Genomic DNA, 72089 nt, shown 5'->3' with positions numbered 1-72089 from the left:
AACGTTGTAACCGGGTGAGGTAATAGGATCACGGGTGAGACATTTGTTTCATTACAATATTATTTTTATAGTAAATAAAGGCATTGAGGACAAGGAATATAAGCATCAAGTATAAGCACCGATTTTAGATAAACTACCATTTCAGGAATGGAATAGCTTTCTGAGAGATTCAGTGATCACTAGTCAATTCTAGGTGTGGAGTCAGACTTGAGTTGACCTAGGCAGAGGAATTTTACTGGAGGAGTAGAAGCTAGTGGAACTTACAATGGTTGTGCAGCACTGAAATGAGAATTGGACACTTGAGGAGCTTCAAACATATGGCTCATTTATGCCATATGGATTCTCTGAGTTCTGTACTATTTGGGCAACTTGAGGGATGGGATGGAAGCTTTCAAATAAAAGTCTCCTACTGTCATGGTGCATGTGAAAATTGAAAGAAAGAATAAGAAAGGAAGGAGAAGGGAGGGTGGGAGCAGGAGCAGGAGGGAGGGTAGGATGAGAAGTATCACTATGCTCCTAAATCTGTATATTCGAAATACATGAAATTTGTTCACCTTAAAAAATAAAAAAAAATTTAAAAACTGTTAAAAAAATAAATAGCTAACCTGTTTGGAAGCTGTTTACTACAAACTCAGGGCCAATCTTCTTCAAGATATTTGATAGATTTTAAAGCATCGTAGCAGAGAAGATTAAACAGCAAAACTCAAAACCTTCAATGGAAAAAACAGAATCTCTGTCAGTCTTCTAGGGTTGAGAATACAGAAATTTGCCTGGTTTTTAATCCGAAGGCCAGGTAAAAACTTATTAGGAACAAGGATAAACCAAAGATTGTCTGAAAATTGCCTAAATTGACATATGGGCACAACTCATACAAATCTCTTACTGTATTTATGTGATTAGCCTTTTGCCCTATCTGCCATGGAAAGGAGGATGTTTTCTGATGGATGATGATATTATTTGCTCCTCTATAGTTCTTTTGTACATAAAATCTGACATTCATATGACATTAATAAACTACATTAACTGATATTAATGTAAAGAGGCAGGAAAATTTGACATATAGTCATGAGAACAAATAAATATTAAAAGTAAAACTACAGACCTCAAATATTGGAGATACCAAAGATTGTAAAAAAATATAATAAATAACTATAGGAATGAAAAATATATAAAAAGGAAAATTGGAATTCATAACAATAAAATGCTATTCTAGAACTGAAAAGAGGATATTTGATATTAATTCACTGGGCACGATTGACAAGCAGACATGTGAAAATATGATTAGCACACTCAACAGACAGGCCACTAATGTATTCAAGATGAAATAGACAAAAGAGCAGATGGAGTTCCTGGTTTTGTCCTGGCCCAGTCCTGGCTTTTGTAGGCACTTGGGGAGTGAAACAGCAGATGGAAGACCAATCAATAGATTGATTGATTGATCGATCTATTATCTATCTCTATCCCTATCTCCATCTCTGTCTCTATGTGTATCTCTCTGTTATACTTTTGAATAAATAAATGTTAAAAATAAATAGTACATTATTTAGAAATATGATATTAGAAACTAGAAAAAATAGCAAAAGTAGTTGAAAATGGAGAGCAGGAATTCAGGTTGTGGAGAATTAGAAAAGCTGCTTTTCTTAGTCTTTATTTATTTATTTATTTTTGACAGGCAGAGTGGACAGTGAGAGAGAGAGAGACAGAGAGAAAGGTCTTCCTTTGCCGTTGGTTCACCCCTCAATGGCCGCTGCGGCCGGCGCACTGCACTGATCCGAAGCCAGAAACCAGGTGCTTCTCCTGGTATCCCATGAGGGTGCAGGGCCCAAGGACCTGGGCCACCCTCCACTGCCCTCCCGGGCCACAGCAGAGAGCTGGACAGGAAGAGGAGCAACCAGGACAGAATCCGGCGCCTCAACCAGGACTAGAACCTGGGGTGCTGGTGCCGCAGGTGGAGGATTAGCCTATTGAGCTGCGGTGCCGGCCTAATCTTTTTTTTTTTTTTTAAATATTCACATTGATAGTCTTTCAATATGAAGAAGCATCATAAATCAACAAAATGGTATATCTCAATTGAAAAATAAAAGTCATGAAGAAATTGAAATAAATTTAAAAGGCACATTCATACATGAAATTATACCCCAGTATTAATCTACTAAATACAGTATAAAAATTTGAATACTAATTTCAGCCTATGTAAAAGAAAAACAACTGGGGGAAGGTACTTGGCACATTATTAAGACACCAATCATGTATCCCATGTCAAAGTGCCTGGGTTCAAGTCCCGGCTGTTTGTGATTCCACATTCCTGCTGGTGCATACCATGAAAGGCAGCAGATGATGGTGGAAGTATTTAAATCCCTGCCACCCACTTGGGAAACCCAGAATGAGTTACAGGCTCCTGGCTTCATGTTGGCCCAGGCTTTGTGTGTGTGTGCATGTGTGTGCATGTGTGTGTGTATACCTTTCAAGCAAAAATAAAGTTGACAACTCAATGTTTAAAAACAAGTAAATATTCAGTATTTGGAGGCAGTAAGACAAACATGTTAATACACTGGAAATAGGAATGTGAACTGTTATAACCTTTCCAGGAAGCAATTTATCAGTAAGTATCACCAACCTAAAATAATATAACCTATGCAATAATATAACCTAAAAGAATATAGTCTGTGAAGATAATTAGGGCTGTAGAAAATATTTCTGTTGAAGGATTTGTTTTCAAAGGTTATCTTTGGGGCCAGCGCTGTGCATAGCTGGTAAAGCCACTGGCATCCCATATGGGCACCGGATTGTGTCCTGGCTGCTCCTCTTCTGATCCAGCTCTCTGCTATGGCATGGGAAAGCAGTGGAAGATGGGCCAAACACTTGGGCCCCTGCACTCACGTGGAAGACCTGGAAGATGCTCCTGGACCTGGCTTCGGATCAGTGCAGCTCCAGCCGCTTCAGCAGTTGTGCCCAATTGGGGAGTGAAGCAGCACATGGAAGACTTCTCTCTCTCAGTCTCACCTCTCTCTGTGTAACTTTCTCTCTTTCAAATAAATAAATATTTTTTAAAAATTATTTTTTAGTTTCATTCTTCTAAATAAATTTATTTTAGGAGTAAGTTCCTTTCCAAACATACAGTCAAAATGATGGCAATTAGCAGTGAGTTTTGATTGTATATGTGTGTGTTTCTGTATACATTCAGAGACATATATTCAACAAGCTTTTAAAATACTGAATATTGAGTGTTCACAGTAATTTCTCCTAAAATGAATTGCATTTGAAAAATTAATTACATGATATATTAGGGTGGGAACACACACACACACAAACACATCCTCAGCTTGTCAAGTCAAATGTAGTGGATTTAAATATCAATTCTACCCTTTAATAGTATTTTTTAAACTTTTATTTAATAAATATAAATTTCCTAAGTACAGCTTTTGGATTACAATGGCTTCCCCCCCCCATAACTTCCCTCCCACCCTCACCCCTCCCATCTCCCGCTCCCTCTCCCATCCCATTCACATCAAGATTCATTTTCAATTATCTCTATATACAGAAGATCAATTTAGTATATATTAAGTAAAGATTTCAACAGTTTACACCCACACAGAAACACAAAGTGTAAAGTGCTGTTTCAGTACTAGTTATAGCATTAATTCACATTGTACAACTCATTAAGGACAGAGATCCTACATGGGGAGTAAGTGCACAGTGACTCCTGGGGTTGATTTAACAATTGACACTCTTGTTTATGGCATCAGTAATCACCCTAGGCTCTTGACATGAGTTGTCAAACTATGGAAGCCTTTTGAGTTTGCCAATTTCAATCTTATTTAGACAAGGTCATAGTCAAAGTGGAAGTTCTCTCCTCCCTTCAGAGAAAGGTACCTCCTTCTTTAATGACCTGTTCTTTCCACTGGGATCTCACTCATGGGGATCTTTCATTTCGGTCTTTTTTTTTGCCAGAGTGTCTTGGCTTTCCATGCCTGAAATACTCTCATGGGCTTTTTAGCCAGATCTGAATGCCTTAAGGGCTGATTCTGAGGCCAGAGTGCTGTTTAGGACATCTGCCATTCTATGAGTCTGCTGTGTATCACGCTTCCCATGTTGCCCTTATGAAAGTCTCCTAGAAAATTTAATAACTGCCTTAAAAGTGATCTTGTGCTTTGATTTCCCCATACTTAGAAATGATGAGAGGGCTATAATTATTATAGGGTATTTTATTTATTATTAGAGTCATATAGCTATGATGTCATTAGAACTGGAAGGGATCATCAAGGTCATGTAGTGCATCATAAGATGAAGGTACTCGGGGCTGGCACTGTGGTGCAGTGGGTTAAAGCCCTGGACTGCAGTGCCAGTATCCCATATGGGCCCCGGTTTGGGTCCCGGGTGCTCTACTTCCAATCCAGCTCCCTGCTAATGTCCCTGGGAAGTTCTTGGGCCCCTGCACCTATGTAGGAGACCCCAAAAAAGCTCCTGGCTTCGGATAGGCTCAGCTCTGGCTGTTGCATCCATTTGAGGAGGGAACCAATGGATGGAAGACCTCTACCTCTCTCTGTAGCTAGGAAGGAAGGAAGGAAGGAAGGAAGGAAGGAAGGAAGGAAGGAAGGAAGGAAGATGAAGGCACTGGGGTTCTGAGTCTTTGAAAATAGTTGAGTGGGCAATTTTTCAGGTTTTCTGACTAGTTTTGAAGGGGTTTAATCTTTATTAATTCATTTTTAAAACAATGACAGATAAAATTCTGTGCATTTATCATGTACAATACAATGTACTCAAGTATATATAATACACACATATTGTGGATTGATTAAATCTAAGTAATTAACATATGGCATTGCCTCACATAGTTAGCATTTATTTGAGAAACAATTTAACATCCACTCCATTAACATTTTTTAAGACTACAATGTATTGTTATGAAAATTGATCTTTGAACTTATTTTTCCTACCTAACTGAAATTTTGTTTCCTTTAATGAACATCTCCAGTAGGTCTAAGTTCCAAAATGGTTCAGTTCTCTCATGCTCTTGTGTAGCTTTGGAGAAAAAGAATCATTCCAGATCATAGCCTTGTGGACTGGAGAGACCCTGCCATGAGTACCAGCAGGTTTTAGAGTGTGCCCATTAGCCTCATGCTATTTTGTGGCAAGGATTTAAAAAGCTCCAATGTTAGCACACCCTGTGAGATCAGAAACAATATCTCTTTTTCTTCACCAGGTCACTTTAGCCAAGAAAAATAAGGTTTCTTCATATCCAACCCTAGAAATGAGAATAATTCTGAAAGGTGAAGTTTTTTGGCCTCTGTGATGAATTACTTGGCAGAACACAAAGAATACCCCAGTGAGAATTTAAATTCACAAATAAATCATCTCTATTTTTAGTATTAAGAAGCCATGTCTCTGAATCCCTAGGACAGCTTATAAGAGATCAGATTCACAAAGGTGTGTTTGGAATTTTACTTTCAATTTTTTTCTAACTGCTATACTGTGCCCTTTCAAAAGATAGGGTACTATTTTAAGTAGTTAGAGAATGGCAGAGACATGTGTTCATTCCCCATGTCACAAAGGCATGAAACTACATCTTATATATGCTTATTTAAATCTATACCAAAATGCAGAAAAGGATTCATTCTTTATGTGACAGATTTGAAAAGACTGTGTGCTTAGGTACAATCATTGTAATTAATATCCAAATGTGGATATCAGTATAAACAGATCACAGATGACAGTCTCATGATTTAAAGACAGTTAAGTAAGATTTTGCTCAACATAATTTGCAATATAAATATATGAGAGTATATATATTTCTAGTGTATTCATTCTTCTTTTGATTTCAAAGTAGAAAGTTAGGGGCCGGTACTGTGGTGTAGAAGTTTAAACCTCAGCCTGCAGTGTCGACATTCCATATGTGCGCTATTCAAGTCCCAGCTGCTCCACTTCCAATTCAGCTCCCTGCTAATGCACCTTGGGAAAGCAGTGGAGGATAGCCCAAGTACATGGGCCCCTGCACTCATGTGGGAGACCTGGAAGAAGCTCCTAGCCTCCTGGCTTCAGATTGGCCCAGCCCTGGACATTGTGGCCATTTAGGAAGTGAACTAGTGGATGGAAGATCTCTCTCTCTCTCTCTCTCTCTCTCTCTCTCTCTCTCTCCTTGTCTCTATAGCTCTGCCTTTCAAAGAAGTAAATGAATCTTTAAAAAAGTAGAAAGTTAAAAAATTATTAACACTAACTGTATATAGTTATGGGCTAGAGTATACCATTTTAATATATGTATACAAGAGAGGGTAATCAAAATTTTCTCTTTGGCATTCCTTTACGATTGGAAGCTTAGCTCTTCTTTCTTCTATTTGTTCATACGATATCTTCTAGGTTATTGTGAACTACAGTCTCCCAACGATGCTGATTAGCACTAAAAACTTATTTCTTCAATATAACTCTGACTTAGTGCCTACTATCCACCTCCTTCTACCCTGGTACTGCTCCCAGCCTCTAGTAATCATTTTTCTGTGTTTAGATTGGGTTATCTTCAGCTATAACATAAGGAGAATATGCAGTATTTGTCTTGCTGCTTCTGATTTTTTTCACTTAATATGATCTCTTGTTTCATCCATTTTGATGCAAATGACAGAATTTCCTTATTTTTATGGTTGAACAGTATTCCATTGTGTGTATATAACAAATTTTCTTTATTCATTCATCTGCTGATGGACAGTTTGGTTCATTCCATATCACAGCTAATGTGAACAGTGCTGCAATAAATATAGTGGAGCAGGTATTTCATAAGATGATTTCATGTTTATGGATGGCAATATGGCACATATGATAAAATTCATGCATTTGCCTATTTTGGAGGCAAAAGTTATTCAGAATGCTTCCCTTTACACCATATATACTTTCTATAAAAATGGATCAATTATGGGCTAACATTATGGCACAACTGCGAAGGCAGTGGAAGATGGTACATTTAAATCCTAACAATTTTAATGAAAATTATGAAATGTTTGAGACCCTATTTTGGAATACAAAGGGTGTTTTACTTCTAATTTCCCTTCTTTGTAGAACAATAGGTCATTCCTTTATTGACATGCATAAAATACATCACATTTTCTCTTCTGCTGATGCTATAAATTCAATACCAATTCTCTAGTCACATTAGCTATGAGCATAAAGTATATCTTATAACCTCAATTCTCTAAAATGCTGGTTTCAGCATGACCCATTCTTGGTGTTGCAGCCATTTAGGAAGTGAACAAGCAGATGAAAGATTTTCCTCTCTCTCTCTTTCTGTCTCCGTGTACATGTGTTTCTAACTCTCTCTCATGCCCCCTGTAACTTTGTCTTTCAAATAAAATAAATATACTTTTTAAAAATGAATCAATTATATATCTAATTTGTCTAATGTGCTTAAAAAACAAGATTTCAATGCAACCTGGATTGGAGAGAGATTATTTTACAGTAATATTAAAAAGACCTTGAACAAATATAGAGGAAACTTTCAGGACATTATTAGGCAAAAAAAGTTGATTATAAAATGACCATATGTCAAGAAACTTAAAAATTTAAAACTTGCATTAACCATGAATTATGTTGGGACTTAAATTTTCCATTTGAATAAATTTATTGTTCCAAATGAGTGGAATTCAATAGCAACCAGCAGATGGAAGATCTCTCTCTGCCTCTGCCTCTCTGTAACTCTGCCTTTCAAATAAATAAATAAATCTTAAGGAAAAAAAACAGCCAAAGAATCTGACGGAGGCAAAAATAAAAAGAGAAATTGTTGAAAGCTCTTAGAAAAAAGGAGCTATTTCATATACTTTATTATAAAAAGAAAACAAGTGATCCATAAATGTAACTGCATTATAATATTTAATTTTCCTGATGTCCTCATTAGGTAAGATTATCAGTTACCCTTATTGCTCTCAGTTTTCTGATAAGGAAAGTGATTATTACTGGATATTTATCCTCCAATATGAATTTTATCACCCATTTACTCCAGTTGCAAATAAAATATTCAACTTATGACTGATATTCAACCAAATTTTAAAATTACCTTTTAAAATTACTATTATAGAGAAATAGTACCACTGCATTAGGATCTGTGCATAAAGATATTACATGCAACTGAATTTTCATAGTATAAAATTTGGAAGTGATGTGAACAATCATCAGTAGAGGAATAATTCAATACAGCATGGTGTATCCAAACTCCATATTTTTGTATGTTAGTAAAAAGAATTGTATCCATATATATCTTATCCTAGAGGTATAGTAAATGTATTTTATAAAGTATGAAATACAATTTGAAGAGGACTGCATGTAGTATGGTCCTATGATTCTAAGAGAAACGATTGAAAATGCACATACCAGACAGGGGAAATCAGTTACTTCAGTGTGGGTAAACATGGAGAGGAAACTGGGGAAGATTATTGTTTCTTTACTTTTTACACATATTACCAGGATCACATCTTACTTTAACAATGAAAAAGAATAAATACATGATGTATTTTTAAACTAGAAAATAAAACCAAAATTTTGCAGTGATTTAAGTGATAGACTGCTTGTGTTTGGTACATATTTTGACTTGAATGGCATAAAATATTATTTTATTGATGTGATAATACCAGGTCTGCAGGAGTTTTGTGAAGATTAAATGAGTAATGAGCATGAAGCCCTTTACACATAGCAAGCTGTTAATTATGATAGTAGCTTTGGCCACAGGGCAATATTTCAAAAGAGATTTTGCATTTCATTTTGGAGATAAGGATAATAGCATTTGATATGAATAGAAAAGTATGGATAGAATTTCCACAAGTGAAAGTGGGGTAATAGGTAAGGAGATGACAAACACAGGATGTATTCACACAAAAAATGCAAAATATGTGCTTTTAAAAATAAACAATAAAGAATTATAAATATATATGTGCCCAACTTCAGAATGCCTATAAATACATAAAGCAATTATTCAATGATCTCAAAGGAGAAATAGAGAGCAATACAACAACAGTAGGGGACTTTGATATGGCATTTATGACAATGGATGGATCATTCAGACAAAAAATCAATAAGGAAAGATTGGAATGAAATGGAGCTAGCAGATATATACAAAACATTACATCCAACAGCAGCAGAATACACATAAATCTCATGTGTGCATTCTCCATCATAGATCATATTTGGCCACCAAATAAGTCTTAACAAATTGAAGAAGTCTGAAAATCACGTCTAGCATCTTTCCCAACCACAATGGTATAAAAGTAGATATTAGTACCAAAAATAAAACTGGAAAATTCACAAATATATAAAATTTAAAAGCATACCCTCATGTAACCAAGGTAAAATAAGGAATAAAATGGGAAAATAAATGATATCTCCAGACAGATGAAAATGGAAACACAATATAACAAAATTTAAGGGGTGCAGCAAAATCTAACAGAGAAATTTATACTGATAACATGAAAGAAAAACAAAAATCTCAAATAAACAATTTAGCTTTACATTTCTAAGAACTAGAAAAGGAGACCAAACTAACGTCAAAGTTAGAAGGAAGGAAATAGCAAAGATGAAACCAGAAATAAATGAAACAGAGACTAGGAAAATAATGAGAAAAAAAAAAACAATGAATCTAAGAGTTGGTTTTTTGAAAATAAATAAAATTGACAAACCTGCAGCTAGTTAACCTAGAAAAAGAAAACTCAAATAAATAAAATCACAAATGAAAGAGTAGATATTACAATTGATCACTTCTACTCAGAAATACAAAGTTGTAAGAAACTACTATGCCAAATTTTATGCTAAAAAATGGATAACCTAGGCAGGCGCCATGGCTCAATAGGCTAATCCTCTGCCTGCAGCGCCAGCACACTGGGTTCTAGTCCTGGTTGGGGCGCCGGATTCTGTCCCGGTTGCCCCTCTTCCAGGCCAGCTCTCTGTTGTGGCCAGGGAGTGCAGTGGAGGATGGCCCAAGTGCTTGGGCCCTGCACCCGTATGGGAGACCAGGAGAAGCACTTGGCTCCTGGATTTGGATCAGTGCAATGGGCCAGCCACAGCGCGCTGGCCACTGCGGCCATTGGAGGGTGAACCAACGGCAAAAGGAAGACCTTTCCCTCTGTCTCTCTCTCTCTCACTGTCTACTCTGCCTGTCAAAAACAAAAAAATGGATAACCTAGAAGAAATGAATGAATTCATAGACACTTACAGTCTACCAGGACAGAATCATAAAGAAATTAAAAAATCTCAACAGATTAACCATGAGGAAGGAGAGTGAATCATGTCATCCAAAACTCCCATTAAAGAAAAGCCCAGCATCTTGTATTTTCACTTGTAAATTAAAACAAACATCTGAAGAACTAATATCCATGCTTCTCAAACTGTTCCAGATAATTGAAGAGGAGGGAACACTTCCAAAAGCATTTAACAAAGCCTGCATTATTCTGATATCAAAGCCAGACAAGCATAACGCAATAAAAGAGATTTCCAGGCCAACACTACTGATAAACAAAGATGTAAAACACTATCAAACTAAATTCAACAGCACATTAATAGACTAATACAAAATAATCAAAGGGAATTTACCACTGGAATGCAAAGATATTTCAACATACACAAATCAATAAATGTGACACACTACATTATCAGGATGAAGGACAAAGTCATTTGACAAAATTCAACACCCTCTGGGGCAAGCATTGTGGTATGGTGGGTAGAGCTACCACCTGCAACAACAGCACCCCATATGAGTGCTGGTTTGAGTCCTGGCTGCTCCACTTCTAATCCAGTTCCCTATTAATGAGAAAGCAGCAAAAGATGGTCCAAGTCCTTGGGCCCCTGCACCCATGTGAGAGACCAGGAAGAAGCTCTTGGCTCCTGGCTTTAGCCTGGTCCAGTCCCAGCTGTTGTGACCACCTGGGGAATGAACCAGCGGGTGGAAAATCTCTCTCTCTTTCTTTCTCTTGCTCACTCTCTGTAACTGTGCCTTTCAAATAAAAATACATTTTTTAAAAAATTCAACACCTTTGATGATGAAAACTCCCAACAAATTAGGTACAGAAGGAATGTATCTCTGTACAGTAAAACCATATATGAAAACCTCATAGCTATCATCACTCTCAGTGATAAAAAATTGAAAGCTTTTCCTTTAAGATAAGCAGAAAGAAAATGATATCCACTCTCACCATTTTTAAAAAAATTAAATGTATTTGAAAGGCAGAGAGAACAATAGATATCCCACTCACAGTTTCAGTACCCAAACGATTGCAACAGTCAAGGATGGGCCAGCACAAACATAGGAAACTGGAACTCAATTGGGATCTCTCAAGTAGGTGGCAGGGAATCATCACCTGTGGCCTCGCAGGGTACACATTAGCAGGAAGCTGGAATCAGAAGCGGAGCCAAGACTCAAATCAATCAGCAGCCACTTAGCTGCTGTGCCAAATCCCTGTCCCTCTCACTCACTACTTTTATGTAGCATAGTTCTAGAAGTTCTAGCCAGACCAATTAGACAAGAAAAGCAAATGAAACACATCCAAATAAGAAAAGATGAAGTAAAACTGTTTCTGCAGATAACATAATCTTATATACTGAAAACCCTAAAAAATCTATCCAAAAAAACCCTGTTAGAACTAATAAATGAATTCAATAACGTTCAAGATACAAAATCAACATACATAAATTAATTGTTTTTATAAACTAATGTGAGGATAATTTTTGCTTCAAACTGAATGGATTAAGGAATGCCTAGAGAACTGGTGAACATTATATCTGAGTGTGTCTGTGAGGATGTTTTCAGATTCAGAGGAGAATGGCAGCTAAATTTATGGAATTAGTGGGGAAGATCCATATTCAATGAAGGTGAGTACCATCCAATCAGCTGGGAGCCTGGATACAATGAATAAACAATACCCTCTCTCCTGGAACTGGGATACATTTTACTCCTCTTTTTAGACATCAGAACTCAGGTTCTTTGGCCTTAAGTACTCTAGCACTCACACTAGTGGTTCTTTAGTTTATCAGGCCATTGGCCTCAAACTGAGGGTTACACTATTGGCCTGATTTTGAGGCCGTTGGACTTGGACCCACCCATGCTACTGGCATCTCAGAGTCTCCAAGCTGTTTGTGGATGGCCTGTTATGGGAATTCTCTGCTTCCATAATTGTTTGAAGTTATTTTTCTGGTGAATTCTCACTAATGTATCTGTTTAAATGTATTTTTCTATGTCTATATTTATATCCTATTGTTTCTGTTTTTGAGAATCCTGACCAATATAACTAATAAGGAATTTGCTTACTACCTGGTGACTTCTTTATTTAGTGGAGGGTTAACCTTGTGATTATAAAATAAACTGAAAATATATTGTTGTAAGAACTAAAAGAAAAATAAGAAATGAAGGAGGAGAGAGGGTGAAAGCATGTCAGAATGGAGGGTAGGGTGAGAAGTATCATTATGTTCTTAAATATGTATATATGAAATACATGAAATTTTCTCACCTTATATAAATAATTTTTTAAAAACCATTTATAATAGTATAGAACAAAATACTTAGAAATAGATTTGAAAAAGCAACTAGAAGGCTTATACATTGAAAAACTGTAAAACTTTGATGAAATAAATTAAAGCACAAATAAATGGAAAGATATACCACATGCATAGATCATAAGAATAAATATTTTCATAATTTCTATACTCTGCAAACTAAACTACAGTATTCATCAAAATTTCAAAGGTATTTTTCACAGAAACAGAAAAAACTACCTAAAATTCATGTGGAGCTGCAGAAAATCCTGAATAGGTAAAGAAGTATTAAACAAGAAAATCAAATTATAATATAAAGCTACAGTAATCAAAACAGCATGTTACTGGCTTGAAAACACATAGGCCAATGGAATGGAATCAAAAGTTCAGAAATAAATTCATGCATATACAGTCAATTAATTGTGGGCAAAGATGCCAAGAATTAAAATGGAGATAGTCTCTGCCAGAAATGATGCTACCGAAACTAGAAATCCACATCAGAACAATATACAATATCAACTAAAATGATTAAATACATAAATATAACACCTGAAATCATAAATATCCTAAAAGAAAATAAATGGAAGAAAAGCTCCATGACATTGGTCTTAATAATGATTTCTCAGATATTATAACAATAGTCCAGGGAATAAAAACAAAAATAAGTAAGTGGGACTACATCAAAGTAAAAGTTTCTGTATAGCAGAGGAAACAATCAATGATATGAAAAGCAATCTATAGAATGGAGGAAATATTTGTAAACCATATACTTGATAATGGGTTTATATCCAAAATATATAAGGAACTCTGACAACAGCCAAAAACAAACAGAATAACCCAATTAAGGATAGGTAAATGATCCGAGTAGACATTGTTCCAAGGAAGACAAACACATGACCAACAGGTAAATAAAGAGGTGTTCCATATTACAAATTACTAGGGAAATGCAACTCAATACTACAATGAGGTATCATCTCACATGTGCTAGAATAGCAACTATCAAAAAGACAAATGATAGCAAGTGTTGTGATGTGGAAAAAACAGAACTCATATTGTTGATGAGAATGTAACTTGGTATAGCCATTATGGAAAGCAATATGGAGGTTCTTCAAAAACTTCAAAAACCATATGATCTCACAATCTCAATTCTGGGTAAACATTGAAAAGAAATAAAATCAATATCTCAGAGTCACAAGCACTCTCATGTTCACTGCAGCATTATTCAAAATATCCACAATAAAGAAACACCCTAAGTGTCTGTCAATAGAACAGATCAAGAAATGGTAGTATACATAAACAATATAAACAACGGAATATTATTTGGCCTTAAATAAGAAATAAAATCCTGCTATTTAGGACTAGATGGATGAATCCACAGGACGTTAAGTTAAATGAAATTAGCCAGACACTGAAAGACAAATGATGCATGAATTCACTTTTTGTAGAATATAAAATATTAAAATTCTCAGAAACAGGATGGAAGAGTTTTTACCAGGGGTTGTGGATGTATTTTGGTCAAAGAGTATAAAATTTAAGTTAGAAGATTAATGAATTCTCTGCATTTATCGAGATAATAATATGAAATATATTCTTCAATTTGTTAATGTAATTTATCACATTTATTGGTTTTCATATGTTGAACCATCCCCTCATACCAGGGATAAATCCCACTTGGTATAGGTGAATGATCTTTCTGATGTGTTGTTGGATTAGATTAGCAAATATTTTGTTGAGGATTTCTGCATTTATGTTTATCGGCGATATTGGGCTATAGTTTTCTTTCTTTCTTGTATATTTTTCTTGACTTGGAATTAAGGTGATACTGGCCTCATAGAAGGAGTTTGAGAGGATTTCCTTCCTTTCAGTTGTTTTCAATAGCTTGAGAAAAATTGGAATTAGTTCTTCTCTAAAAGCCTGATAGACTTTAGCAGTGAAGCCTGGACTTTTCTTTGATGGGAGGGTCTTTATTACCAATTCAATCACTGTCTTCATTATTGGTCTGTTTGGATTTTCTAAATCTTCATAACTCAATTTTGGTAGATTGTATGTGTCCATGAATCTATCCATTTTGTCTAGATTATCAAATTTTTTGGGATATAGCTGTTTGTAGTAATTCCTGATGATTCTTATTTCTGTGATATCTCTTCTTAAATCTTTTTATCTCTGATTTGGGTCTTCTTCTTTTTTTTTTTTTTTTGGTTAGTTGGGCCAATGGTATATCAATTTTGTTTATTTTTTCAAAAAAAAACAGCTCTTAATTTCATTGATCTATTAATACTGTTCTCAATAGATGCAGAGAAGCATTTGATAAATACAATATCATTTCATGATAAAAACCTTAAGCAAACTGGGCATAGAGGGAACATTCCTCAACACAATCAAGGCAATTTATGACAAACTCACAGCCAGAATCTTATTGAATGGGGAAAAGTTGGAAGCATTTCCACTGAGATCTGGAACCAGACAAGGATGCCCACTCTCATCAGTGCTATTCAATATAGCCATGGAAATTTTAGCCAGAGCCATTAGGTAAGAAAAAGAAATCAAAGGGATACAAATTGGAAAGGAGGAAATCAAATTATCTATTTGCAGATAACATGATTCTATATATAGGGGAAGCAAAAGACTCCACCAACTAAGAGACTGTTGGAAGTCATGAAAGAGTTCGGCAAAGTGGCAGAATAAAAAATTAACCCAAAAAATCAATAGCCTTTGTGTACACAAAAGATGAAATTAAAGGGATACAAATCTGGAAGGAAGAACTCAAACTATCCCTCTTTGCAGATGATATGATTCTTTATTTAGGGGACCCAAAGAACTCTACTAAGAGACTATTGGAACTCATCGAAGAATTTGGCAAAGTAGCAGGATATAAAATCAATGCACAAAAATCAACAGCCTTTGTATACACAGGCAATGCCACAGCTGAGGAAGAACTTCTAAGATCAATCCCATTCACAATAGCTACAAAAACAATCAAATACCTTGGAATAAACTTAACCAAAGTCGTTAAAGAACTCTACGATGAAAACTACAAAACCTTACACAAAGAAATAGATGAGGATACCAAAAAATGGAGAAATCTTCCATGCTCATGGATTGGAAGAATCAATAATATCAGAATGTCCATTCTCCCAAAAGCAATTTATACATTCAATGCAATACCAATCAAGATACCAAAGACATTCTTCTCAGATCTGGAAAAAATGATGCTGAAATTCATATGGAGACACAGAAGACCTCGAATAGCCAAAGCAATCTTGTACAACAAAAACAAAGCCGGAGGCATCACAATACCTGATTTCAGGACATACTACAGGGCAGTTGTTATCAAAACAGCATGGTACTGGTACAGAAACAGATGGATAGACCAATGGAACAGAATAGAAACACCAGAAACCAATCCAAACATCTACAGCCAACTTATATTTGACCAAAGATCCAAATCTAATCCCTGGAATAAGGACAGTCTATTCAATAAATGGTGCTGGGAAAATTGGATTTCCACGTGCAGAAGCTTGAAGCAAGACCCATACCTATCACCTTACACAAAAATTCACTCAACATGGATTAAAGACTTAAATCTATGACCTGAAACCATCAAATTATTAGAGAGCATTGGAGAAACCCTGCAAGATATAGGCACAGGCAAAGACTTCTTGGAAAAGACCCCAGGAGCACAGGCAGTCAAAACCAAAATTAACATTTGGGATTGCATCAAATTGAGAAGTTTCTGTACTTCAAAAGAACTTTATTGTTTTTTAAAAAAAGATTCTATTTATTTGAGAGACAGAGTTACAGACAAAGAAAGGGATAGACAGAGAGAGAGGTCTTCCATCCGCTGGTTCACTCCCCAAATGGCCACGAAGTCCAGAGCTGGGCCAATCCAGAGCCAGGATCCAGGAGCTTCCTCTGGATCTCCCACATAGGTGCAGGGACTGAAGCACTTAGGCCATATTCCACTGCATTCCCAGGATGTTAGCAGAGAGCTGGATCAGAAAATGGGCAGCTGTGCCACAAACCAGCTCCCGTATGGGATCCTGGCACCAGGGGCAGAGGTTTAGCCTACTACACCACAGCACAGGCCCCTGAAAAAGAATTTCTAAATTCAATCCCAATCACAACAGCTAAAAAAAAGACAAATACCTTGGAATAAATTTAACCAAGGAGGTGAAAGATCTCTATGTTGAAAATTATAAAACACTAAAGAAAGAAATATAAGAAGGCATTAAAAATGGAAAAGTCTTCCATGTTCAAGGATTGAAAGAATCAATATTATCAAAATGTCCATACTACCAAAAGCATTTATAGATTCAATTTGATCCCAATCAAAATACCAATGACATTCTTCACAGATCTAGAGAAAATGATGCTGAAATTTATAAGGAAACACAAGAGATCCTGAATAGCTAAAGCAATCATATAGTAAAAGCAAAGCCAGAGGCATCACAATACCAGATTTCAAGACACACTATTGGGCAGTTATAATCAAAACAACATGGTACTGGGAAAAAACAGACTTGTAGACAAATACAACAGAATAGAAACTCCAGAAATCAATCCACAAATCCACAGCCAACTCATCTTTGATAAAGAAGCTAAAATAAGGGGCTGGTACTGTAGCATAGTGGGTTAAAAACCCAGCCTGCAGCACCAGAATCCCATATGGGCACCGGTTCCACTGGTTCGAGTCCCAGCTTCTCTTCTTCCAATCCGGCTCTCTGCTATGGCCTGGGAAAGCAATAGAAGATGGCGCAAGTCCTTGGGCCCTTACACCCATGTGGGAAACCTGGAAGAAGCTCCTGGCTCCTGGCTTCGGATCATCTCAGCTCTGACCGTTGCGGTCATTTGTGGAGTGAACCAGTGGAATGGAAGAACTCTCTCTCTCTCTCTCTCTCTCTCTCTCTCTCTGGCTCTACCTCTCTCTGTAACTCTGTCTTTCAAATAAATGAAATAATTCTTTTTTTAGTAAAGGAGCTCAAATAAGTCCATGGAACAGAGACAGTCTCTAACAAATGGTGCTGGAGAAACTGGATCTCAATGTGCAGAAGTAAGAAACTAGACCCCTACCTTAAACCTTGCACAAAAGTCCACTCAAAATAGATCAAAGAACTAAATCTATGACCTGATACCATCAAATCATTAGAGAACATGGGGAAAATTCTACAAGACATTGGCACAGACAAAAATTTCTTGAAAAAGACTCTAGAAGCACAGGCAATCAAAGCAAAAAATGACAAAGAGGATTATATCAAGCTGAAAAGTATCTGCACTGCAAAAGATACACTCAGCAAAGTGAAGAGACAACTGATAGAATGGGAGAAAATATTTGCAAACTACACAACTGTTAAGGGGTTAACATCCAGAATATATAAAGAGCTCAGGAAACTCAACAATAAAAGAAAAAACAGTCCGGTTAAGAAATGGGCCAAGGACTTGAACAGGCATTTTTTCAAAAGAGGAAATTCAAATGGCCAACGGACACTTGAAAAAATGCTCAGGATTACTATCCATCAGGTAAATGCAAATCAAAACTACAATGAGACTTCATCACACTCCAGTTAGAATGGCCCACACGCAGACAGCAACAAATGACAAATGCTGGCTTCAATGTGGAGAAAAAGGTATCCTGATCCACTGCTGGTAGAAATGTAAACTGGTGCAACCACTATGGAAGGTAGTATGAAGATACCTCAGAAATCTGCACATAGAACTACCATATGATCTAGTCATTCCACTTCTGGGAATTTACCCAAACCAAAGGAAATCAGTACATGAAAGAGTTATCGGTACCCTCATGTTCATTGCAGCACAATTCACAATAGCTAAGATATAGAATCAACCCAGATGTCCAACAACTGCTGACTGGATAAAGAAATTATGGTATATATACACCATGGAATACTACTCAGCTGTAAAAAAAATGAAATTCTGTCTTTTGCAATAATATGGTCACAACTGGAAATCATTATACTTAGTGAAATAAGACAGTCCCCAAAAGACAGATAGCATATGTTTTCCCTGATATGATGCAACTATAAGTAAATACCTGAAATGTAATGTGTTGGAGTGAAATAGATTCTGAGAATAGTTGATTGTTTATAGCCCTTGTCTTTTCAATTGAGGAACAATCTTTTGTTTTATTTTGTTTCTCTTCATACAATTTGCTGAACTCCTTTACTTAGAGTAAGGTTAACTATATGATCATTAAGTACATTGATAATAGAACATTGTAAAAATTAAGAACGGGAATCTGAGAGGGAGGGGGAGGAAAGATTGGAATGTGAGCAGGAGGGAGGGAGGGAGGAAGTCCCACTATGTTCCTAAATCTGTATATATATAAAATATACTAAACTTATATAACTTAAAAAAAGATAAGTTTAAAAAAGAAACCATAAAGTTTTATACCTTAAATATATACAATTTTTATTTGTCAATTATACGTCAATAAAATGCAAGAAATGAAATAAAGAGGTTAAATTTGGTGGAAAAGAGCAAAGGAAGGAGGATAATGGCAGTTTGAAGTGTTCCTGGGTCTAGAAATTGTGTTTTGGAACAGGAAGAAAATCTCAAAATTGTCAGCAAGCAGAAGCTAAACCTACATTGAAGATTAAATTAGAACATCAATAATTTCTTTTTTTAAGATTTATTTATTTGAGAGGTAGAGTTACACACAGAGAGAAGAGAGGCAGAGGGAGAGAGAGGTCTTCCATCCGATGGTTCACTCCCCAACTGGCCGCAACAGCCGGAGCTGCGCTGATCCGAAGCCAGGAGCCAGGAGCTTCTTCCAGGTCTCCCACGCAGGTGCAGGGGCCCAAGGACTCAGGCCATCTTCTACTGCTTTCCCAGTCCATAGCAGAGAGCTGGATTGGAAGAGGAGCAGCTGGGACTGGAACCAGCACCCATATGGGATGCTGGTGCCACAGGCAGAAGATTAACCTATTGCGCCATGGCGCCAGCCCCAATAATTTCTTGTTAAAACAAAGTACAGGCTGGCGCCATGGCTCACTAGGCTAATCCTCTCTCTCTTTCCCTCCTGCTCTCTGTCTGTAACTCTGCCTCTCAAATAAATAAATAAATAAATAGGCCGGTGCTGCGGCTCACTAGGCAGCGCCGGTACCCCGGGTTCTAGTCCCGGTCGGGGTGCCTGTTCTGTCCCGGTTGCCCCTCTTCCAGTCCAGCTCTCTGTTGTGGCCCGGGAAAGCAGTGGAGGATGGCCCAAGTGCTTGGGCCTTGCACCCGTATGGGAGACCAGGAGAAGCACCTGGCTCCTGGCTTCTGACCAGCGCAGGACGCCGGCTGCAACGCATCAGCCGTAGCGGCCATTTGGGAGGTGAACCAATGGAAGGAAGACCTTTCTCTCTGTCTCTCTCTCTCTCTCTCTCTCTCTCACTAACTCTGCCTGTTTAAAAAAACAACAACAAAGTAGAGAAGATGTAGTTAGAAGTGGAACCAGGACATAAGAAAGGAGTAACTTTGGAAAATGGGAGTATATTTCATCAAATGCCAAAGAAAAATAATGTAGAGGTGTAGACTGATTATTTAGAATGGAGATATTTCACACTGGAAATCTTTTTCTTCCCCCATAAATAAAGAGGCAGAAAAAGAGTAATTCTAGGAAGGGATTGGTACTTTGAAGGATATGGAGAAGGTTTAGGGCAATTTCAATGGAAAAGACTATAAAATTCTTATAGTTGCTTAAGACCACTTGTTACAAGAAAGAAAGGCCTATCTGGGATCAGAGCACATAATAAGCATGTTTTTGAGCTTTTCCAGTCAACCTCTGTGCCTAAAAACTAACAGTGAATATCAAGCACCACTCTAATATCCCTTTCTCCCCCTTTTATGGAGTACTAGAATCTATGATTTCCTGAACGCATGACTACCCAGAATAAATCTCATTTGCTAACTTTCTTGGCAACTAAGTACACCCATGTGAAGAAATGTGAGAAAAGTAGTATGCACATAATTCAGTGTGTCCTTTAAAGACAAAGTTATGTTTGCCTCTTCTTTTTCCTCTTCAAGCCTATACTACATGCAATGCAGAAATAGGGCTGGCCATTTCAGACTATGTGGATGAGGAGAATATCTTAAAGATGATGCACCATGGAAATAGAAACAAGTTGGACCCCTAATGCTTTAGGAATCCATACTGAACATTCTACATAAAGGTGAAACACACTTCTAACTTGTTTAAGTTGCTATTTTAGATCTCTATAACACAAAAAACATATTTGTAGCCTAGAAAGTTAGCAAACCAGAATTTAAAAGAGATTCTAATGTGGAAGTGATAATAATAATGGGAATAAGGTAGTATAGCTAAGTTTAGTCTTTCTGAATCTAAACTCTAATTTTTGAAATGAGAGTAGTATTAGTACATATCTCATAATTTTGACATGATTAAATGAACAATGAATATAAAGCGTTTAATGCAGTGTTTGACATATGTTTTTTTTTGCCAGGCAGAGTTAGTGAGAGAGAGACAGAGAGAGAGTTATAGACAGTGAGAAAGAGAGACAGAGAGAAAGGTCTTCCATCCATTGGTTCACTCCCCCAATGGCCGCTATGGCTGGCGCTGCACCGATCCGAAGCCAGGAGCCGGCTACTTCCTCCCAGTCTCCCATGCAGGTACAGGGACCCAAGCACTTGGGCCATCCTCCACTGCCCTCCCAGGCCACAGCAGAGATCTGGACTGGAAGAGGAGCTACCGGGACAGAATCCGGCACCCAGACCAGGACTAGAACCCTGTGTGCCAGTGCTGCATGCGGTAGGCTAGCCATATTACCAGTGCTCAGTAAGTGGTTTCTATTATTATTGCTGACATATTGAAGATTAAATGAGATGATATAGAAAATATACTGTCACATTTTAAGAAATATGTGGAACATTTGTTTCTGATGTTCTTTCTTTTAATCTCAGAATAATTTTAAATTTACAAAACAAAAGTTACAAAGTTACAAAGAGCTCCCATATAATCCATGCCCATTTCTTCCTATTATTAATGGTGTTGTTTTCATTACTGTTATGATTTTCAGTATTTTTTTTTATTGATGGCTTCCATATTGTATAGGAAAGCCATTAAAACCAGAATTATTCATTGAGACCAATTAAAAGTCATTGCAGGACAAGAAATGATAGGGACACAAAAACAAGTTCAGTAGGAGTGAAAAAAACAGAAGAATTAGGAAGAGAAGGAATTAAAGTCAGAGAAAAGGAGAGAAATTTCCAGCGGATCTGAGTTTACACAAGCTCCATTGGCCTGTGCATATAAATAACTCATATTAATAGTATTTGAACACTGGCTTTTTAAAAAAGATTTATCTACTTACTTGGAAGCCAGAGTTACACAGAGAGAGAGAGAGAGAAAGAGAGAGAGAGGTCTTCCATCTGCTGGTTCACTCCCCAGTTGGCCACAACAGCTGGAGCTGCGCCGATCCGAAGCCAGGAGCCAGGAGCTTCTTCCAGGTCTCCCACACAGGTGCAGGGGCCCAAAGACTTGGGCCATCTTCTACTGCTTTCCCAGGCTACAGCAGAGAACTGGATTGGAAGTGGTCCAGCCGGAACTCAAACTGGTGCCCACATGGGATGCTGGCACTGCAGGCCAGGGTGTTAACCCACTGCGCCACAGTGCCGGCCACAGAACACTGGTTTTTCCCATTCATGGCTCAGTCCCCTCTAATTTTCCACTATTACCTCTTCTTCCCAACTATTTCTACAAGCTTCTGGGTAGCATCTCACATGGCATTCCTAAACTCCTATTCCCTCTTACCACCACTGCTAATTAGCCATTCCACTGTCTGGGTACTACAGTCTCTTCCGTGCCCCATGATATCTGCTACATGTTGGTGCTACTCTACTAGACACCACAGCTTTCCCCAGACATTGTTACTGAGAAAATACCTCTAAGCTCTACAGAAATCTTAATGAGCTAAGAAAGTATTCTTCTCTCCTCTATGTTACACTTTCAAAAGGAACAGGCAGTGCTGCTTTTTCGCCCTAGTGTTTGCAGGGCTTTTCATGAAATAACCTTTTCAGTTCTATTTATATTCTTTCCTGCCCCCTGGAGGCCCCAGGTAGGAGTATTTTAGCGTTTGAATTAGAGCTACCATATGAACTCAGAATTGTTCATCCCTTTCAAGGATTAATAATTAATTTTAGATTCAGGGATCATGCCTAGTTTTATCTTCTGCTAGACAGAGCTACCCAAGCGATTCCTCAGTGCCTTTGCAAAGGCATTCAAGTTATTACACCAAGGCAGAAAGTATGATCAGAAAAACCTGAATTGCAGCTCGGCTTTAAAATCGCATCTACGTCTCCATTCTCCCTGTCAGGTAGCTGAGGGTTAGCCTTCAGACATCTGGCGAGGACAGAAACAGCAGCTGTTATGGAAAGAGCCTTTCAGACTGAAGGGTACAACCACAACAGTAAGAGATGAATCATGCACAAAATCTTCCAATCAAATTGCAAGCAAAATAACGAAGTAGTATACCACATTAAGAAGGGGCCAAAGACAATTTTTTTTTTAAAATCCAGGTTAAAGACAGCTAAGAGTCCTGCAACAGAGAAGCAAGAGCAAGTATAGGCAGATCCAACTCCAATAGGGAGGCTTGTGAGCAATTGTCTAGTGTTAGATTATGCTGAATGCTTCCCCTTGAGGTTCAATGAGGATAAGATGATGAGCAGGTATATTAGCCTGGTTTGAAGGACCAGAAGAGAGATTGTTACTTCTACTCTCCCTCCTATCTTTCCTGCATGAATTGAGGTAGGGTGTTTCCTGTGTTCAGTTGGTGGAAATTTCTGACATATTCTGTGGCATTAAAATAATCACATAGTTTATTAGGATTTTTAAATATATTTCATATATCTTTAATATAAAGACAAAAGAAGATTTAAAAAATCAGTAGGTGGTAATTTCCCTGCCATGCTAACTTCATTGATCATTTTTAAAGGGATACATGAATAAATCTATGAATTTTAAACAGTACAGAATTATATAAATTAAAAGTTAATACCCTCTCTACCACTCCCTGAAAATCTTTTGACTAAAGATAACACTTGTTATGAATTTCCTGTAATGCCTCTTAGACTATATACTAGAGAGAGAGAGAGAGAGAGAGAGAGAGTTCAGAATTGCCTTCCATATTCTGGATTATAAATAAATTCACTAATGAGTTCTCTTGTGATTTTTAATATTTTTTAATGTTTAAGCATTTGATTCATCTGGAGATTATTTCATTATTAAGAATGAGGTAGAGATAGAGTTATATGTATATTTTCCTCAACTAGTTACCACAATACTTATCTTTTGTTTGTTTCCCTACAGACTGAACATGCAACTCCATGATAAACTAAATTTCTATGTACATTTGATTTTTTCTAAATTTCTTCATTCTGTTCTGTTCTATTGATCAATGTCTTTTCCAGAATCATTCAATTTCAATTATTATAACTTCGTATTTTTTAACATTTTGAAGGATTAATCCTATCTTATTATTCTTGTTTTTCACACTTTTTAAAAGTATCCCCCATGTTTATTTTTCCAGATGAAATTTTGTATTACTTTGTCATGCTCTAAAAAGTTCTTACTGATATTTTAGTTTGGATTATATTGATTTTTAGAGATTTATTTAGAGAGAATTGACTTAGACTTGACTTAGTAACATCATGTTTTCTTAACTAAGAGGACTGTGCAACTTTTCATCTGTTTAAATTTTCTTTCATATGTTAATAGCTATATGATTTTTTTCCTATTTTTTACATTATTTATTAGTACCTAGTTATTTTATCTTTTTGGTTGCTTCATAAATCCAATTTTTTCCTTCCATCTTATGTTCTAATTGAGTTGATGAGTAGTCAGAGGATAGTTTTTGATTATATATCTGGAAATAATGACCTATGGAATGATTCCTAATGAAGCTTATTTTTCATTTCATAAAGGAAGTTCAAAGGTAGGTACATTTCTTATCCTTGAGAGATTTTTGCTCCACACTCATCAAACGCTTAGGATTTTTCTTCTTTGGAGCCATTAAAATTTTTTATTTTCCCCTATCTATAGCTGTTAACAACAAAATAATACTCCAATAGCTATCTAATAGAATTTATCATATGTGATTATCAAACTGAAGTGAATACTCAAAACTATAATGATATCAAGCTTTTTAGAGCAATGCTTTAATGAAGGTATGCCATCCAGTTATCTATTTTTTTACTTAACTATTCAAGTGAATAGTTAATATTGTTAAGTAAATTCATATTTTTGTAAAACAGATTTCCAGAACATTTTGGTCTTGCAAATCTGTTTTTTTTTAAATTCTTAATATAAGAGAACACATTTCATGTGTGTCATAAAGTTCTAGGAAAATAACCATACTTCCCTTTACCCCTCCTTCCCTCAATCCCCCCTCCTTCCTTCTTTCTCTTTTTCCTTTAATTTTTGCAATAACATACTTTCAATTTACTTTATAGTCACAGGTTTAATGCACCACTAAATATCATGTTCAATAAGTAAAAAATAGAAAGGCCACTGTTCCACAGGAATATGCACAAGGGCTATAAACAATAAACAAGAGAATCCAAGATGGCTGAATGGGGTATAGCCACATTAACTTACACTGCTCTGGGATATGAAAAGAACAAAGGAATATGTTTCTAGGGTTCTGACTAATGGAAATTTTCAGTGAAGAAACTAAAAAAAAAATGAAGACTCTGGGACATGAGGAGAGAAGACAGACACACCACTGCAGCCAGCCACATGGCACAGCCAGCTGCCATCTGTGAGATGCCACCTTACCACATCAAGGTAGGAAAAAAAATCACTGTGCATCCTGTCATTCACGGTTTCAGCAGAGGGAATTCCGCATTCACCCACTGACTTTTACTTCAGCCTGGAGAGCTGACTGGGGTCTCAGCAACTGCTGGGCTTTGAGCAGGGAAGCCATGTTGATTTCCTCCCCTTCCCTACTCCCACAGAATGCAATACTCAGCAGCAAATAGCTGCACAGCATGCCTCTATTCTGTTCTTACCAGCATCATAGGCAGACTCAGTGCAACATATACAGCAAAGAACAGATTTTCCATATCCTGCAACTGGAGTTTTGGGGCATTAGCCCTGGAGCTACATTCATGCACTCTACCTGAGCCAGGCAGTTTAGCTTAGCTTCTGGGAGCTAACAACAGAAGCAGCCCATAAAAAAATCCACTCCCACCATAGGAGATCTGGGTAATGACCCCACTATACCTTGCAATACCAGACTATTAGAATGCATTCTAAATTTCTTGGTGCCGCTGGAATCTACCTGTAGACACACACCTAACAGCATTCCATCTCTCTGGACTCATACCTTCCACAGTAAAATCTCCTGTATACCTTTTAGTCACCCTGCAGGACTGGAACAATGTCCAGGTCACATCCTCTAGTCCTAGGACTAAGGCTGTTGGTATAACAAGCCACAGCACCAGTTGGATTCTCACAGCAGGACCTGAGGAAGGATCCATACATATCATACAGTCCTAGAACCACAGAAATTGGTGACACAAGCCCCAGCACCACTCAGGCTTGCCAGGACAAGGAGGCAGCCACCTTTGCCTCAGCACCAAAAATGAGGCCCTGGCTATCACAATCGCCATGGAGACTGACACCAAACTCTCTGTGGGCCAAGATACATGCTCAAGGAAACATTTATTCATGTCTAAGCTACACTTCTTTCCATATGAACTGCAGCAGACTAGTCCACTGTGTCACTTATAGACACAGCTGACACTGATTAAGACAAAAGACATCACTCAGAGACTACATTCCTGGGCTTACCTAGAACCAAAGCAAAAGCAACAAGTCAAGTGATACCCTGCATTCCAGCTAAACCATGAACTCTTTTACAATAAAACCTTCTCCATAAAGAAGATGGGACAAATATTCCAGATGGACAGACGTCAACACAGGGACACAGGAGACATAAAGAAGCAAGGAAGTGTGATATCTCCAAAAGAACATAATACTACTCCAGAATTAGATCCAGAACTGAAGGAAGTCTATGAAATGACAGATATAGAATTCCAAATAATGATTGCAAGGAAACTCAAGGAGATGCAAGAGAATATAGACAAATTACGGAAATGAGGAAATCAATGAGTGGCATGAATGAAAATACTACTAAGGAGATAAAACTCATTAAGAAGAATCAAATGGAAATTTTGGAGATGAAACATTTTTTTTTTTTACAGGCAGAGTGGATAGTGAGAGAGAGACAGAGAGAAAGGTCTTCCTTTTTGCCGTTGGTTCACCCTCCAATGGCCGCTGCGGCCGGCGCATCGCGCTGATCCGAAGCTTGGAACCAGGTGCTTCTCCTGGTCTCCCATGCGGGTGCAGGGCCCAAGGACTTGGGCCATCCTCCACTGCCTTCCCAGGCCATAGCTGAGAGCTGGCCTGGAAGAGGGGCAACCGGGATAGAATCCGGCGCCCCGACCGGGACTAGAACCCGGTGTGCCGGCGCCGCACGGCGGAGGATTAGCCTGTTAAGCCACAGCGTTGGCCGGAGATGAAACTTTTAATCAGTGCAATCAACAATACGACTGAGAGTTTTAACACCAGAATAGACCAAATGGAAGAAATAATTTCTGACCTCAAGCACAAGAATTTTGAAATTTAAAAAATCAGAAAAAAATAAAAATTAAAAAGAATGAAGAAAGTCTATACAACATAAGGGATAACTTTAAACAAGCATTTATTCATTATATGGGACATTCCTGAAGGAGAAGAAAAGGAAAAGGGCATTGAGAATCTGCTAAAAGAAAAATGTTTGAAAATTTCCCAAATCTTGAAAAACACATGGTCATCCAAAAACAAGAAGCTCAAAGAACCCCAAGCAGACTCAACGAAAAGGTGTTCTCCAAGACGTATTGTCGTCAAATTGTTAAAAGTTAAAGGCAAGGAGAGAATCCTAAAGACAATAAGAAAAAAGTATCAAGTTACACATACAGTAAAACCAATTAGATTAATATCAGAGTCCTCACTGGAAACCTTACAGGCCAGGAGAGAGTGGGATGATATATTCAAGGTCTTAAAAGAAAAAAAAAACTACCACCAAGAATATTATATTCAGGGAAGCAAGGATCAATCCTTTAAAACTGAAAGAAAAATAATGTATTTTCCAGATATGAACAAACATAGAATTCACCACCTGACTGACCAGCCTTATAAGAAATTCTGAAGGGTGCCCTGCATTAGAAGTAAACATGAAATATATGTCACCAACAAAATTCACTAAATTCCCTAATAGAGCAGACAGAATGATTATCTAATCAACAAAATGACAGGTCTTAGTTCTTATCTATCAATATTAATCTTGAATGTAAATGGATTAAATTCACCAATCAAAAGATTTCAGGTGGTTGAATGGACAAAAAATCATGACCATATTATGTGCTTCCTACAAGAAACTCACTTCACAAAGATACATACAGACTGAAAGTGAAGGGTTAGAAAGAGATCTACCAGGAAATAGAAACCAAAAGTGAGCAAACATAGCTATCTTGATATCAGATTATAAACAGTCTTTAAATCAAAGTAAAATGTGAAAGAAAGTAAATCAAACTATAAAAAGAAAAAGAAGCACATAATGTTTTGATAAAAGGTACAATTCAGTATATAATTAGTAAAGATCTCATCAGTTTGCACCCACACAGAAACACAAAGTGTAAAAATACTGTTTCAGTACTAGTTATAGCACCACTTCACATTAGACAACACATTAAGGACAGATCCCACATGGGATGTAAGTACACAGTGACTCCTGTTGCTGACTTAACAATTTGACACTCCTGTTCATGGCGTCAGTAATCTCCCTAGGCTCTAGTCATGAGTTGCCAGGGCTATGGAAGCCTTTAGAGTTCGCTGACTTTGATCTTATTCCGATAGGGTCATAGTCAAAGTGGAAGTTCTCTCCTCCCTTCAGAGAAAGGTACCTCCTTCTTTGATGGCCCCATTCTTTCCACTGGGATCTCACTCACAGAGATCTTTCATTTAGGTCTTCTTCTTTTTTTTTTCTTTTCCATGGTATCTTGGCTTTCCATGCCTACAATACTCTCATGGGCTCTTCAGCCAGATCAGAATGCCTTGAGGGCTGATTCTGAGGCCAGAGTGTTGTTTAGGACATCTGCCATTCTATGAGTCTGCTGTGTATCCCGCTTCCCATGTTGGATCCTTCTCTCCCTTTTTGATTCTATCAGTTAGTATTAGCAGACACTTGTCTTGTTTGTGTGATCCCTATGATTCTTTGACCTATCAGAGCCATCAATTGTGAGCTGAAATTGATCACTTGGACTAGTGAGATGGCATTGGTACATGCCACCTTGATGGGATTGTATTGTAATCCCCTGGCACATTTCTAACTCCACCATTTGCAGCAAGTCCGATTGTGCATGTCCCAAATTGTACATCTCCTCCCTCTCTTTTTCCACTCTTAAATTTAACAGGGATCACTTTTCAGTTAAAATTTAAACACCTAAGAATAATTGTGTGTTAATTACAGAGTTCAACCACTAGTACTAGAACAACAACAACAACAAATACTAAAAAGGATAAAGTATTACATTGTACATCTAGAGTCAGGACAAGAGCAGATCAGGTCATTGTTTCTTATAGTGTCCATTTCACTTCAACAGGTTTCCCCTTTGGTGCTCAGTTGTCACCGATCAGGGAAAACAAATGATATTTGTCTCTTTGGGACTGTATTTTTACACTTTGTGTTTCTGCGTGGGTACAAACTGATGAGATCTTTACTGATTATATACTGAATCGATCTTCTGTATATAAAGAGAATTGAAAATGAATCATGTGATTGGAAGGGGAGAGGGAGCGGGAAAGGGGAGGGTTGTGGGTGGGAGGGAAGTTTTGGGAGGGGGAAGCCATTGTAACCCATAAGCTGTACTTTGGAAATTTATATTCATTAAATAAAAGTTTAATAAAAAAAAAAGGTACAATTCAGCAAGAAGACATGACAACCATAAATAAATATATATATATATGCACTCAATACAAGACTACTCGGGGGGGCGGAGCCAAGATGGCGGATAGTGAGGACGTGCACCAATAGTCTGGAAAATAAAGTTTCATAAAAGTGGAATTACTGTAGCCTCAGGAAAAGATTCAAGAAAAAAACTGCAGAGGAAACGCTTCCGGATCTAGTGGATGTGACACAGAGGACCTACAAGGAGCCCACCGCGTGGAAACCCAACCGCGGGAGACAAGCCACAGAATCTCCCCAGAGTGGGAACCAACAGGAGGTAAGACAAAAGCCTCAGAAACGCGAGACATTAGTGGGGAAAGGCAGAGGCCCCTCCCTCCACTTGAGCAAAACAAAGAGCAGGCACCATTTTACATATGTAAAGCGGCAATGAGTACACAAACTAAGTAACTTTGGGTCTAAGGTGAAACTTGAGAACACATTGAGGGCTGCATAAACTCTGTGTGTGGTCCCAGGGGTAGATCAAAAGAATACTCACAGAGGCGAGATTTCAACTACCCTCAATTCCACTCAGCCATTCGGAATTACTTCCCAACTGAGTCAAAAAAAAAAAAAAAGAGAGAGAGAGAGAGAGAGAGATCCAGCAAGGAGCAAGGAGAGTCACTTTTTGCACAGCCTTAAACCTGAAGAATCAAGCAGAGCTCTCTGGCCACACCCATAACAGCCTCTAAGGATCCAGCAAAGCAGAGAGCCCACTTAGAGGCATAGTATAACGAGAAAAAAACACCACAGCAAAAAACAAAAAAAACAAAAAATACAAAAAAAACCATAAATTATCTCCAACATGCCAAACAACAAACGTAGAAGCTGAGGTAACAAGAGCAAGGAAGACACTATGATGCCCCCAAATGAACAAGACACCCCAATGCAAGATTATGAAGATGAAGAGACAGAGGAAATGCAAGAAGCGGATCTCAAAAAATTGATAAGAACATTAAGAAGTTCTCAAAAACTAATTCTTGAACTACAGAAATGCTTAATGGACAAGATAGAAAATCTCTCTCGTGAAAATGAAATATTAAGGAGGAATCAAAATGAAATGAAACAACTAGTAGAACATGAAACTGAGATAGTGACAAGAGACCATAAAGAAATGAAGAACTCAATAGATCAAATGACAAACATATTAGAAAGCCTCAAAAACAGAATGGGTGAGGCAGAAGAGAGAATATCAGACTTAGAAGACAGAGAACAGGAAAGGAAACAATCAAATCAAAGAAAAGAAGACAAAATCAGAAATCTAAAAAATACTGTCAGAGATCTACAGGATACTATTAAAAAACCCAACATCCGGGTTCTAGGAGTTCCTGAAGGCATGGAGAGGGGGAAAGGATTAGAAGGCCTTTTTAGTGAGATGCTAGCAGAAAATTTCCCAGGTTTGGAGAAGGACAGAGACATCCTAGTACAGGAAGCTCATAGAACCCCTAATAAACATGACCAAAAGAGATCCTCACCACGACACGTCATAATCAAACTCACCACAGTGAAACATAAAGAAAAGATCCTAAAATGTGCAAGAGAGAAACGCCAGATTACTCTCAGAGGATCTCCAATTAGACTCACAGCTGACTTCTCTTCAGAAACCCTACAAGCTAGGAGAGAATGGCGTGATATAGCCCAGGTACTAAGAGAGAAAAACTGCCAGCCCAGAATACTATATACTGCAAAGCTCTCATTTATGAATGAAGGTGAAATAAAGACCTTTCACAGCAAACAGAAATTGAAAGAATTTTTCCCCACTCGTCCAGCCCTGCAAAAGATCTTAAAGATGTGTTACATACAGAAACACAGAAACACGGTCACCAATATGAAAGAAGGTAAAGGAAGGAAACCTCACAGCAAAAGATCACAGGAATCTCAAACCAGATATTAGAAAATATCTTTGGCAAATGACAGGGCAAGGTTACTCCTTCTCAATAGTCACATTGAATGTTAATGGCTTGAACTGTCCAGTTAAAAGACACCGATTGGCTGATTGGATTAAGGAACAAAACCCATCTTTTTGCTGCTTACAAGAAACTCATCTTTCCAACAATGATCCATACAGGCTGAAAGTGAAAGGCTGGAAAAAGATATACCATGCCAACAGAAATGAAAAAAGAGCGGGCGTAGCCATCTTAATATCGGACAACATAAACTTTACCACAAAAACTGTCAGGAGAGACAAAGAGGGGCACTATTTAATGATTAAGGGATCAATTCAACAGGAAGATATAACGATTATCAATGTATATGCACCTAATTACATGGTACCAGTTTATTTAAAGATTTGTTAAGGGACTTAAAGGGAGACTTAGACCCCAATACAATAGTACTAGGGGACTTCAATACTCCACTCTCAGAGATAGATAGATCAACAGGACAGAAGATCAACAAGGAGACAGTAGATTTAAATGACACTATAGCCCAAATGGATCTAACAGATATCTACAGAACATTTCATCCTACATCTAAGGACTTTACATTCTTCTCAGCAGTACATGGAACCTTCTCTAGGATTGACCACATACTAGGCCATAAAGCAAGTCTCAGCAAATTCAAAAGAATTAGAATCATACGATGCAGCTTCTCAGACCACAAAGGAATGAAATTGGAAATTAGCAACTCAGGAATCCCTAGAGCACGTGCAAACACATGGAGATTGAACAACATGCTCCTGAATGAAAAATGGGTCATAGAAGAAATTAAAAGAGAAATCAAAAATTTTCTGGAAGTAAATAAGGATAAAAGCACAACATACCAAAACCTATGGGATACAACAAAAGCAGTGTTAAGAGGAAAGCTTATATCAATAGGTGTCTACATCAAGAAATTGGAAAGGCACCAAATAGATGAGCTTTCAAGTCATCTCAAGGATCTAGAAAATCTGTAGCAAACCAAACCCAAACCCAAACCCAGTAGGAGAAGAGAAATAATTAAAATCAAAGAAGAAATCAACAGGATTGAATCCAAAAAAACATTACAGAAAATCAGCCAAATGAGGAGCTGGTTTTTTGAAAAAATAAACAAAATTGACACCCCATTGGCCCAACTAACTAAAAAAAAGAAGAGAAAAGACCCAAATCAATAGGATCAGAGATGAAAAGGGAAACGTAACAACAGACGCCACAGAAATAAAAAGAATCATCAGAAATTACTACAAGGACTTGTATGCCAGCAAACAGGGAAATCTAGCAGAAATAGACAGATTCTTGGACACATACAACCTACCTAAATTGAGCCAGGAAGACATAGAAAACCTAAACAGACCCATAACTGACACAGAAATTGAAACAGTAATAAAGGCCCTCCCAACAAAGAAAATCCCAGGACCAGATGGATTCACTGCTGAGTTCTACCAGACATTTAGAGAAGAACTAACTCCAATTCTTCTCAAACTATTCAGAGCAATCGAAAAAGAGGGAATCTCCCAAATTCTTTCAATGAAGCCACCATCACCTTAATTCCTAAGCCAGAAAAAGATGCAGCATTGAAAGAGAATTACAGACCAATATCCCTGATGAACATAGATGCAAAAATACTCAATAAAATTCTGGCCAATAGAATGCAACAACACATCAGAAAGATCATCCACCCAGACCAAGTGGGATTCATCCCCGGTATGCAGGGATGGTTCAACGTTTGCAAAACAATCAACGTGATACACCACATTAACAGACTGCAGAAGAAAAACCATATGATTCTCTCAACAGATGCAGAGAAAGCATTTGATAAAATACAACACCCTTTCATGATGAAAACTCTAAGCAAACTGGGTATGGAAGGAACATTCCTCAATACAATCAAAGCAATATATGAAAAACCCACGGCCAACATCCTATTAAATGGGGAAAAGCTGGAAGCATTTCCGCTGAGATATGGTACCAGACAGGGATGCCCACTCTCACCACTGCTATTCAATATAGTTCTGGAAGTTTTAGCCAGAGCCATTAGGCAAGAAAAAGAAATTAAAGGGATACAAATTGGGAAGGAAGAACTCAAACTATCCCTCTTTGCAGATGATATGATTCTTTATTTAGGGGACCCAAAGAACTCTACTAAGAGACTGCTGGAACTCATAGAAGAGTTTGGCAAAGTAGCAGGATATAAAATCAATGCACAAAAATCAACAGCCTTTGTATACACAGGCAATGCCACAGCTGAGGAAGAACTTCTAAAATCAATCCCATTCACAATAGCTACAAAAACAATCAAATACCTTGGAATAAACTTAACCAAGGACGTGAAAGATCTCTACGATGAAAACTACAAAACCTTACAGAAAGAAATAGAAGAGGATACCAAAAAATGGAGAAATCTTCCATGCTCATGGATTGGAAGAATCAATAATATCAGAATGTCCATTCTCCCAAAAGCAATTTATACATTCAATGCAATACCAATCAAGATACCAAAGACATTCTTCTCAGATCTGGAAAAAATGATGCTGAAATTCATATGGAGACACAGGAGACCTCGAATAGCCAAAGCAATCCTGTACAACAAAAACAAAGCCGGAGGCATCACAATACCTGATTTCAGGACATACTACGGGGCAGTTGTCATCAAAACAGCATGGTACTGGTACAGAAACAGATGGATAGACCAATGGAACAGAATAGAAACACCAGAAATCAATCCAAACATCTACAGCCAACTTATATTTGACCAAAGATCCAAATCTAATCCCTGGAATAAGGACAGTCTATTCAATAAATGGTGCTGGGAAAATTGGATTTCCACGTGCAGAAGCTTGAAGCAAGACCCATACCTATCACCTTACACAAAAATTCACTCAACATGGATTAAAGACTTAAATCTATGACCTGAAACCATCAAATTATTAGAGAGCATTGGAGAAACCCTGCAAGATATAGGCACAGGCAAAGACTTCTTGGAAAAGACCCCAGGAGCACAGGCAGTCAAAACCAAAATTAACATTTGGGATTGCATCAAATTGAGAAGTTTCTGTACTTCAAAAGAAACAGTCAGGAAAGTGAAGAGGCAACCAACAGAATGGGAAAAAATATTTTCAAACTATACTACAGATAAAGGATTGATAACCAGAATCTACAAAGAAATCAAGAAACTCCACAACATCAAAACAAACAACCCATTTAAGAGATGGGCCAAAGACCTCAACAGACATCTTTCCAAAGAGGAAATCCAAATGGCCAACAGACACATGAAAAAATGTTCAAGATCACTAGCAATCAGAGAAATGCAAATCAAAACCACAATGAGGTTCCATCTCATCCCGGATGCTGTAGAGGATGTGGGGGAAAAGGGACACTAACCCACTGTTGGTGGGAATGCAAACTGGTTAAGCCACTATGGAAGTCAGTCTGGAGATTCCTCAGAAACCAGAACATAACCCTACCATACAACTCAGCCATCCCACTCCTTGGAATTTACCCAAAGGAAATTAATTTGGCTAATAAAAAAGCCATCTGCACATTAATGTTTATTGCAGCTCAATTCACAATAGCTAAGACCTGGAACCAACCCAAATGCCCATCAACAGTAGACTGGATAAAGAAATTATGGGACATGTACTCCATAGAATACTATACAGCAGTAAGAAACAACGAAACCCGGTCATTTGCAACAAGATGGGGCAATCTGGAAAACATCATGCTGAGTGAATTAAGCCAGTCCCAAAGAGACAAATATCATTTGTTTTCCCTGATCGGTGACAACTGAGCACCAAAGCGGAAACCTGTTAAGTGAAATGGACACTATAAGAACCAATGAACTGATCAGCTCTTGTCCTGACTTTAGATGTACAATGTAATACTTTATCCTTTTCAGTATTTGTTATTGTTGTTGTTGTTCTAGTACTAGTGGTTGAACTCTGTAATTAACACACAATTATTCTTAGGTGTTTAAATTTTAACTGAAAAGTGATCCCTGTTAAATTTAAGAGTGGAAAAAGAGAGGGAGGAGATGTACAATTTGGGACATGCTCAATCAGACTTGCTGCAAATGGTGGAGTTAGAAATGTGCCAGGGGATTCCAACACAATCCCATCAAGGTGGCATGTACCAATGCCATCTCACTAGTCCAAGTGATCAATTTCAGCTCACAATTGATGGCTCTGATAGGTCTAAGAATCAAAGGGATCACACAAACAAGACAAGTGTCTGCTAATACTAACTGATAGAATCAAAAAGGGAGAGAAGGATCCAACATGGGAAGTGGGATACACAGCGGACTCATAGAATGGCAGATGTCCTAAACAACACTCTGGCCTCAGAATCAGCCCTCAAGGCATTCTGATCTGGCTGAAGAGCCCATGAGAGTATAGTAGGCATGGAAAGCCAAGATACCATGGAAAAAAAAAAAAGACCTAAATGAAAGATCTTTGTGAGTGAGATCCCAGTGGAAAGAACGGGGCCATCAAAGAAGTAGGTACCTTTCTCTGAAGGGAGGAGAGAACTTCCACTTTGACTATGACCCTATCGGAATAAGATCAAAGTCAGCGAACTCTAAAGGCTTCCATAGCCCTGGCAACTCATGACTAGAGCCTAGGGAGATTACTGACGCCATGAACAGGAGTGTCAAATTGTTAAATCAGCAACAGGAGTCACTGTGTACTTACACCCCATGTGGGATCTGTCCTTAATGTGTTGTCTAAGGTGAAGTGATGCTATAACTAGTACTGAAACAGTATTTTTATACTTTGTGTTTCTGTGTGGGTACAAACTGATGAGATCTTTACTAATTATATACTGAATTGATCTTCTGTTATAAAGAGAATTGGAAATGAAAAAAAAAAAACAACCTGGTGTTAAGTTGGAAATGGCATAGAAAATTAATTAATTTTAAAAAAATATTATGTAGGATCTCTGTCTTTAATGTGCTGTACATTGTTATTTAATGCTATAATTAGTACTTCAATGGTAGTTTTTTCACTTTATGTTGCTATATGGGGGCAAACTGTTGAAATCTTTACCTAATATATACTAAACTGATCTTCTGTATATAAAGAGAATTGAAAATGAATCTTTATGTGAATGGAAGGGGAGAGGGAGCGGGAAAGGGGAGGGTTGCGGGCGGGAGGGAAGTTATGGGAGGGGGGAATCCATTGTAACCCATAAGCTGTACTTTGGAAATTTATATTCATTAAATAAAAGTTTAATAAATGAAAAAAAGAAAAAAAAAGACTACTCAGATATATATAGTAAATACTATGAGATTTAAAGGGAGAGATAGGCTTCAATAAAACTTGGGTGACTTCAACACCACACCATCATCATTGGGCAAGTCATCCAGACACAAAATCTATAAAGATACATCGGAGTTTAAATATACTGTCCAGCAAATGGACCTAACAGACATTTACAAGACATTTCACACAACAGTTACAGAATACACATTCATCTCATCAGCACATGTAAACTTTTCTAGGATAGACTACATGTTGGGCCACAAATCAAGTCTCAGCAAATTTAAAAAGATTGCAATCAGACAATGTATCTTCTCAGACCATAAAGAAAAAAAAAACTAGAAATAAACAACAAGAATAATAATAGCACACTCATAAATACTTGGAAATAAAACAACATGTTACTGAACCAACATGATACAATGATCAATAGGTCATTGAAGAAATTTAAAAGGAAATCAAACACTTTCTTGGAATAAATGAGAACACAATGTATCAAAGCCTGTAGGATACAGCAAAAGCAGTATTTAGGGGTGGTGCTATGCTGTAGTAGGCAAAGCCTCTGCCTGCAGCGCTGGCATCCTATATGAGCACTGGTTCATGTCCTGGCTGCTCCACTTATGATCCAGATCTCTGTTTATGGCCAGGGAAGGCAGTGGAAGATCACCCAAGTGCTTGGGCCCCGATCCCATTGGGAGAGCAGAAACTCCTGGCTCCTGGCTTCAGTTCTGCCCAGCTCCGGCTGTTGCAGCCATTTGGAGAGTAACTAGCAGATGGAAGACCTTTCTTTCTGTCTCTCCATGTCCCTATCTGTAACTCTGCCTCACAAATAAATAAATGAAATCTTTTTTTAAAAAAATCTGTATTTAAAGGGAAGTTTTTAGCATTAAGTGCTTGCATTAAAAAAGTTAAATGTCTCAAATTAAAGATCTAATGGTACATCTTGAAGACTTAGAAAACAAGAAAAAAAAAAACCCAAATCAGCAGGAGGCAAGAAATAACAAGGATCAGAGCAGAAGTAAATGAATTTGAAACTAAGAAAACAATACAAAAGATCAACAGAACACAAAGTTGGTTTTCTGAGAAGATAAACAAAATAGATAAACCTCCTGCCAGACTAACAAAGAAAAAAGGAGAAAAAACTGAAATCAATAAAATTAGAGATGGAAAAAGAGGGGCTGGCGCCATGGGTCACTTGGCTAATCCTCCACCTATGGTGCCAGCATCCCATATGGGCGCCGGATTCTAGTCCTGGTTACTCCTCTTCCATCCAGCTCTCTGTTGTGGCTCGGGAGGGTAGAGGAGGATGGCCCAAGTGCTTGGGCCCCTGCACCCACGTGGGAGACCAGGAAGAAGCACCTGGCTCCTGGCTTTGGATCAGCACAGCACCAGCCATGGAGGCCATTTGGGGAGTGAACCAATGGAAAGGAGACCTTTCTCTCTGTCTCTCTCTCACTGTCTATCTGTCAAATAAATAAAAAAAATCTGAAAGATGGAAAAAGAGATATTAAAACCAATACCACTGAAATACAAATGATAAAAAGAAATTACTATGAAGAACTGTATGCTAATAAACTGAAAACTTGAAAAAAATGGATAAATTACTGGATTCAAATAACCTACCAAGATTAAATCAAGAAGATACATAAAATCTAAACGGACCCATAACAATTGAAGAGATTGAAGCAGTAATGAAAACTCTTCCATCAAGGAAAACCCTGGGATCTGATGGTCTTTCTACTGAATTCTACAAAACATTCAAAGAGGTGGTAACTCCAATACTCTTCAAACTATTCCAAAATATTAAAATGCCACACATTTTTATGAAGCCACCATTACTGTGATACCAAAACCAAAGACATGACATGAAAATAAAACTAAGACCTTTATCCTTAATGAATATAGATGCAAAGATTCTCAACAAAATACTAGCAAATCAAATCCAAAACCACATCAAAAAGATCAAACATCATGATCAAGTGGTATTTATCCCAGAAATTCAAGGGTGCTTCAACATCTGCAAATCAGTAAACATCATAAATCACATCAACAGAATGAAGAACAAAAACCATATGGTCATCTCAATAGATGCAGAGAAAGCATTTGATAAGATTTAACACCCCTTCATGACAAAAAATAAAAAACTCTCCAGAAATTAAGTATACAGGGAATATTCCTCAAAATTATAAAGGCCATATATCACAATCCAACAACCAATATCATACTGAATGGGGAAAATCTGAAGGCATTTCCCCTCAGATCTGCAACAAGACAATGATGTCCACTTTCAACGCTCTTATTAAATATTGTACTGGAAGATTTAGTGAGAGCAATTAGGGAGGAGAAAAAAAGAAAGGGCATCAAAATTGGAAAAGAGGAAGTCAAAATATCCATGTGTGCAGATGTTGTACATGGGTAAACCTAAACAGTCCACCAGAAAGCTATTAGAATTGATAAACCAATTCGGTAAAGTTTGTACCTTACAAAATAAACATACAAGTAGATTTTTTGTATAGTAATGATGAACTCACAGATAAAGAGATTACAATAGCCACAAAAATTTAAATATTTAGGAATGAATTTAACCAAAGAAGTGAAATATCTTTATAATGAAAATTATCAAACATTGATTAAAGAACTCATCAAGGACATAAAAAATGGAAAGATCTTACTTGCTCATGTAGGATCTCTGTCCTTAATGTGTTGTACTATGTGAATTAACGGTATAACTAGTACTCAAACAGTACTTTATACTTTGTGTTTCTGTGTTTGTACAAATTGTTGAAATCTTTACTTAGTATATACTAAATTTATCTTCTGTATATGAAGATAATTGAAAATGAATCTTGATATGAATGGGATGGGAGAGGGAGCGGGAGATGGGATGGTTGTGGGTGGAAGGGAAGTTATGGGGGGAAAAGTCGCTATAATCCAAAAGTTGTACTTTGGAAATTTATATTTATTAAATAAAATTTTTAAAAAATCAATAAAATGTCTATACAACCTAAAGCAATCTACAGCTTCAATTTAATCCCTATCAAATTACCAATGACATTCTTTACAGGATTAGAATAAGCAACCCTAAAATTCATATGGAATCACAAAAGACACAGAATAGCTAAAGCAATCCTGAGCAAGAAAAATCAAGCTGGAGGCATCACAATACCTGACTTCAAAGTATACTATAAAAATATTAATCAAAATTCCATAATAGTGGCATAAAACTAATACACAGTTCAATGGAACAGAATAGAGAGCCCAGAAATTAATTCACATACATACAGTCAACTGAGTTTTGACAAAAGTGCTCAGACCATGCAGTGGAGTAATTATAATCTCTTCAATAAATGATGCTGGCAAAATTGGATGTTTATATACAGAAGAATGAAATTAGATCTGTACCTCTCACCATATATAAAAATCAACTCAAGATGCATCAACAACTTAAACTTAAGACCTAAGACTATGAAGTTGCTAGGGAAAAAAAAACATAGAGGAAACACTCCAAGATGACTTCTTGGATAGTACTCCCAAAGCACAGGCAACAAAAGCAAAAAATAAACAAATGGTACTATATCAAACTCAGACACTCTTACACAGCAAAGTAAATGATCAACAAAGTGAAGATACATCCAAGAGAACTGGAAAATATATGTGAAAACAATCTACCTGACAAAGGATCAATATCCTGAATATATCAGCAACTTATACTTAACAACATAAAAAACAATTTATCCAGTTGAGAAATGGGCAAAGTACTTCAATAAACAGTTCTTAAAAGAAGAAATACAAATGGCCAACAAATATATGAAAAAATGTTTAATATCACTGGCCATCAGGGAAATGCAAATCAAAACCATAATAAGATATCACCTCACTGCTGTCAAAATGGCTAAAATTCAACAGCAGATAGTAACAAATGCTGATGAGGAGGTGGAGAAAGTGAATTTTTTTTACATGATAGAAGATTCCTTTTATTTATTTTTTCCCAAGGAAACATTTTATTGAAGGAATACACACTTCATGCATTTTGTAAGTACAACTTTAGGAATATAGTGATTCTTCCCACCATACCCACCCTCCCACCCACACTCCTACACCTCCTCCTCCTCCCTCTCCAATTCCCAGTCGCATTCTCTGCTAAGATCCATTTTCAATTAACTTTATACACAGAAGACCAACTCTACACTAAGAGTTCAACAATTTGCACACAAAAACCTGCTCCTCAACAGTCAAGACAAGTGCTGTTCAAAGTCATTGCATCTTGAATTTAATTTCACTTTTTTTAGAAACTTAATTAACTTTAAAGAAGTACTCATGAATGATACATCTTTTGCACTTAAATAAAACTTATGAGACATAAGAATATCCTCCACTTAATACATTAAAATGAAATAAATCTTTGAGAATAACTTTTACTGTTAACTCTCATAATACAACTCTCTGAGGACAGAGGTCCTGCACGAGAAGTTAGTGTCCAGTGACTCCTGTTGTTAATTTAACAATTAACACTCTTACATATGCTGTCAGTGATCACCCAAGGCTCTTCACATGAGCAGTCTAAGTTATTGGAAGCCTTTTAAATCCACAAACTCTGTCAGTATTTAGACAAGGCCATAAGCAAAGTGGAGGTTCTCTCCTCCCTTCAGATAAAAGTACATCCTTCTTTGATGTCCCCTTCTTTTCACTGGCATCTCACCCACAGATGTCCTTCATGTAGGACATTTATTGCCACTGTGTCTTGGTTTTCCATGTCTGAAATACTCTCATGGACTTTTCAGCCAGACCAGAATACCTTAAGGGCTGTTTCTGAGGTCAGAGTGCTACTTAAAGTGATTACCATTCAATTGTCTGCTGTATGGACTGCTTCCCCTAATGGAGCATTCACTACTTTTTAATTATATTATTATTGCCACTTAATCCTATCTATATGATCACTTTAATACTTAATCATATATATATATATATATAATCACTTTAAAGCTTAACCCTATCCATATGATCATTTTAACACTTAAAATGCTATTTTTACCACCCAGCTTAAGGGCATTTGGGATCCCATAGCAAGTTTTTAAACTGTACCCTTAGAAGTAAGTCCATACGAATGTATGCAGAACTATACATATTACAGTTACAAACTTCATATACTTCATAATTACAACTTCTTCTCTTTTATGGATTCCTGGGAATTCCACTCATTCATCCTTAAGTTTCCTTGGCAAGAATTTAGTCACGTAACTGCTTAGAACTGAAAAGACACTGCAAGATAGCTTCAATTTGGAAAAGCGTTATGCCTGTCTGAGAAATTAGGACTTTTGGGCCGGTGCTGTGGCTCACTAGGCTAATCCTCCGCCTGCAGCACTGGCACGCCGGGTTCTAGTCCTAGTCAGGGCGCCAGATTCTGTCCCGATTGCTCCTCTTCCAGTCCAGCTCTTTGCTGTGGCCCGGGAGGGCAGTGGGGGATGGCCCAGGTCCTTGGGCCCTGCACCCGCATGGGAGACCAGAAGAAGCATCTGGCTTTTGGCTTTGGATCGGCACAGCGTGCCAGCTGCAACACACAGGCCATAGCGGCCACTTGGGGGGTGAACCAATAGAAGGAAGACCTTCTCTCTCTCTCTCTCTCTCTCTCTCTCTCTCTCTCTCTCTCTCTCTCTCTCACTGTCTAACCCTGCCTGTCAAAAAAAAAAAAAGAAATTAGGGCTTTTGTCATTCATAAAGAAGGAGAGGAGGAATGAAAGGGTAGGTAACTATGCAATTGTAGTCATGCCTCCGCATCTACTCTTATCCTCTTCAAACTAGAGCCAATGAGTTGTCTAAAACACAGATATTATATTCTCCCATTTGATTATGCCTCACAGTGCATTCTGTAGCATGGTGGCAAAGATTCTGCATTATCTGTTCTGTCCCCTCTCCAAACTTCTCTACCATTCTTTTCATCTTGCCTTTTGCAATCAATCCACTTTGATCATTAAGTTATTCAGCTATATCTTGAATTCTTTTGCTTCACAGATTTTTATCATACTATTCTCTTTGCTGAGTATGATTTCCTTACCTCCTCAAGACAACCCTTATTGTTCCTTTAGCTCTTAGCTCAAAGCTCACTTCCCACAGAAATCCTCACAGTCCTTCCTGGAAGAGATCAAATCTCTCCTATTATGTTTGCATAGTACTTAATTTTTTTATTTCATGGGCACTTATTTCAGTTTGTGATTTTATATTTGTGTGATCATTTGGTTATGTAATCTTTGTTTTTCTCAGCAAATTGTAATTCTGTGAGATCAGAAACATATGTGTGTAGTTTAGTAGTATATTTGCAGTGCCAAGCATGTGGTAGGTTATTAAAAGTATTTATGGAATGAATTAATGAAATCCATTACAAAGTTATACCATGGGTAGTTGGGTATAATGAGCCAATATAGAGGTTCTGTAGCTTTTCAATTTCAGAAAGGAAACGATAAAGTAGAATTATAAGAGATCACTGTAGACAAAGAGTAGGATTCAGGAATTTAAGATTTAAATTCAATACATCTTTGAGCAACAAATTTCATGGTGTGACTGTGGTAATGAGTTGTTAAAATTAAGTGAAGACACATGTTTGGAGTCATGAAGTTCAAAATCTATCAGTTGAAGCACTGAATATGTTCTCTCCCATGTGTCTATGTTGATGACAATAATGGGTGTAAAGACAAAGACCGAGAACCAAGTTCCAAAGCATCCAGCAAATGTGAGAGAATGGTCAGGGAATTGGTAGAAGAACAGAAATAAGATGGAAGAAGGTACAATAGTTGATGGCAGCAATTTTCAAAGTGGAAAGGTTTTCAGCAGAAATGTGGAAGAATAATTACCTAGAAGTGGCACCAACAAAAATGGCTATTCTAACAGCCAGGTGACACATATACTATGAGAGAAAGCAGCTATCAAACAAGAAGGGTGCTTTCTGAAAATAGACAGATTTCAGTCAAGACCAATGGACAGAGGAGGAATTTTGAGAAAATGAAGAGAGGATGGGGCATTTGGTTACAGTGTAATGAAAAGAGGACTCCGGAGCACAAAGCATGGATAGAAAGGACAGCAGTGGGAAGAGGAGTCACAGGAGAAGAGCAGGAAGAACGCAGGTGAGAGAGAAATGACTTCTGAGTACTTGCATCTGGATCAGTAGTTGAGTAGCACTGCTAAAATGTATTTTGGATTAACCAATTTCAAGGCTCCTGACAGGTACAATATGAAACCACCTTAAGCATAAATTGAAACTTGAGGAATGAGTCTAGCTGTCTAAAGTATCAATATCTGCAGCTTTTCTTCAGAAAACAACCTAAAGTTTGAGAGAAAATGTTTTGGTATCCCCCATGATAGTTGAACCAGAGCCTGAGGTGAATCCAGCTCAGGTGGTTGGAAATGAGTATTCATTCACCAGTTCTGCCATAGATTAACACAAAGAAAACCTTAATGTCCAATTAAATCCTCTTGCTATTAACGCTTCCTACTTAAGATGCCGATATGTTAATTCATAATTATCTTCACTAAAATTACTTAATAATGCATACTTTCCTTCTAAATGTTCACCTTTATTTGTTTAAAAGGTAGTGATGGGGGGGGTAGTGTGGAAAGAAATTTTCCACTGACCTACTCCCCAAACAAATGCAACAGCTGGGGCTGGGCCAGTCTGAAGCCAGGAGCCAGGAACTCCATTTTGGTGTCCCGCATGGGTGGCAGGGGCCCAAGCACTTAGTCCATCTTCTGCTGCTTTCCCTTGTATTATATGGAAGCTAGATAGGAAGCTTAGCATCAAAGATGGGAACCAGCACTCTGATATGTGTCACAAGTAGCATCTTAACTCAGTGCCACTACTGGCCTCAGTAGTCTTTACTGGCTATGTAGCAGTTTCCAATTTATGCGTAACCTTTTTTTTCCCTACTCCCCTAATTGGGTGATTTGAGAGCAAATGTAGAGATGTCTCTGCCAACTAAACTATAATACAATACATTCTTATTGTTTAGCAATTTTCTTTCAAACTTTTTGAGAGAGGATGTTTTAGCATCACTTATTTAATATATCATTTCACACATACACATGAATGAAAATGTGAGCAAAACACATAGGTAAGGAATTCCTAAAAGTTATTCATGTTCACAATCTAGCTATTTTCAGTCACATTTTCACTCATTTATTGATATCTGTGGTTTTTTTTCCACATAGAATTATGCTCTATGTCATCAAGAGCAAGAGCACTGAAGATGCATCATTTAAAACAAAAGCAAAGGGCAGGCATTTGGCACAATGGTTAAGGCACCACCCAGGACACCACCCATCTTAGAGTGCCTAGGTTTGAGCTGCAGCTCTGGTCCTGATCCCAGTTCCCTGGTAATGCACATCAGGGGAGGCAACAGATGATGGCCCAAGTACCTGAGTTCCTGATTCCCACGTGGTAGTCTTAGATGGAGTTCTGGCCCAGCCACAGCCATTGTGGGCATTTAGGTAGGGACGCAGTGGGTGGAAGATCTTTCTCTATTGCTCAGCCTTTCAAATAAAATGAAAATAAACCAGAAAAAAAATTTTAAAAACCCAGGAATTTAATGTTAAACTATATAATAAAATGAAAAATAGGGAAGATCCACATTATCTCTAAGATCCCATTCCAGGACACTGACACGCATTCTTCAAGTTTTGATATTGGCCTCAAATGACAAAAATTTGCTTCATTAATGTCAAATTTATATATAACCCACTGCTTGCATATATACTTTCTGCTTGCATAATACTATTTTGTTCTTTTTAGGTATTTCCTCAAGATTATTTTTATTTATTTGAAAGAGTGACAGAGTGAGAGGGAGAGACAAAGAGAGAAAAAGGGATCTTCTAACCACGGATTCAATCCCCAAATGAACATAACAGTCAGGCCTGGGCCTGTCCAAACAAGGAGCCAGCAACTCCATTCTGGTTTTCCACATGGATGGCAGAGGCAGTCTTCTGTTGCCTTCATGGAAGCAGAAAAGCTGACATTCTTAGATATGGGATGCCAGTGTCACAAGTGGTGGCTTAAACCGACTGCTACACAGTGCCAGCTCCAATGTTCTGCTCTTATACTTAATTGTAGTATAAAATGTGTGGGCTATTTATTTATTTAAGGAGGGAGAGAGACAGAGACAGAGAGCTACCATCTGCTAGTTCATTCCCCAACAACACTTGGGACTGGGCCAATCTAAAGCCAAGAACTAGGAACCCAATCCTATTCTCCCACATCAGTGCTAGGGTCCTGAAGACTTGAATCATCACTACTTCTTCCCAGTTTGTGCATTAGCAGGAAACTAGAATTGAGACCCAAACTCAGGCACTCCAATAAGCAACGTGAGCATCCCAATCAGTGTCCATCATTAGATCAAATGCCCACTCATATTTTCAATGGCCATTAAATTCAACACATAAAGTAATAACACTGTACGTAACTCAACTGAAACATTAAAACATCTGTGACCACATTTCTACAAGTACATGCAATAACAACTACATCACAATACCCACATAGCCAACTTTGGCTCTAAGAGATATTCATTAAAGGTAAATTCTAATTTCAGAGAATTAAAATCTGACAAATAGTGTATTTTAGAACTGATACGATATGAGAATCAATTGTAATAGCAATGACAGTTAAATTGTTCATGGCAGTGAAGAAAAGTAAGAGAGGTACAGTGGCTTAGAATACCACAATCCTCTGGGTCCAATAACCTTGTATTCCTTCCTGAATCTCAAGGTAAGCAAATTACTCTCAGTACAGAAGTCAGTGGGGGGCTGGCGCTACAGCACAGCAGGTTAAAGCCCTGGCGTGAGGCACCCCCATCCCATATGGGCGCCAGTTCTAGTCCCAGCTGCTCCTCTTCTGATTCTGCTCTCTGTTGTGGCCTGGGATAGCAGTGGAAGATGGCCCAGGTCCTTGGGACCTGCACCCATGTGGGAGACCTGGAAGAAGCTCCTGGCTCCTGTCTTCAGATTGGTGTAGTTCTGGCCATTGCAGCCATCTGGGGAGTGAACCTGTGGAGAGAAGACCTTTCTCTCTGTCTCTGTCTCTCCCTCTCACTGTCTGTAATTCTACCTCTCAGATAAATAAATAAATAAATCTTTTAAAAAAGAAGTCAGTGGGCATCAATCTATGTGCTGAGTTTCGTTGCACTGTCATTGGTAGTTACAAGAGACATTAGCATATGAGGCATAATAAGGAGAGATGTTATTAATTACCTACACTAATCCATTTCCAAAGTCCTTTTTCCTTTATCACTTCCCATTACTAAAAGAATAGAAAAATCTCAATTTCCCAAACTCACTTGCATCTAGGAGTGACAGTATAAGCAATTCTGGCAATTCTGGAGCTTCAGCAGCCATCCTATGACAATAAGACAACAAGCATGAAAATGCAACTCAACATAGTAAGAATAGTAGGTTAGAAAACAAACTACCTTGGGTCCAGATGGCATCATTGAGCAAGTAAATCAAAACCAGTGACCACTTAACTATAGACCTGTTCTTTGTTGAAAAAGAAAAACTATTGTTTTCTGAAGTTTCCATTGGTTGCTTTCTCTGTAGCTCACACTGGAACATATGAATTAGTACAGAGGCAATATCAGCTTTCACTGAGTAGCTAAAAGGTTTAATTTATGGAGAACATGTAATATACCACCTAATCCCTGCCCATTCTTCATAGGAAACTTAGAGTATCTAGGGGAAAATGATGCTCTGGAGTTCCTGCAGAATGTCCATGAGTGTTCATTATGGATTCGGTAAGGAAATTTGGATAGGAATTAGGCTACTCTGTGTCACATGGAATAGTTTGATATAATGAAATAAGGTAAGTATGGGCTATGTTTGCAAACAATTAAAGTATTTGCAATTTATATGATATTTCTTCCTAAATGAAATACTCAGTAATACTCTGCAAATGCTTTCACAAATAAAAATACCTATGATTTACTTAATGTTTCCTTTTTCAACTCTCAGAGCTAATTTATTGTTTCAGGAATATGTTAATTACATGGTGCACAGATTTGCATTTACAATTCAACAAATGTGCCAGTAATCTTATTACCCAGGCAGCTTTGAAAATATAGCTTGTAACATACCTCAGAAACTGAGGAGTCCTGCTGAGCTGGGATCATTTCTCCCAACTATTGCCTACAGGGGCAGAAGAATGAATTTAATGGCATTCTGTAACATGCCGCTACAAATTAAAAAAAAAAAGATTCTGCTTCTGTGTGTAAAATTCTGGCTTGAATTAGCCTACAATTAACAGAATAATACTGCATTGTAGAGCACAATATAGATTTATTTTCAAAATATTTTTCACATAAACTACATTTGAGGGAGACTAGGGTTCAAAGGTATAAAAGATTAGAGATTCTGTGGATTTAATCAATTCTATAGCATAAATATGTCAAAAAGCTGAAAGATGAGGTAAAACAGAAATACAGGCAAGAAGTTTAAATTTTCAAAGAAACAGACAGCTCTAGAATTCCTTGTGTGAAAACATCTTCACGATCATCATTCTTTATTTACATATGGAACTTAGATGAATGTTGTTTTTAATAGTATAACAGATAGCCAAATACATTACAATAATCTATTGTTTGCATAGAAATCTCTTTAGAGGTTGACATGTGTATAGAAATTTCACTTTCCAAAATGATAGGCAAACAAGATAAATCACTAAAAGATTTTCAGTCTATGAGAAATCAGCTCACTCACTGATAAAATTATTTTAGCTTTATGCTTTTAAATATTTATCTTTTATCCCCTGCCATTGTCTGATCTATATCTTTGTTTGGTATTTCTCATAGTTGTCCTTGACAATTCTACTTTCTATTTGTACTAAGACCATCAGGTAAGTGGCTTTAAGAACATCAATATATAACAGAAACTGGATGATGTTTGTGGACAACAGAAGATGTCTACAAATGATTCAGAAGTTTTTCTCAAAAAGGTACAGTATAAAATAAACATGTGATAGATTAGAGACATGCAATTATATTTTAAAATTAGTTTCAGTTACAAGGTGATTGACAATCTTATTGTTTTCAAGGAAATATTTTGTCAATCAAAGAGAGAACACAATGGGAGTTTAAAAATATTAAGTCATTAAGTCATAAAAGTCAGTTGCACTTAAAAATTATTGATCATCTAATAAGTGATTTATACCCAGAGTTTTTTTCTTAAGGAGCTTGTATTTTAGTAATGAATCCCGAAAATAAAGAGCCTGTCAATGCAGATGATTTTATGTTAATATTAGTGTAAGCCTACAGCACTAGGCTTTTTTAATGTTCATATCAGTGTAAAAGGCTACAATCTGGGACATGGCAGGGGAAGATTCCTGAAGGATGTGACAGATAGACATATGCACTTGTTTTTAAAGGAAGGGTTAGCATCATTCCAGTGATTGGACAGAAAGGGTGGGGAAGGAACAGATGAAGAGTTTCTCAGAAGAAAGGTCAGAAATAGCATAATGTGGGTATATAACTACACTTGGGCCAGCACTACTGGTGCAAATAGTGGGAGGATGGATAGACGAGCAGGGGCCAGATAATGAAGGCCCTGGAGGCCAGACTATGGAGTTTGGACTTCATCCTTTGGTAATACTCACTCTGGGGTTTCCCAAGATGTGCTAGTTGTGCCAAGGCACAGGACAAACAGGATACAACTTTCTGAGGCATAATTTTAACTTGATGGTATATAATTTGAAACATTATTCTATATTAAAACAAACATATATTGTCACTTAGAACTCAAAATGCCAGTGAACAAGTTTAAGATAAAACACAAGACTTCAAGGAATTTGCAAACTCTTGTAGTCCTTTTCCCCATCCTCCACACTTACTATCTTTCAAGATTTGGGGGAGGGGGTTTGCTTTCTTGCATGTCACTTCAGTAAAAAAAAAAAAAGTTTTAGACCTACCACTGTACTATGGACAGTCATTGAAGGATTTTAAGAAGAGGAATGACAAGGTGAAATTCACATCTTAGATCACCATGTCAGTTGTGTGAAGGATGAATTTTGAAAGGAGAATCAAGTGTGGCTGGAAAATTTGACAGGAAGACATTACAACAGAGGTGATCAGTGAGTAAATTAGGGCCATGGTGGATAGAAAGGAAAGCACAGAGATCTGAAAGATTTGGCAGGTGAAACTGGCAAAATTTAGTGACTAAATATAGGTGAAAAGGAAGAAGGAGAAATCCAGGAAATGCTCCAATTTCTGCCCTGAATACATCAGTATATAGTGTACACAGCTGGCTTTAAGGATAGATAATCACTCTATGTTGAACATGTCGAATGTGAGGTATCTAGTGAGACATCTGTATCAGAGTTTTGTCTGACTCAAATGGGTTACAAGATAGGGAGACAAGGAAACCCTCAGTTCTAGGTATAGCTGGGCTTTTTCTGGGACAGCTAGAATTTGTAGTTAATCAGGATCTACATCTCAGGCTACACACGGGTTCATCCACTAATCCCTGGGTGTTGTATTATTATTTCTATTATCTGTGTGTCCATGTCATAAACAATTTTGGGAAGCAACAGTGTTGGTGATTGCGTTCAGTTGGCTGCTGTATAAATAAGTATGGAACTCAGAAGGGCTATCAGTGATGGAGATATAGATTTGGAAATCATCCAGACACAGATGGTAGTTGAAATCTAGAAAGTTGATAAGATAGAGATGCCCAAAAAAGAATCTGTAAATGACTGGTCAGCAAGAATTCAGGATATTTATCTTTGCAAATGGATACATTAAATAATAAAAATAGCTAACACTTTAAGACATTTGTTATGTTTAAGGCATTTTTTCTGCGCACTTTGAATTTATTAACTTAGTCTTTTTAAAACATTTATTCATTTATTTGAAAGGTAGAGTTACAGACAGAAAGAGAGAGGGAGACACAGAGAAAGAGATAGTCCATCCACTGGTTCACTTCCCAAACGGCCGCAACAGCAGGAACTGGGCCAATCCAAAGCTGTGAGTCAAGAGTTTCCTCCGGGTACCCTACCTAGGTGCAGAGGCCTAAGTACTTGGGCCATCCTCTGTTGCTTTTCTAGGCACATTAGCAGGGAGGCAGACCAGAAGTGGAGCAGCCTGTACTGGACTGGTGCCCACATGGGATGCCAGTGCCACAGGAAGCGGCCTTATCCACTAAGCTACAGTGTCAGTCCCAACTAACTTAATCTTAACAGCAATTCCATGAAGTACTAGGCACTGTTGTTATCCTCAATTTACAGACCAGAGAACTTAATTACAAAGAGGTTAAGTAGCTCTCTCAAAGTCCCATAGCTAGTAAGTAGAAGAGCCAGACCTTGATGTTATTAACTAGTGAAATCATGCAGCTCTTCCACTTGTTGTACGTCTCACCAAGCAAACTTCTGATTATGTCTTGATTTCCCACATAAACTACCAAATGAGAATGGGCTGATTGAGACTGAGTAATTAAGTTTCCTTGAACAATTGTGGCTATCATTATGTAACAATGAACCAATGTTTCTTTAAATGCCAGTCTTCGGTGAATTTGGTGAGTGCAAATCAGCTTTTTGGAGACTAGCCATTTTTCAAATATAGAAAGAATAATACATTTGGCTTTAAATGGTTGACTACCAGACTGTGATAACTATTAGTATAAATGTTACCTAGAGAGGTCTCTAAGCAGCCAAAGGGCATCTTTTGACAAGGTTGGATATAACTTTTTCTAAGTTACTAACTGTAGAATCAGACAAAGGGAAAAATGGCCAAAATCAATGAAAGTGATATGAGTGCATCTTTCCATAGGTAGAATCCATTGAAGGTAATGATTTTGCTCACCAGGCTATACAAAAAGTGAGGAGGAACCCATACTTTTGTTTAGTAAGTAGGGCTAATTGTTTAATAAGTAGGGCTAATTGTTTGGTGCAGGTTGATACTGGAATGCTACATTTAGATCCAACCATGTGAACTGACAAAGAGCAAACCCAGTAGTTGCACATATAGTTTGCATTTGCCTTTTTACATCTGTTAATCAGCCTTTGGAAATCCAGGAGCCCAGGTCAAAGAGAGATAAACCACAAATGGATTGATACTCATTAAAAAATGTCATTGTTAACTCTTGAATGGGGTAGCTTGGTGCTGTTTTTCATTTCATCAGAGAATGAAGACAGTAGCTTTGTATTGGCAATGCTGCAAAGACCTATGCCATCTCTATTATACTTTAAGTAAAAATATTTTCAAGTAATCAAGAAAAAAGGACAAAAGCACAAATAGAAAATCATGAAAAAATAAAGATAGGTGGGATTTGAAATCTTTTTTTTAAAGGTTTATTTATTCATTTGAAAGTCAGAGTTACACAGAGAGAGGAGAGGCAGAGAGAGAGGTCTTCCATCCAATGGTTCTCTCCTCAATTGGCCGCAATGGCTGGAGCTATGCCGATCCAAAGCCAGGAGCCAGGAGCCAGGAGCTTCTTCCGGGTCTCCCATATGGGTATAGGGGCCCAAGGACTTGAGCCATCTTCTACTGCTATTCCAGGCCATAGCAGAGAGCTGGATCTGAAGAGGAGCAGCCAGGACTTGAACCGGCACCCATATGGGATGCCGGAGCTTACAATCCTGGGCGTTAACCTGCTGCACCACAGCACCGACCCCTGGATTTGGAACCTTACACATAAATATTGACTGCTGTGAAACTTATTGTAAACTCTCTCAACCTCAGTTTCCTCATCTATAAAATTGAGATAAGGATAGTTATTTTACAAGATGGAGCTTAAATGAAACAAGTGCTGCATACATTTATATACACACATAATGCTTGAGGACATGCCAGTCAGTAAACGGTGCATGTCGTTATAAACTGTGTAAGTCTATCTTCTCATGCATTATATGTTTAGAGCCTTCCTTCAAAAAATATGTCATTTTACTGTTAGCCACACAGTATCGATTTCTCAGAAGTAATTAACACAGAGTTTTTATGGTGTATTCAACCTCATTATTTCCTTTAAAATTCTATGTGGTCATTGCCTGGTAAATATCACACTAGTGGCTTTGTCCTGTCAGTGCATGGTGTTTCTATAGGATTCTGTCTTCAAATTACTCGTATACAATTAAAAACTATGCTTTTTTTTTCTTTTCCCAGTTTTCAATGTTTAAAATCCAGACCTGCCTTATACTGCCATCTGCTGGAATCATCTGATCTTGAACGACCTCATGATTTATTTTGTGATACCTTGCTAGTCACTGTCTTCATATCAGAGATGAGTGTCTGTCTAGATGTCCGTTTTGCTCTCCCCAGGATCCCTTCTTTTAGATGATACTCTAATCACTGGGCAATAAGCATACAGATTTTCTAGAGTGCCTCATGACTTCATCTTTGAGTAATGAGATTATCAGAGTCACTGTGAAAGAAAATGGCAAATATTTGGCTTTCATTTTTTTGTAGCAGTTTCAGCTGGTCATAAGGCTGAGTTAAATAAATATAATGTTATATTTTATTTGACATAACACAGCAAAAATATCTAGATAATTTCCTTAGAGGATTGCAGGGGAAGAACGCTTAATAAAAATAAAAACTAAATATTCATCCTATTAGACTTGGTTTCAGATAATGGTCCCTTAGCAATGAGGCAAAGTAGAAGAATATAAAGATTGGAAATTGGGAGACTTGAATTTCAAGTCTTATCTTAATAACTGTGTAGCTCTATAGAAGCCAGTTCCCCCTCTCTGGGCCTCAGTTTCAGCATATGTAAAAATGAGAGACAATGTATAAGTTCACAACAGGCTCTCACATTCTATAGTTTTGTGAAAGATCAAGATGATATTGTGATTAATAATGTCTAGTGAAAGTATATTTATTTATTTTAAACTTACTTATATATTTGAGAGAGAGAGATACAGAGAGACAGGCACTACAGTAGGATGAAGGCATCTTAACTTGTGTTTTAACTGCTAAACTAAATTTCCATGCCTAGATTTTTTTTGAAATGGTGCTGATGATTCTTATTGAGAGGGGGGAAGCAACACATAATAGTTTTGCCATCATTTCTGTTGAGAAGAAAGGTGTTGATAATAACTGATGTGTATAGGAAATTTGTGCTTATGTCTTATGTCAAAGATAAGTTTGTTGGTTCTCTTTGGATGTTATTACCCTTCTTGTTGCATTCTACTATCAGGGATTCTAGGCAAGATTCAGAGCCACCAGAGGGCAGCACTGAGAAGATGTGTACTGAGCATTAATGGGCTGCTCAGTGTCTAAGCCAGCCAGACATGGAACTGAGTACATCCATTAGGAATCATAGCCACTACAAGTGGACACTGAACTTCATTCAAAGAACTGAACTCAATCCACAGGGGCTTCTGAGGCCATATGCATTAGTTTCCTAGGGCTTCCATAACAAACTACCACAAACTGGGTAGCCTAAAATAACAAGAATTTACTCTTACAGTTCTGGAGGCCGGACATCCAAAATCAAGAAGGCTGTAGAACTCTTCTCCCTCTGGGACTCTGTGAAATTTTTCCTTGCCTCTTCCTAGCTTCTGGTGGTAGCAATGAGCCTATGTGTTCCATGGATTGCAGCTACATCACTCCAATCTCTGCCTCTGCCATCACATGACATTCTATGCACCTTTCTCTCTTTTTCTTCTTATAAGGACACCAGCCATATTAAGGAATCACTACACTTCAGTATTACCTCATTTTAACAAACTACATAGACAATGACCCTATTTACAAAGTATGTCACACTCTGAGCCACTGGATAGTATGGCTTAAAGATATCTTTTAGGGGGATACAATTTGATCTATAACACCTTACATCAAACAAGAGATCCTGTAATAGGAGATCACTGGCAGCAGAAGATTGGCCATTTCATCTCCCATCTTCTCAGTGTTTTTGGGACATCCTCTGTGTCTACATTCCATATGTTACCTGCCAACTGGCCCTCATCATCCCATACCACCCCCCACATACACACACAAATACATCTGCATGCAAAAACCTTTCCTTTGGGGTGGTGGATGTGCTTACCCAATGGGAGACTTCAAATGCTACACTTATCCTGCTGTACATTAGCCACCATCATCCTACTTGTTAATACTATTACCACGCACCTAATATCTTGACATCATCCTCAATTTGAACAATAATTCTGGAGCACTGTTAAATTCCTAAAGTCCAAGTCCACATAAAAGCCACTAACTACCCACAAACTTATGCTTAAATAGAATACAACAAGCTGACACTTGAGAAATACTCCTCTGTGTCCTCTGCTGCTAAAAACATTGCTGATGTCTCTATTTACTCACAGGAGAAAAAATGCATGATTGATTACTGCCTGTATTTCCTCAATCAGAGCACCTCTACTACAATAAATATGTCTTTTACTACCACTGCTTCCTCTGGATTCTTATGCCCGAGCAGCTGGTCAGTACATGGAAAAGCTATAGCTATTAGCACTTTAGAAGAAACTCTTGGATACCAATTGAGAGTTGTTGTAAAGAGTTTGTAAGACAATATATGTAGAATATTAAATGACTTACTTTTCATGCATGGTAGAAAGTCAATGTATTGTTATATTGAATATTAAACATCATATTATTATTATACATTATATTATAATACATTATATTACAATGTATAATATTCAATATATTGTTCTTTCTCCACCATCATATAAAAGGATGCCCTCTGGGGATCATGTTATCTAACTATACCATCTCTAAGCTCTCCTATCCCTGTCATCCTCAGACTTCCAGGCCTATCGCAACATTCATTGAGGACACTGGTATTTGGTATCATCAACCTCATTTTACATCTTTTCTTGAACGCATCCAGGCATCCTCAATATTTACACTGATTATTCCAATCAACCCTTCAGTCTTACTTCTAGCCTTGATCACTTCAAAACTAAAGATCTTCATCACCACTCCTTATCATACATTTCTGTAATAACTATACCTTAAAGCTCTGAATTTCATCTCTGATATTTTAGGGTCCAGGACTCTATGTTCTCACCATAATCTTTTATTCTTTCAATCACCCTATTCTTTTAGCCACCACATTCTAACCTTCCCCCAGGACCTCCTTTCACTGGACACAGGTCCCTATTGATCAATTCACTTCTAGATTCACTTCTTTCTCTGTTCAGTCTAAATACCATAATATATCATTATTCAATAAACAAATATTATAAAGATATCTACTCTATATTAAGCACAGTTCCAAGAACCTTGTATAGAGCAGTAAATGTAAAAATCCACACCCTCAAGGAATTTGCATTCTCATAAGAAAAACACAATTTAAAATTAAATAAATGATAAGTGCTATGGAGAAAATCAAGCAAAGAGAGGGATATGCAGGGTGTTAGTACCTGGAAAATGTGACTATGAAGAACTTTGTGCTAAGTTATTTGAGGTTGATTTACATGAAGGAGAGATAGTACTGAAAAATTCATTACAAATATTAGTCTTGGGAGTTCAGGATCAATAAATAAGAATTCCTAGAAATTCCTGAAATCATAAGATGCTTGGTATTTTTCATAACAGTTTACCTGAATATTTCTAATTGTATTAATGTAATGAACACTGAATTGCTTTGTTACTAAAAATTCATGGATTTTCTACAAAATAAATCCAATATAATAATATAAAACATGGTTTATTATTATGAACCAACACATTGTGAAAATATTACATATTTCAACCACATGTAAAAATTATCCACATTTGATAAAGACAACTGGTAATTTAAGACACTTTTAGAAGAGGCCATTAACACAAAAACATCAAATTACTATCATTTAAAAACTTGAAATATAATGCCATGAATACTTAGTATTTCAAGGATAGTAATCTTAAAATAAAATGCTAAATATAGATTACATTAATTGCATTATCCTGATTTTTGTTCAGTGGAAAATATTCCAGAATAAGAATCGGTATTGGTTAAATTCTTAGGGATAGATCCAAAAGCATCTTTAAGTTAGGCATTGAGTACATATTAATTCATGTAAACTCATTTTGTTTTTCAATGACCAGTATATTTCATCAGCCTGCACTGATCTTGTTTTTGCCATAGAACTATCAGTACTTTTTCTATTTCAGATTTTAAGTGAGTTTCTACTCTTTTCATATCTTAAAGTATCTACAGAGAGATGAATTGGGTAGAAAATATTCCAACAATGGAAAATGCCAGTCAAAATTATTGAGTAATCACTGAATAATACAGCATTCAGATTCTCCTAGAAAGGTTATTAGCACTATAGAGAATCACATGTTGAAATTGCCAATTATGAATTTATTTCCCCTCCAAGACTAGTTACTTCTTGGAATACCACTGATAAGATCTATATGTGTATATATTTATTTTACTTTCAAGAACAAATAACAATTTGCAGCAGAAAGGGTCACAAACAATTTTAATACAACAACAGCTACCAGACTGATTGGACTGCGATTGCTATCCTCCTTTGTGCTTTTGTCCCATTCCTGGAAATGTCAATATTAACCTTCAACTCTACATATAAACATTTTATGCCTTTGCATTTGATGTGATGTCCATGGATTCCTTCCAAGCAACAATTTATCCACATTAATTATTAATCTCTAATTGTTGCAGGGGAATTATATTCTTCTTGTGCTTTTTCTAATTGCTTAACAAAATTTTCTCAGGATAATAATTTTGAAATATCCTAAGAAATTTCCTAAGAAATGCAAAGAAGGAATTTCTACATGTAAATATGAGGATGTCTGGGGGAAGAATGTTTCAACCAAAGGGAAGAGATTATTGAATGTTCCTGAAATGTGAAAATGCCTAGCCTCTTTAAGAAACAAAAAGACATTTTAGTTGGACTGGAGTAAGGGGAAAGTGGTAGGAGATATAATATACATGACAAGTAACTAAAAACTTGATCATATAGAGAAAGAGGGGTGGAGGAGAATAGGAGGAACAGAAGGGAGGGAGGGGAAGAGTGGGGGGAGAGAGAGAGGGGAGGAGAGAGGAGGAGAGGGAAGGAGAGGAGAGGGGAGGGGAGGGGAGGGGAGGGAAGGGATCAAGAATAATACTGAAGCTTGGTCTGCAATAGGAAGAATAGACTCTCCATTAACTGAGATAAGATAGAATGCTGAAGGATCAAGAATTTGAGGGAGAGTAAAAGTGTTGGGGAGACCTGGAGCTGCCTGATGACATGGTAATTTTAAGTTATCAATGATGCATCCAATAGGAGATGTTATATAATAATCTGAATACTAAGTCCTGCATTCTTGAGTTTAGGGAGGAGGCCTAGGCTAGAGATACAGGTTACACTTAAAGTCATGCAACTGGGTGAGCTCTCCAAGGGCATGGGTATGCTAGTATATAGAAAAGAGAAGATGTCCAAGAACTACCGAAACATTTAAAAGTCAGGGTTATAAATAGGAGTGGCTACGGAGGCTGGAAGAAATGTACTATGCTAGAAGCCACATGAAAAAAATATTTCAGTGGCCGATGTTGTAGCATAGTGGGTTAAGCCCAAGCCCGAGGCATCCACATTCCATGTGGACTCCGGTTTGGGTTCTGGTTGCTCACTTCCAACCCAGCTCCCCGCTAATGGCCTAGGAAAGCAGCAGTAGATGGCAGGAGTGCTTGGGCTCCTGTACTCACTTGCGAGAACTAGAAGAAGCTCCTGGCTCTTGGCTTCAGCCTGAGTCCCAGGCATTGCAACCACCTGGGGAGTGAATCAGTGGATGGAAGACCTCTCCCCTCTCTCTCCTTCCCTCCCTCCCCCTCCGTCCCTCCCTCCTCCTCCTTCCCTTTCCCCCTCCCTCCCTACCTCTGGCTGTAACTCTTTCATATAAATAAACAAATCTTTTTTTTTTTTTTAAAGGAAATATGTCTTACTACTTCAAAGCCCTTGGATATCATCCCTGCTTCTCCAGATCCTGGTTATCTCCTTTGAAATTCAACTTTAACATCCTTACAAATGCTTTATTCATTTAATTGCTCTTTGTCTTAACACTCTAAGCTTACCTCTATCATAGTATTTATTGCACTGTACTCACACTCAAAAAATGAAAATCAAAACTGTGCTTTGATTTTGTTTGTATCTATACCACCTAGTCTAGTGTCTAACATATAGTAGGTACTCCATACATGTTTGAAAACATTAAGTTAAGGAAAATGTAGCACACTTTGCTTAATCCCACTAAAATTCATTTGCTCCACCCTGTAGAGAGCTTTTCAGATTCTCACTCCTTCACTTTGAAGTTTAGCTTTCTTTCCAAGTCTTATTTAAGTTTGATCTGCCATTTGATCGATATGCCTTTTAGTACATCTATATCTAGGAATATGTGATCTATTCATCTCCACTGTTTGGTAATGGTCTTTCAATTATTAAGCTCATGAGAAATCTTGTTAGCCACATCAAGTTATTCTAGGACTTCCTTATCAAAAATCTTGCTGAAACCTAGGTAATTTTTCAATCTATGGCATTCCTGTGTCCTGTTAAGAGACCTTATCAGAAAAGGAAATAAGGTTAAATTGACTTTTAAGTTGTTCACCCTTATTAAAATCTACATACCTTTCCACAACGATCCTCAGTGGAAACCCTCTCTTCTATTTCTACATAGGGAATACCATATTTTCTCAACCATGCCTCACATCCATGCTTTTTGTTACACTATTCCCCCTGTTTGAAACCACCTCACTCCTTCTCTACTTGTTAACATTATTACGTAAGACCCAGTTCAAATTAAACTTTCTCCCTGAACCTATCCAAAAATCCCACCCTTCACTTCACTTATTATGATGAGGTGAAATGGGATTGTCCTTGCCACTTTTCTGTAGCCTGGAAAAGAAAATGAGGAATTTCGGGGAAGTAATTTGATCCTGGCATCCTTCACAGTCAATTACAGAGCAGAGAGTAGGACAAAGGTCTCATAGTATAATAAGTTAGGATTAATAGTTCATCTAATGTTTAAAATATTCAAATTTGTCATACAAGCCAGATGGGACCTGGGGGAAGAAGACTCATTTTAAGGTGTCAGATATGTTCTGCAGTAAATATATTAGGAGAGAATATACTTACAAGGGGACTTCAAAAAGCTCATGGGAAATGAAATTCAAAGAAAAATTAACTTTGTTGCAAAAATTGAAAATCATGAATACAAGTGGTCTTCAAAGTTTATTCAAATATATATTACTAAAAAAGCCTTATGCATGTATTTCAAAAGTTTTGTGCACCTGTTAAAGTGAAATGGACACTATGAGAAACAGTGACTTGACCAGCCTTGCATTGACTGTTGATGAACAACTTAATACTTTATCCCTTTTAGTGTTTTTTTGGTTGTTCTACTTAATACTATTGGTTGAATTCTGTAGTTAATACACAGTTATTCTTAAATGTTCAAACTTAACTGAAAAGTGATCTCTGTTAAATATAAGAGTGAGAATAAGAGAGGGAAGAGATGTACAATTTGGGACATGCTCAATTGGACTTGCCCCAAATGGTAGAGTTAGAAACATACCAGGGGATTCCAATTCAATCCCATCAAGGTGGCATGTACCAATGCCATCTCACTAGTCCAAGTGATCAGTTTCAGTTCACAATTGATCATAATGATAGGACTAAGAGTCAAAGGGATCACATAAACAAGACTAGTGTCTGAAAATGCTAACCGATAGAATAAAAAAAGGGAGAGAATGATCCAACATGGGAAGTGGGATACACAGCAGACTCATAGAAGGGCAGATGTCCTAAACAGCACTCTGGCCTCAGAATCAGCCCTTAAGGCATGCGGATCCAGCTCAAAAGCCCATGAGAGTATTTCAGGTATGGAAAGCCAAGACACTCTGGCAAAAAAAAAAAAAAAAAAAAAACCTAAATGAAAGATCCCCATGAGTGAGATCCCAGTGGAAAGAACAGGTCATCAAAGAAGGAGGTACCTTTCTCTGAAGGGAGGAGAGAACTTCCACTTTGACTATGACTTTGTCTAAATATGATCAGAGTCGGCAAACTCAAAAGGCTTCCATAGCCTTGGCAACTCATGACTAGAGCCTAGGGTGATTACTGATGCCATAAACAAGAGTGTCAAACTTTTAAGTCAACAACAGGAGTCACTGTGCACTTAATGTGCTGTACATTGTGATTTAATGCTATAACTAGTACTCAAACAGTACTTTACACTTTGTGTTTCTGTGTGGGTGCAAACTGTTAAACTCTTTACTTAATATATAATAAATTAATCTTCTGTATATAAAGATAATTGAAAATGAATCTTGATGTGAATGGAAGGGGAGAGGGAATGGGAGAGGGGAGGGTTGCAGGTGGGAAGGAAGTTATGGCGGGGGGGGGGGAGCCATTGTAATCCAAAAGCTGTACTTAGGAAATTTATATTCATTAAATAAAAGTTAAAAAAAAAGCTTTGTGCACCAAAATAAATCTTTTTTAAAGATTTATTTATTTATTTGAAAGTCAGAGTTACACACACACACACACACACAGAAAGAGAAAGAGAGAGAGAGAGAGAGGTCTTCCATCTGTTGGTTCACTCCCCAATTGACTGCAATGGTCAGTGCTGTGCCAATCTGAAGCAGGAGCCAGGAGCCTCTTCCGGGAATCCCATGAGGGTGCAGGGGCCCAAGGACTTGGGCCATCTTCTAGCTTTCCCAGGCCATGGCAGAGAGCTGGATTGGAAGTGGAGCAGCCAGGAATCAAACTGGCGCCCATATGGGATGCCAGCACCGCTTTACCCACTACACCACAGCACCGGCCCCAAACTTTTTTTTTAATTCCATTTTTTCATGAACTTTTTGAAATTCCCTTATAATCTTACCCTTACCCATACCCATACTCACAGAAGATATACAGATGCAAATTCTGACAGACAGAAAGGAGTGACAGAAACCTATCACATAACTTTTAATTTACAAATTGCATCGTATTATAGTAAGTTATCCTCACATTAAATTCTCACACCAAAACCCCATCGACTGTAGAATTTGCACTGCTTGAGTTCCAAGATTGTGTCATAATAATTGTTGTGGAATTAAAGCCCTTCCTAAATATGTTACCATGAAAATCTAATTTTTTAAAGATTTATTTACTTATTTGAAACGAAGAGTTACAGATATGAAGGGGCAGGGGGGCAGAGAGAGAGAGAGAGAGAGAGAGAGAGAGAGAGAAAGGTCTTCCATCCGCTGGTTCACTCCCCAAATGGCCGCAAAGGCGGGAGCTGAGGCAAAACAGGAACCAGGAGCTTCTTTCAGATCTCCCATGTGGGTGCAGGGGCCCAAGGACTTGGGCCACCTTCTACTGCTTTCCCAGGTCATTAGCAGAGAGCTTGATCAGAAGTGGAACAGCCGAGACTCAAATCAGCACCCATATGGGATGCTGGCACTGCAGGCAGTGGCTTTACCCACTATACCACAACACCAGCCCTGAGAATCTAATTTTTAAGTCATTCTTAAAATTTAGATTAAAACAAACTGATGCACGTTTTCAGTTTGGAAGATGTACTGCTATGTCCACTGAATTAGTGGCAAGGTCTGCAATCATCTCAGATGGGCCCTAAATATAAAGGATTAGAAGTTGTTTATGCTTTAGGAAAATTTCTACTTCAGTTCCTATTAGGACATCCTTCAAATATGCTCACAGGTGCACATAGTGCTTGAATTTTCTACCTCTAAGTTTAAATCTTGGTTCTACCACTCACTAATTGTGTGATCTCTGATAAATTACTTAAGCTTTCTCATACTGTTTCCTATCAACAAAAGTGGGATCATGATTATCACCTCAAAATATTATTATACAAATTGAATGAGACAAAGTATGGGTAGCAGAGTAAAACAAAATTATTTAAATAGATGTTTTAAATTACATCCCTAATATACAAGGGGTCTTCAGAAAGTCCACTGATAATGCATGGATTTCAAATATTCGGGGGAGCAAAATAAATTGAACTTTATATTCCATTTTCAATGAACTGTTTAAAGTTCTTTGTAGCTCCTGTCTCCTAAGGTATGCATGGTGGGGTTGGAGTTTTGATAGATTGTTGGTGGTATAAATTTTAGGCAATGAGAAAAAAACATTTCTTGTCTTCCTGTTTGTATTTGTTCCCTGTAGGTGCTGAGAAATAAATTTCTGTTGTTTCAGCCATTTAGTCAAGCACAAACAGACTAATATAGTGAGTAAAGGATAAATATCTAAATTATTTTGTGTAATAAAGTGAGAAGAATTTTGTGTGGGGAAAGTGACTCTGGAGGAAACTGGCAAACTGAGAAATAGGGTGGTACAAGGAGAGCTCTGAGGAAGAGACCTAACAATCTGAAAACATTCTTGGGCCTGTGGGGATGATCAGCAAGAATTAGCTTACAGCAGTGTAGCTAAAAGATTTGCAAGAAGAGGCATGTCCAAAATGCAGTTCAGGACCCCTTTGGAGGAGAGTGGCAAGATGGCGGAATAGGCAGGGAGCACACTATTAGTCCAGGGGAGAGACAGTTTAATATAAGTGGAGATATTGCAGGGTCAAGGAAGAGTAGGGGAAGAAACAGCAGAGGAAACACTTCCGGAACTAGTGATTCACAGTGGACCTGCATGGAGAGCGTGGGAGCCCAAGTTCGGGACACCAGCGGCAGACTCAACACACCAGCGCTGGAACGCGAGGTGAGCCGAACCTCAATAGCCCAAGACACCAGCGGGCAAGTGGAAAGAGGAGACTAGAGGGAACGAGGCTTGAAACTCCGTAGGGAAAAATTCACCAGGCTAACTAGAAGAGAGAGAGGAAAAAACTAAAAAAAGTGACCGATATGGACACAAGTTTCTCTCTCTCCGCTCACCTCTCAAAGGCGAGCAAGACAAAGAGCAGGCGCCATTTTGGACATACGTCATAAGCAGGGCGACCTCAGGTCTGCACCGGCCCTGAGCCTAGCAGAAACACCTGACTCTGGGGGGGAGGGGTGAAATAACAGGAGATTAGCATCTAACTTGGCAACCCAGTGGGAGACTGCAGGAGAATTGGAGCCCACACTGAGGGCAGCACAGATTCCCTGTGTGGTCCTTGGGAAAGAGCTTCCAATCTCTGGCTCCTGTGGGTATATCATTTGCCTGCTAACTACCTCCAATTACGTTCAGCTGTGCGGAATTACTTCCCTTTTGAATCAAAAAAAGAGAGAGAGATTTACCACACCTAACCTGGGAGTGTCATCTCTGACACACCCTCAACCCTGAGGAACCAAACACAGCTCTCAGTCCACACTCATCTCAAGCCTCTAAGGCTCCACTGAAAGCAGACAGTCCACTTAATCTAGAGCCATAGTGTAACAAGAAAAAACACCACAGTGAAGAAACCAAATATCTCCAACATGCCAAACAACAAACGCAAAAACCAAGCTAACAAGAACAAGGAAGACACTATGACGCCCCCAAAAGAAAAAGACACCCCAATTCAAGATTATGAAGATAATGAGATAGAAGAAATGCAAGAAGCGGATCTCAAAAAATTGATAAGAACATTAAGAAGTTCTCAAAAACAAATTCTTGAACTACAGAAATCCTTAATGGACAAGATAGAAAATCTCTCTCGTGAAAATGAAATATTAAGGAGGAATCAAAATGAAATGAAACAACTAGTAGAACAAGAAACGGTGATAGTGATGAGAAATCATAATGAAATGAAGAATTCAATAGATCAAATGACAAACACATTAGAGAGCCTTAAAAACAGAATGGGCGAAGCAGAAGAGAGAATATCAGACTTAGAAGACAGAGAACAGGAAAGGAAACAGGCAAACCAAAGAAAAGAAGAAGAAATTAGAAATCTAAAAAATATTGTCGGGAATCTACAGGATACTATTAAAAAACCCAACATTCGGGTTCTAGGAGTTCCTGAAGGCATGGAGAGGGAGAAAGGATTAGAAGGCATTTTCAGTGAGATACTAGCAGAAAATTTCCCAGGTTTGGAGAAGGACAGAGGCATCTTAGTACAGGAAGCTTATAGAACCCCTAATAAACATGACCAAAAGAGATCCTCACCACGACACATCGTAATCAAACTCACCACAGTGAAACATAAAGAAAAGATCCTAAAATGTGCAAGAGAGAAACGTCAGATTACTCTTAGAGGATCTCCAATTAGACTCACAGCAGACTTCTCATCAGAAACCCTACAAGCTAGAAGGGAATGGCGAGACATAGCCCAGGTACTAAGAGAGAAAAACTGCCAGCCCAGAATACTATATACTGCAAAGCTCTCATTTGTGAATGAAGGTGAAATTAAGACTTTTCATAGCAAACAGAAACTGAAAGAATTTGTTGCCACTCATTCTGCCCTGCAAAAGATGCTTAAAGATGTGTTACACACAGAAACACAGAAACATGGTCACCAATATGAAAGAAGGTAAAGGAAGGAAACCTCACAGCAAAAGATCACAGGAAGCTCAATTTCTCTTTGACATAGAATTAAACTCTGATGCTCTGTTAAAGCAATGTGTTAAAGTAATCTATTATGTTCTCTTGATGTCTGTTAAATTCTAATTGTTCAAAAACAGCTGAATTTTTATTAAGAGCTATGGGTTATTGAAATATGTGCTTATTTTCAAAGATTTGAATAATCACCTTGTAACAATGATCAAATTTGGTCTATGTTATATCATGATTTTAAGGAATCTTATTACAACCAGATATTTTAGATTTTGAGCCTTCTTGGCATTCTTGACAGGCATTCAAAAAATCAAAGTTTCAAACAATCTGGTCTCTAAAATTTCCAGTAAATCCTGGACTTTGGTTTTTCCAGTTTGGGCCCAACTGAAAAAATCGAAGGAGCTATGTCTGTCATCTTATAGAGACACCAACTAATCAGTCTATTTGGATTATATTAGAAGGACTGTCAAGATGTGATGTGGTACGAGACTTTAAGTTTCTATAATGGAAAATGCTATTAATACAAATGTTTGAGAATTAAAAAGTCTAATGATCTTGTGTTACTAGACATGATAGTTATCTTAATGAGAAAGCCCCAGAGGCCTAAAGGGTTCAATACTTGTAAAATCCTACAGGTGCTTTCAAAAATACTGTGAAGTAAGCAAGTGCCTCTTGTTGGTTGATGAGTTTATAATTTTAAACAAGGCGACTTAAAGTCTTTTGTCATCCACAGTTATATATGATTTGCTGCTCATAAAACTAAAGCGTTGTTGGTTCTGTGTTTAGTTGTCCTCCTATAGGTTCCTATGGACTTTTTCCAGCCACTTGTATTGTATTCAGTACTTTGGGATGGCTCTGTAAACAGATGAAGCCAATAATGTATTAACAGTACCAACTGAGAGAAAGTATGGTTGACTGAGGTTACTAAAAACAAAAAGCAATTCAAATCAATTGGCAATCTACAAAAAGAGTTAAAGATTTTAAAAGCTATTACTAAAATTGCTATATTGGTCTATTACGCTATGTTATATGTGTGTACATATTGTATGTCCACATGGGGAAATTTTATTAAGAGTTTTATTTTAATTGGCTTATAGATAAGATTGTCCATAAATTTAAGCTGCTAAAATCAATCAAAGATACATTTTAATTTGTGTGACCTGAATCTGTGTATCATATGTTTTAAACGTGTTTGTAGAAAGAAACTAAAAACATTTTAGATGGTTGTGCTTAAGTTTACTGGCTAAACAAACTACACCATGTTAGATATTTAAGAGGTGTTTTCAAATACATGATTCTTAAAATTTATAGAAGGCATTGGACCTTCTGGTAAATGTTTTCTTAAGTTGTTATCTAATGGTTGAAATGGTTTGCTAAGTATTCATGTGATATTGCTATTGTCAGCAAGCGATCTAGGACTTGCTCCCTCATTTCTCTATTCTAAGCCCAACTTGTTCTTTCATTTCTCTATTCTCTTCATGGTAGGTAACTAATTCTATTATGAAGGAATCTGTAGGACGCACAATTTAATCTTTAGACCTTATAAAAGAGATGGCTAACATTTTTCTGTAATAGCATAGCCAAAATAAGAACTTAAATAATAATCTCATAGCTAGATTCACTTTGCCATCAGCAAAGTATACAGTAAGTAGAAAAAACCTCCCTTTCAGACCAAAGGGAAAGAAAGTTTTAAAGTGAGAATAGAATTTTCCTCATGGGCATTGTCTACCTTAGAAAAACTAATACAGAACATGCCTGTGACTATAGACTTGTAGTTCAGGCCACCAAAGATTAGAGATGGGACTTGGGCACTCCCTTGACTTGCATCCTCTGGTCTGCTTTAACACAAACCAGGAGGAAAAGAAAGCTCGGCATCAGAAGCAATGGGTGGCAGGCCTATTAATGGCTGATCTGTACAGTGATCTGCCCTCAAGGAGACCCAACAGGCCAGTCCACTGCAGTGGCTTTCAAAGTGGTAAGCCTGGGCTTCAGCAGAAGTCAGCTTGTGAAGAGCACTGGCAGCTCTGCCAAGAGTTGGATCACTGGAAATGGACTTGCCCTGGAGTCGAAGGATGCCCAGGTCAGAGCCACAGATCTTATTGGCTCTAAGCTGAAAAGCCCTTCACTCAGCCCAACTTCCAAAGTGACCACTGCAGCTGAGGGGATGGTCAAGTAGGGTCAGCAACATTGCAGGCAGAACTATAAATTTCTTGTTAGAGATGCCACCTGCCTTTACCTGGCCAGCTCTCCTCCCAGGCCAGCCAAGTAATGAAAGTCAACAGAGTGCCTTCCCCTAGGAGGTTCACACCTCCCTTAGGATATAACCAATGTGAAGAGATAGATAGGTCTGGGCCTCTGAATTTACAAGGCCTAAAGCCCAACAGATTATTATCAAGCCCCTTCTATCAGGTTCTATTTGCCTCTCAATCAGAAAACTTAATTGTAGCTTAGACAGCACCTTTCTTAGCTCCTCTAATAATGACTCTGTCCTTTGTTCTAGGCCCTGTCTAGTGCACTTGGGCCTCATTCCTTTGTAATCATAACCTCTATTCTACCACCAATGGCTCTACTCTCAACCTGTGTGTACTGATGGTCCTCTTCCCCACTTAATGCTGTATAATTGTTCAAACCTGGTAAATGCCACTCTTAGGATCATTGGTTACTATCCTCACTCTGTCTTTTATGACCTTGTCTAAATATGATCAGAGTCGGTAAACTTGGAAGGCTTCCATAGCCTTGGCAACTCATGACGACAGCCTAGGATGGTTACTGGCGCCATAAACTAGAGTGTCAATTTGTTGGGTCAACAACAGGAGCCACTGTGCACTTGCTCCTCATGTGGGATCTCTGTCCTTAATGTGCTGTACATTGTGATTTAATGCTATAACTAGTACTCAAACAGTATGTTTCACTTTGTGTTTCTATGTGGATGCAAACTGTTGAAATCTTTATACTAAATTGATCTTCTGTATATAAAGAGAATTGAAAATGAAAAAAAAAAAAACAAAAAACAAAATGCAGTTCAAAATTGCTCATTTTACATCTGTGTAAAATCTTTCTTTGGTTCCAAATCTCAAGTAAATTGTTCTCAATTTCTTGTTCAAGCAGTCTGGGACAAAATTGCAGGAAAGGAACAGAGTTATCTCACTGAATGAGTGTTAAACAGAAAATGAGAAAAAAAAAGTGAGAGAGATTAGTTGAATCAAGAACTCAAAGTATGAGACCATAGTTTCCTGATGGTTCACAAATCACAGAGAGAAGATTGGACTTTTCTACAATGTATGCTCGAGAATTTGTACCAAAATTACACCTTCTCTAAGCACAAGGTAGTATCATTTGACATCTGTGTAACATACAAATTACTCCATAGTGCCTGAAGTTGAATATCCACCTAGGAAACTATGGTTAATTTTTTTCTCTTGTCCTTTGACTACCGATGACAACCAGTAGATGTGTCAAAGAGCTGAAATAAAATAAACTTTTCAGTACAACATACATGGATTAATGTGGATTAATATTCAACTTACTCCTTTGTGGAGTCTTAATACTCTAGCATTTATATCAAAAAGGAAAAGGACTATTATATATTAAAAGCAGTATGTCACAAGAGCCCCGAAGAGCAGCGTTGTCAGCTGAACAGACAATCTTTCAGAGAGTTCTGGGAAGTGGGAATAAAACTAACGCTCTTCTTTTTGGCATGGTAATTAGGAACTCCAAATTTAGAAATCATCCAAAAACTGACATGAAGGCTTGCTAGTGGAAAGTTTTCAGGACTTTCTCTGTTTTCAATAGCACAGTTCCACACCACAGCGGAAGGAACAGGAATACATCCCTTTCTAATCTGGCAGAACTTGAAGCATCTTCAAATATGATAAAAATCAATCATGTGCATTAGGCTCTTTGAAGTTTAGCAGCCATGAAAGCACCACGAACTTTCTGACTGTGGAACTTAATGACAGATTCCAGAAGCCTCAGGTCTTCTCTAGAATTCCTTTGAAAGACAGTTGCAGTGGCTTATATGAACAAGGACAGCTCAAGATCTGGAGAATGTTTCTCTAGGAAAGCCTGGGGGGAAATCACAGCCAGCATGCTCAGGACCCCAGGAAATGTTAGTGCATATAATTAACTCCTCCACAAAGGCCTAAGACCTCTTTGGGCAGTTATGTGGATGTCACTCAGCACTTCTGTATCAAAGGTTCTGCTTTGTCCCTACCCCCCCCCCCCCACTCCTACCGAAGTGGAAATCCTTCCAGCTATTCCAAAATGAAGTTTTATTACAGAGCAGAAAATGATGATGAGCACCTCCAACATAACTACTGATGAGAGAGAGATTTCTTAACTGAGTCATTCCCCCCTGAAGGGGTAAAGCAAATTCTATTTCTTTATGCTTACTTTTGAAAATTATTTCAGGACTGCTGAGGGCAGCAGAAAGAAGACCACTTGCATTTGAAAAGCTTATACCTCTTCAATACTTAGATTTTTCATTTGACCAAAACCAACTCTATAGTGTCCCCCTGGTTAAGTAACATAATTGGTTGATTGCAGATATTACAGCTGCACGAGAATGAAGTTTCCAGCAAACATTAGGAAGAGGCTCCTCCACACTGAAACATCACATGAAAAAAAGTTGCAGTGGAAAGTAACTTTAGAAAAGCTTCATAGATGCTTCAAACTTTTTATTGTGGAAAGATATGCACGATATAAGTAAAAAACACAAAGAACCATGAATAATTGATACCATCTTGCTAAAAATATCTATGTACATAGTTATTTATTCCATGTACACACATACATGCAAACATACAAATTACATATGTTGAATTATTGACAGAGTAAGATCTTGCTTAAGGAATTTTATACTTGTTTATTTGTATTTTCTCTATTTCAGTATTAAATGAGAATTACACATAAAATTACACAATAGTAATAATACAGGTGAAGAAAGAAATTCATATATTCAAATTCATTTTCCATGTCAGGCAGGCTTACAATTTTACTGCTAAAGTGATTACTCAACTTCTATGGATTTACATATATATTTTTTACAGAGTATCACATTCTCTAAGCCCTTCACTCTTTTCACTACTTTAAAAATAAATGTAAGGAGCAGGCTCTGTGGCACAATAGGTTAAGCTTCCACCTTCAGCGCCAGCATCCCATATGGTACTGGTTTGAGCTCCAGCTGCACCAAATCGGATCCAGCTCCCTGCTAATGGCCTGGGAAAGCAGTGGAAGATGGCTCAAGTAATTGGGACCCTGTACCCATTTGGGAGACGCAGAAGTTCCTGGCTCCTGGTTCTAATTGCCCCAAGCCCAGCCATTGCAGCTATTTGGGGGAGTGAACCAGTGGATAGAAGACCTCTCTCTGTGTCTCTCCCTCTATTTATCTGTACCTCTGCCTGTCAAATAAGTATATAAAATCTTTTAAAAAGAAAGAAAATAAAAGCAATGGCCAACAAACTTCAAAATAATATAAGTGGTCAGTTGAAAAATATTCACTTGGTTTAAGAAATGGACTAACTCTTCTTCCTTTCATTGCTTTAAACAAGGGATATTTTTATCAGTCATTCCCTTAGGCTAAGGCTGTGTACCAATGAGTACTAATGTGCCAGTGTTCAGTAGAAGGAAGTTTTTTAACCACAGTTTTGAAGTAAAGGAGAGACATTGTTGTCAGGAAGAAGAAGGGAATTTTTAGGATGGAGTGGTATTTTTCATGGATGATACCTAACTTTAATCAACTATTTATCATGTACCAGGAAATCTACATGCTTTAATTTGTGCAATACTCAAAAATAGTATTTTTTGTTTCCTTGAAAGATATAGGGAAACTAAAACCTTGTGAATTGGATTTAGATGGTGGAGTAGGGAGGGAGCTTGCTGCTCAAGTCTAATAGAAGATAGTTTATAAAAAGTAGAAAGAGTGCAGTCTCAGGGAAGAGTTAGGGAGAAAACAGCAGAGGAAACTCTACCCAAATTGGAGGAATACAGTGGACCTATGTGGAGTGTTGCAGTTGATTTCTCAACAGTGTTGCAGTGGATTCGTTTCTGAGAGGAGGAGCGTGGTGGGGGCAAGAGGCGCGGAGTCACCACACAGACCCCAGGAGTCAGGTGAAAGCAGGCCTGAGGCGAGCAGCCCGCAGACTCGTTTATTTGAGTTAGTACAACAGCTTATATAGCCAAGACCAGCCAATCCGGTCAAGGGGCAGTCTATGCCCCAACCAATCACAGCCTGTTCCCAGGCAGTTTCCAAAGCCATCCAATCACAGCTTGTTGCCAATCAGGCTCTTGTCGCCAGGCAGTTTCTGAAACCATCCCATCACAGCCTGCCATCAGTCAGGCTCTATTGTCATGTGGTTTCCGAAGCCATCCAATCACGGCCTGTTGCCAGGCAGTTTCTGTTGTCAGCAGCCATCTTGGCATGACCTTTTCACCTCAGCGGCCATCTTGATATGACCTTTTCACCTCATTCCACCACAGTGGAGAGCCAGGATGCAAACAACTTAAGACCCAAACCACTGAGAACCTCTGCACCAGCACTGGAGAGTAAGGTGAGACCAGACTGTAGCAGCCCAAGTAACTGGTGAAAAAGCTGCAGAAAGAGCCTAGAGGGAATCTGGCTTGAAGCCTCATCAGGGATAGTGTACCCACCAAATTAGAAGAGAGAAAACAAAGCGGGGGCACATTTTCTCTCTCCATGATCATTATGCAAAGGCATCCTGTAACAAGCTGACACAAAGTAGGTGCCATTTAGGACATACATAAAGCTGCTCCAGCTCCTGTCCGTACCCAGAAACCAGCAAAGCACAGACTCCTGATTCTGGCATGGAGAACAGACTGGGGGCTGGGTGCTCTTGATTGTGGGAGGCTTGTGTGCTGAGACTGTGAAAACACTGAGGCGTAGAGGACTCAGGGTGTGGCTAGGACATTCAGCTGTTACTGTGGGATGCTCCACATGATCAGGGCTCCCTGATTACCTGGTGAGGGACATTGCTGGGGAATCTGAGTTTACACTGAGGACTGCACAGATCCTTTGTGTGGTCCTTGTTTCAGAACA

The sequence above is a fragment of the Lepus europaeus genome, chromosome X, assembly GCF_033115175.1.
Source record: "Lepus europaeus isolate LE1 chromosome X, mLepTim1.pri, whole genome shotgun sequence".
In the NCBI taxonomy this organism is placed as follows: domain Eukaryota; kingdom Metazoa; phylum Chordata; class Mammalia; order Lagomorpha; family Leporidae; genus Lepus; species Lepus europaeus.
The sequence above is the reverse complement of the archived record's forward strand: the minus strand, read 5'-3'. Positions refer to the sequence as shown.